At 36.7% G+C, this 60,948-nt stretch overlaps 3 protein-coding genes, 2 long non-coding RNA genes and 1 pseudogene across 7 annotated transcripts; 5 read left to right on the top strand and 1 right to left on the bottom strand.

The window, feature by feature from the left end:
* The first annotated feature begins 269 nt into the window (after positions 1–269).
* On the top strand, positions 270–953 carry LOC131670457 (uncharacterized). Its single transcript, XM_058946069.1, has one exon. The coding sequence runs from the start codon at positions 270–272 to the stop codon at positions 951–953; it is 684 nt and encodes a 227-aa protein (XP_058802052.1).
* Positions 954–15,066: 14,113 nt separating this feature from the next.
* LOC131670257 (protein RRP5 homolog) lies at positions 15,067–42,915 on the top strand. 3 transcript variants are annotated; one of them, XM_058945728.1, is made up of 7 exons: positions 15,067–15,210; positions 37,892–37,948; positions 38,025–39,258; positions 39,861–40,028; positions 40,128–42,356; positions 42,437–42,602; positions 42,671–42,915. In XM_058945728.1, exons 2-7 carry the CDS (start codon positions 37,892–37,894, stop codon positions 42,843–42,845), a joined length of 4,029 nt encoding a protein of 1,342 aa, XP_058801711.1. In that variant the 5' UTR covers positions 15,067–15,210; the 3' UTR covers positions 42,846–42,915. The 3 variants fall into 3 exon arrangements, with proteins under 3 accessions (XP_058801711.1, XP_058801704.1, XP_058801695.1); XM_058945721.1 differs by having other exon boundaries at positions 39,861–40,304; positions 40,389–42,356; XM_058945712.1 differs by having other exon boundaries at positions 39,861–42,356.
* Positions 42,916–47,627: 4,712 nt separating this feature from the next.
* On the bottom strand, positions 47,628–48,955 carry LOC131670331 (uncharacterized). Its single transcript, XR_009302440.1, has 3 exons — positions 48,832–48,955; positions 48,662–48,749; positions 47,628–47,681 (listed from the first exon to the last, which is right to left on the bottom strand). It is a non-coding gene; the product is annotated as an uncharacterized LOC131670331 (long non-coding RNA).
* A 313-nt stretch (positions 48,956–49,268) lies between these two features.
* LOC131670321 (uncharacterized) lies at positions 49,269–50,772 on the top strand. Its single transcript, XR_009302437.1, has 4 exons — positions 49,269–49,347; positions 49,662–50,064; positions 50,196–50,340; positions 50,425–50,772. It is a non-coding gene; the product is annotated as an uncharacterized LOC131670321 (long non-coding RNA).
* Positions 50,773–51,100: 328 nt separating this feature from the next.
* Positions 51,101–52,446, top strand: LOC131670447 (GATA zinc finger domain-containing protein 14-like). Its single transcript, XM_058946056.1, has 6 exons — positions 51,101–51,164; positions 51,370–51,498; positions 51,632–51,823; positions 51,929–52,000; positions 52,076–52,168; positions 52,286–52,446. Exons 1-6 carry the CDS (start codon positions 51,101–51,103, stop codon positions 52,444–52,446), a joined length of 711 nt encoding a protein of 236 aa, XP_058802039.1.
* A 1,749-nt stretch (positions 52,447–54,195) lies between these two features.
* Positions 54,196–60,948, top strand: part of LOC131670440 (uncharacterized) — a 9,096-nt pseudogene continuing 2,343 nt past the window's right edge.

Here is a 60,948-nt window from a genome sequence, read left to right as displayed (position 1 = left end):
AAAAAGGAGAGAAAAAAGAAGCATGACTATCAAGCTCTGATTTTTGCTTCAATTCAGTGACTTCTCTACCGAGTTTCCAATTAATGACGACCGCGTTAGTAGGCTCCCTTGATGTTGATAATAAATTAATTCAAACTCGTACTCTACTTGACACGTGCGCAACTGCCAATTTCATTACAGCCCGTTTTGCTAAAAAATTGCGATTGCCAAAAATCAAATGTTGTATTTCTATAGGAGTGGTCAATAATCTTTCTACTACTGTTAATAGCATGATTACAATTACTTTCAGATCCTTACATAATGATTTCAAACGTACATTGAGCTTTTTAGTAGTGCCAAATATTTCAGATTCAGTACCGAACGATTCGATACCGAGAGAAAGACTTAAAATCCCTTCCTACATTCGCCTCGCCGACCCCGAGTTTCACAAACCTACACATGTCGATATGCTTATTGCATCGGGCACGACACTGTCACTCTTTTGTATTGGCACGATTAATCTATCTCAAGGCAACAATGTTCTTATTTTACAAAAAACCATGTTGGGATGGGTGCTAGGCGGAGGCTTGAATTTTCCTAAAAATTCCGCTCGCGGCGTCGCGAATAATTGTATGTTAACAGACTTAGATAGTAGTATAGAAAGATTCTGGCTTATTGAAGAGATACCGGAGAAAGTACAATTTTCAGCAGAGGAACGCGAGTGTGAGGAGCATTTCAAAAAATATGTCACTCGAAATGAAGATGGTCGATATGTCGTAGCACTACCCTTTAAAAAATCTCCGGAGTTACTAGGTCAATCAAGGTCTATTGCAACGAAACGATTACAATATTTAATGTCTAAATTCTCAAGGAATGCGAATTATAAAGAACAATATAATGCGGCAATTCAAACCTACATAGACTTGGGCTACATGTCAACAGCAGAGTCATCGGATGACTCTGGTTACTACTAACCGCATCATGCCATAATCAAGTCGTCGAGCTCTACCACAAGGTGCGAGTAGTTTTCGATGCGTCGGCAAAAAGTATTAGCGATTATTCATTAAATGATTTATTGATGACCGGTCCCACTGTACAAGACAGTCTTTTCTCTTTAGTTTTGCGCTTCCGAACTTATACATATGCATTAATGGCTGACATTGAAAAAATGTTTCTACAGTTTCTTGTACGAAATGAAGATCGAAAATCTTTAAAGGTTTTATGGCCGATAAATGAACAAATAACTACACAAACTTTAAATACTGTCACTTTTGGTTTGAAATCCGCTCCGTTTTTAGCCATAAGATGTTTACATCAGTTGATTGAAGACGATGGACATCATTACCCTTTAGCAGCAAAAATCTTAAGACGAGACGTTTACGTAGACAATTTGATTACTGGCACTGATTCGAAACGAGAAGCGCGCGAGATTTATGAACAGATGACCAAACTCTTAAATCGCGCACAGCTTAATATGCGTCAATGGGTTGGGTTTCCAACGATGAAACGATTCTCGAAGGAGTCAATCAAAAAAGCCTAGACGATATATTCATCTTAAACAAAGATTCTGTTTTGAAGGCACTTGGAATTTATTGGAGGGTAAAACAAGATTCCTTTGTTTATACTATCAAGCTTAGAGAACCACCTAAATCGGTAACAAAAAGAATGGTTTTATCGGAGATCGCAAAATTATTTGATCCACTCGAATAGGTCTAATAGGTCCTGTCATTTTATATGCGAAGAAAATTATGCAAGAACTTTGGAAACTCAAATTGTCATGGGATGAATCGGTTCCATTATCTCTGTTTTCCGATTGGCAAACTTATTGTAGACAGCTGAAAGCATTGAATAATATTTCATTCCCGTGTAAAACTATAATTGACAATGCAAAGGTTATTCAATTACATGGATACAGCGACGCGAGTAATGACGGTTACGGTGCTTGTATTTACTTAGTGTCTAATGATAGAAACGAAAACTATCAATCCGTTTTGTTGTGCGCAAAGTCATGTGTTGCTCCGCTAAAATTACTCACGACGCCTAGACTAGAATTAAGTGGTACACTCTTGCTGGCAGAATTATACCATTCGGTAATTAATTCAATCAACATCAATGTAGATTCAACAGTATTTTGGACTGACTCGGAGATTGTTTTGCATTGGTTAAATACAGATCCTAGTTTATTGAAAACTTACGTAGCAAATAGGGTAATTCAAATATTAGACAAGACTGAGATTAATCAATGGCGACATGTACGTACTTTCTTCAATCCAGCAGATAAATTACCTCACAAATTTGCACAAAATAATGAAATATGGTTTCACGGCTCCCCTTGGTTCAGACAAGACGAGGCACATTGGCCTAAATCAAATTATAAGTTGAAGGAAATTGTCTTACCGGAAACGAGAAAGGCTACATGTTTGAAATTATCAATTAATATTGACTATTTGAAAGCAACAAATGATTTTTCTAAGCTCAAACATATTCTAGCTAGATAGGTTCGCGTATTTGCAAAGTTTGGACATAGCAAGGTACAGAAATTAAAAATCGATGACTTTATACCGTTATGCAAAAAATTGACATCGAAAGAATTAGATTACGCTGAATTAGTAGTGATTAAATTCGTACAAAAAAACGCCTTTCATAATGATATTAAGTCCTTGAACAAAGGTCAGTTAGTTGATAAAGAGAGTCGGATATATACTTTGGACCCTTTCGTAGACGCGAATGGCTTGCTTCGAGTAGGTGGTCGTTTAGAAAATGCAAACTTATCATACAATAGAAAACATCCGATTCTTCTGCCTAAATCTCATTTTATTACAGAATCAATCATAAACCATTATCACAATATCTATTGTCATACCTGTATACAAACGACTCTTTACATTTTACGTTAAAAATTTTGGATTATTGATGGAAGAAATGAAGTGCGAAAAATGATTAAACGTTGCGTGAAATGTTTCCGAGTTAGACCAAAATTAGCTGAGCATAAAATGGGTAATTTACCGGAGATACGCACGAATTTAACACGTGCTTTTTTGAATATAGGCATCGATTATTGCGGACCCCTTTATATAAAGGAAAAGAAACATCGAAATCGCAAAAGGATAAAAGCGTACGTCGCTGTGTTTATATATATGTCATCAAAGGCTATGCACATTGAAGTAGTTAGCGATTTGACCACTGATGCCTTCTTAGGAGCTTTGAGACGTTTTATTCCCCGACGTGGAAAGCCACAAAATATATATGCTGATAATGCTACGAATTTTCAAGACGCAAAAAACGAATTATATGAATTGTATGCTCTCGCGAATTCGGACGGTTTCAAAACGGTGGTAAACAATTATGCTAGCAATAATGGCATCAAATTTCATTTCATTCCACCTTCCTCGCCATATACTTCGGTGGACTGTGGGAGGCTGGAGTGAAATCATACAAGCATCATTTTAAAAGAGTTGCATACAATCATGTTCTAACATTTGAAGAGTTCTACACTCTTTCTTTGGAAATTGAATCGATACTCAACTCGAGACCTCTTACGCCCATTCCCACTGATACAAATGATTTGTCCGCCTTGACACCAGATCATTTCTTGATTGGAGACTCATTAATCGCACTACCCGAACCTGATTACACACCCTTACCTTCAAACCGATTATCTGCTTGGCAATTAATAACAAAGATACGACAAGATTTTTGGAAAAGATGGAGCACAGAATATTTGAACGAGTTGAATATAAGGCGGAAGTGGACCAGGAAAACTAAGAATCCTGAAGAAGGTACAATCGTCGTTATCAAAGATGATAATAAATCCAACAATGCAGTAGCCCTTAGCTAGAATAACTCAACTTCACAAGGGCAAGGACGGCATAGTACGAGCAGTGACTCTGAAAACAGCAAACGGTGTTGTGAAGAGGACCGTAAAAAAATTGCAATTTTACCGATTGTAGGCAATTGATATGATTGTTGTTCGTTTATACTCTCAACGGGGGGAGTATGTGCGATATCGATTGGTTTTAATGTTATTATATTGGACAATTTCGTAGACTCTAAATTTAATTTACTTGAACTCACGTTATTTGCATATAATTATATTTCATTTATATTGTTTACCGACATTGATTTATGATTCACTCATTGTATTCAATTTAAGTAATTCTACGAAAGGCGGTGCCTCGCTGAGTCGTTGAGATGGTGTCGATTTCTGTCTTTGTACCTACAGACCACTCTACTAGTTTATGCGTTTCTCGTGGTCTCCTCATGGTTAACATGTGTTACCCCGACGGCGCATAAGCGACACAACTAAGCCACGACCACGACACTTTTCTTTTTTTTTTTATTGCTTTTAAGATTAAGAGTGACGACTATGGCAGGAGTCGGCAATCAGTTAGCTGAGAGCCTTCGACGAGCTTGTACGCTCTCAGTTGTATCCTCCGTAAATTCATGAAATAAAACCTGATCATTCTGTCTTTAAACTCATAAAATTTTCCTATCAAATCGCCTTTCGTACTGAATTAATTTTCATACGAAAAGCACAGACATTATGCCAAAGAAACACCCCTCTTTCCAGACAATGCCTTCGATGAAATTAAATCTTTAGGCAAAAATAGATTTATGATTATTACCCATCCAAGTAAAATTGCAAATAAACTCCTAAAAAATGATATTGAAATCTTACAAAAAAATAATTTAGATGTAATAGTCCCCCATTCCTTCGTTTAAAAAAATGGCATAATCAAAGGAATCCCCACAAATTTATCCGAAGAAGAGATTCTTCAAAACATAGATATCCCTACTTATTTTAAAGGCACTTACCCCATAAAAATACGTAGTTTCAACAAAAAAACATTAGATGAAAAAAATCCCCATATACCTTCCTACCAAAACCGTCCAAATTACCTTCAAAGGACGTATACTTCCACACTTCATCTATTTATTCAGAGTTAAACTTAATATTGAAACATATATTCCTAACATAAGGCTCTGCACGAATTGCTATAGATATGGTCACACTAAAGCTACCTGCAAATCAAATAATCCTAGATGCCTATATTGTGGAAACATACATCCCTCCGATAGCGCAACGCTTGTTCTCGTCACACTGTCATCAAAATCATCTTCCCACCGATAAAAAATGTCCCACCAGATCTTTTGAACAAAAAATACTTTCTATCTCCATAAGAAAAACCAAATCTATACAAGAAATTAAAACAGAATACAAAGAAATAGAAAAATCAAAATCTCATTTTTCTAATTATCCTGATTTATACAAGTTTCTCACTTACGAAGAAATATTTCAAATAAATCATAATAACTCCCAATCAACTCTTTTAAATCATCCTCTTCACTTCCCCTCACCTTCATCTTCTCACAATATAAATAAATACACACTCTCATACTCTCAAATAACCTCAAAAAACCCCACAAAGCACTCCTCTCAACCTACACAACGAAACCTTCTTCTCCTTACCCGAAAAATCATCTAAAAATACTAATAAATCCTAGTGGTAACTAGAACTTAAATCCTAAAATAACAAGTATCTCTCATGACTTCTCACAACAAGTTAAACCAACCGAAATAGACGAACACAACATTGGTTAACTACATATCATTCAACATGATAACGGATACTTATTTAACAACATACTAATCTCACACGAAGAATGTACCAACATTCTTACCAATCTCTTGATAGACCCCAAAGTCATGCAATTTACAAATCTAACACAGAATCTTCTCTTAACTCACCCCAACTTTCACCATAAAATTTTCTCAACCTTACCCCCTCAAACACTATAATCACATGTACAAAACAACAAAATCATTCTCAATAACAATAGTAATGGATCTCAATCATATAAAAATCCTATAAAGGAACATTCACTCACTACGATTCAAACTTGACTCATTACGAGGGGGGGTCAATAAGTCTTTACAAAAAGAAGGAAAAAAAAGTTTTGCTTATGTAATTTTTTTTTATTTTTCAACATAATCTCCTTGAAGGTCGATACATTTTATTAAACGGCCTTCCAATTTTTTTAAGTCATTAGAAAAATATGATTTCTGAAAACCCTCAAAATAGGCATTTGTTTCGGCGATGACTTCTTCATTCGACGTGAATCGTTGTCCGGCAAGCCATTTTTTGAGGTTAGGAAATAAGAAAAAGTCACTGGGAGCCAAATAAGGCGAATATGATGAATGATCAATTAATTCGAATTTTAAATCGTTAATTTTTACCATCGAAACTACGATGGTAAAAACGATGTAAAAATCGAACTCGAGCATTGTCTTGAAGAAAGAGTCATTTTTTTTTGTTCAAGTGAGGACATTTTTCTCTGATTTTTTCTTTCAGCTAACCTAATAATGACGCATAATATTGTCCAGTAATCGTCTGGCCCTTTTCCAAGTAGTCAATGTAGTTGATTCCATACGTATCCCAGAAAACCGTGGCCATAATCTTGCCAGCTGACTTTACTGTCTTTGCCTTCGTTGGGGCTGGTTCTCCTGCTGTAATCCATTGTTTGGACTGTTCTTTGGTTTCAGGAGTGTAGTGGTGTACTCATTTTTCGTCTACAGTTACGAGTCGACGCCAAGTCTTCCGGATTATGACGTATGCGTGCCAAAAGAGCCTCAGAGGTGACCACGCGGGTTCGTTTGTTTTCAACAGTGAGCAAACGCGGCACCCATCTTGCTGATATTTTTTTCATCCCCAATTTTTCATGCAAAATAAAAATGATTGTACCCTCTGATACCCCTGTGGCGACAACTACCGTCCTCCGAACAACAATAATGTCACCACTTTAAGCGAATGGAGACACTTCTTCAATTCTACCTCACAGTTCCATTATAAACTCTTCGCTGGAGACTTCAACGCTCACCACCCTATATGGGGCTCCAACAAATTATGCAAAACAGGAGAAAATCTAAATAATGCTGTTCTTGAATTTAATCTTTTATCTTTAAACGATGGAATTCACACCTACTATCGCTCTCCTGAACATGAACATGACCCAAACACCAACCAAAATCTTCCTCTTTCCACTCACTCCAACATGATCTCATCACCCCTTGACCTAACTATTGTTTCTCATAAATATACACTTCCTGTACTTGGGAAGTATATCAAGACAGAATGAATAGTGATCACTTCCCCATCCAGACTCACATATTCCTACAAATACAAACAGTTCCCACCACATTCACTCATAAAATAAACCAAAAAGGTATAAATTGGCAAAATTATAAAGCACAAATCTCTAAACATCTAGAAACATATAAAAAAGAAATAGATAACTCAGACTTTCAACAGAAATACAATTTCCTTATTAACCTATGCATCTACACTACCAATCAACTCTCCAAAAAACGCTCATCAACTAATAGTTCTACATACTTGCACTCTCGCCCCCCCCCCCCCCCCCACCCCCCGATATCACAGAATTTTATAAACCTCACGAACCTAACATCCACAAAAACTTCAAAGTTAGACCCCTTAAAGCTCACTGATGGGATGATAATTACTCTCAATTAACAAAAATACGACGACAAGCAGGTAATGAATTACTTAAAAATCCCTCGTACTCTAATATAAAAAAACTTAAAATCACCGAAAAAAACGTATAACATTTTTTAAGAAAAATTAAAAATAACAAATTCCATCAACACATTGAAGAAAACTTTTCAACATCATCAAACATTAAAAAAATGTGGGATACCTATAATTGCTTTAAAAACGTTAAAATAAAACAAACAAAATTTTACTCCAATAACATGACTTTAACCGATAACTCAAAGAAATTTGCACAAGAACACTGTGATGATCTAAACCTATATCCTCCCTTCCATGAACAAAACAACTTTCTTCAGACCTCTGACAAACAAAACTCAAATAACTCAGAAAACCTAGATGACCCATTTACCATGAACGAACTCTTAATAGCCGTAGAATCTACAAAAGATAAATCTTCACCAGGTCTTGATCAAATTGACTACCAAATGTTAAAAATACTCCCAACATGTTCAAATCACTCCTACTAGACTCACTCAACCGATTCTTTCAAAACGGCGTAATGCACTCCAACTGGAAACAATACTTATACCAAAACACTCTAATAATAAATTCAGATCGATTGCTTTAGCTTCATGTATTTTAAAATTAATCGAAAAAATAATCAACATACGACTAAACATTACATAGAACAAAATAACTTAATCCCAAAATCCCAATGCGGATTTAGAAAATCCAAATCCTGCCAGCATGCCCTAGCATTCTTCATCACTGAATTACACATCAATAAACAGCTAGGTCTTGAAACCTGCTGTACACTAATCGATAATAAATCGGCTTTTGATAAAGTAAATCCAATTATCCTAAACCATATCTTAAAAGAAATAAACATCCCCTTCAAAACCAGAAAATTCATCTACCTCTTCACTAACAGGCAAATACTTTTCAAAATCTAAAACGACTTATACGGCCCACTTTATAAAAATACAAGTGTTCCTCAAGGATGCATCTTGAGCCCTTTTCTACAAAATATATGTTTCTGGTCTTCATAAAGTTGTTTGTCCCTTAGGTTCTACACTCATTCAATATGCAGATGACACTATTATTTACACCGCCAACAACAACATTCAAAACTTCATACAAATCCTTCAACAAACCATAAATTCAATTAATAACTACTTTAATTCCATTAATTTATCAATCTCTCTGGAAAAAACTCAATTTATCATACTTAACCTTGGTAATTTCATCAACGTAAAAAATTATTTTCTCTACTTCAACTCTCATCAGTTATTCCTTTTTAAACAAGTAAAATATCTCGGTACCCTCCTTGATCATAGTATCTCCTGGAACGAACATGCCAAATACATTATTGGCAAAGTTAGTAAACACTTATTAAAAATTCTACGAAGTACCTGGTGGAGCGGTCACCCTCAGATCCTCCTAAAAATCTATACTGCTGTGATAAGAAGCACCCTAGAATATAGTCTATTTCTACTACACGTTACTAACTCTTCCCTAAAATCTAAAATAGAAAAAATTCAAAATCAATCTATTCATCTTGCTCTAGGCTACAGAATCTCTACTTTTCTAAACGTCATGTACAATGAATCGAAAATTACTACTGTCAATCACAGAATCAAACTTCTCAGACAAATTTATCATAAAACTTATACAATATAATCACTACCCCATAATGATGAGTTTAAGGAATAATTATAAATGTACACAAAAAACCAATTTTAAAATAATAAACTATTTTAAACTAAAAAATAAAGCCAAAAGAACTGTTTGGACTGACATACAAATTATAAAAGACCCTAATCTAGCTACGAACAAATTAATAGAAAACATTCAAACATGTATTACGGCATCATTTAAAAACAATAAACACAATAAGAATAAAATGAACCCAAGGAGTAATTGGATAACTAAAGCAATAATGATATCATGTGCACACAAAGAAAAACTTTATAATAATTGGAAAAAAGATCCCAATAATGCAACAAAAAGAGAAAAATATAAAAACTATGTAGAAACTTTAAAAAAGACCATAGATCTAGCTAAAGAAAAATATGAAAAAAATAAAATCAAAACAAATCAACACAATCCACGAAAACTATGGAAAATAATCAACAACAAAATTGGGAAGAAAACCAAAAAAAACAATAACATAAATCATCTATTAATAGGTAATAATAAAATTACAAACTCAAACGACATTGCAGAACAAATGAATACATTTTTCAGTACAGTAGGTAAACAGATATGTGATAATATTAGACAACCAATAAATAGTAACATTACTCTACCATCTATGAACAACAACAGTATTTTTCTACATTTAACAAATAGAATAGAAGTTCAACAGACAATAAGGAAAATGGACAACAAAAACGGAGGACCTGACGGCATCAACACTCAGGTACTAAAGATGATAATAAACCATATAAGTGATCCGTTGACCTATATCTTTAATTTATGCTTACAAAAAGAAATATGGCCTGACGAATTAAAAAGTGCTGAAATTATTCCTATCCACAAAACTAAAGAGAAGTATCTACCAACAAACTATAGACCTATATCTTTAATATCAAATATCGCCAAAATTTTTGAAAAATTAATACAAATCAGGATTACAAGTTTTTTCAACAAACATAATTTATTTTCTAATAAATAATTTGGTTTTAGACAAAGGTCTTAGCACAAAAAATGCCCTATACTACCTAACTAACTCAATATACAATCAACTAGATAAAAGTAAATCAATAGCAGCAACTTTCTTGGATCTAGCGAAAGCTTTTGACACTGTGGACCACAAAATTCTACTCAAAAAACTCTATAGATATGGAATTAGAGGTAGTGCGTATGAACTTATAAAAAGCTATCTAAGTAATAGAAAACAAAGAGTTAAAATTAATGGTGAATATAGTCAATATCAACACGTCAACATTGGCGTACCACAAGGTACAATATTGGGACCTTTATTTTTCATAATCTACATTAATGATATGTTACAATTGCTACCAAATGATAATGTGTTGGCTTTTGCTGATGACACGGTAATTATCGTGAAAGGCGAAACATGGCATGAAGTCGAAAAAAATATGAACTTCTACTTAAACAAACTATCCATTTGGCTAGCATTGAATAAACTGTCATTAAATATTGACAAAACAGTATACATGGCATTTGGAAATAACTGCAATAGCAACTCAACATATCTACATATAAATATAAAAGGTACATCCATTCGAAAAGTTGATAACACTAAATACCTTGGAGTGCATTTCGATAGCCATATGAGATGGGACATGCATACAAACATGCTATACAATAGACTAAAATATTTAACTTATATTTTCTACAAATTATCTAGGATAATGAGCACAGATAATCTACGTATGATTTACTATGCACTTTTCCATAGCATAATAACATACGGTATTATAGCATGGGGTGGAGCATACATTGGAAGACTCAAATATATACAAACTCTACAAACACGACTATTACAAATAATAAATAAAAACAAGTTTATAAATGAAAAAAATCCACTAAACATAGATCAAACATTCACCATGGAATCTCTAGTGTATCACTATGTCAACCTGCAAGATATGTTCCTGAAGAAAAATTCCGTAACAAGGAAAAAAACTATACAGCCCCTTAAAAGAAAATTAGCAATCAGCATTAAAGATAGCTATACAAGAGCTTTAGCCACCTTCAATCAACTACCTTCTCACCTCAAAACTTTAAATGGCAATACTAAAACAATAAAGGACAAAATAAAAAAATGGATAAAAGGCCATCCATTCTAGATACAGAAATACAATGAACCACAAAATACATTGCAACAATTTACAACAAATATATTACAAACTAAAGCAACAAGGGAACTTTGATAATAGTCTACATTCAGCATTGGAAGTCCATGTGGATGTGGATAGGGATAAGTTTCTCTTGGATGTAAGGACATATTTGTGTTCACAAGGCACTTGTACACTTCATTACAATCGTTCTCATCGTCGAATGTCTGAATATAACATGAAAAAAATTAATGTATCAGATAACTACAGAAAAATAATAGAAATAATTGCTAATGTGATTAACATAGCTTGGAACTCACAACGGATAACTATTAATACCAAAACAAAAAACGGACTCAAAGAGGGAAAAAGAAACGAAACTTACATTCAAACAAAAACAGATAAAACCAACATAAATTTCATTAATAAATGTGTGTATTGCACATACAAACAATTAATTGGTAAAAAACATATACATTTCATAAAAGAAGAAAACAAAGAAGATCACAAAGAACCAAATACAGATAAAGTAAGATATAAACCCATAGAAACAGTATTTAAACAAATAGATGACATTGCAGACAATAATAGTATGCAAATAGAAACAAATAAACCAAAAAATAAACCAGGAAAACCGATTCTACAAACAAATAATATTCGAATGACCTATGGAGACATCAATTATCTTGGAAAAAATAAAGCATTATTATACTTTTATAGAGGTATCAGAGGATATCAAACTTTCACTAATTCATTGTACTCACTTGAACAACAACCTAAATATAAAGATTTAATAGTCTTAGATGACATAGTATTCACAGCAACATGTAAATGTGATTCATATAGACAACATACTGAAATGTTCCCTCACTATAGAGTCACGTGTGCTACAGGACTTACTTGTCCTGTTAGACTAAATACATACGAAAGAATATCATATGCAAGAAAAATGAAAGCATCAATGATGACAATCGTAACGGCCAGACAAATGTTAATCAGATATTGGAGATAGCAGAACAAAATCGAAGATAATTGGTGAAGTAAGCTTTTATAGGAAGCATTCTTGCTACCAATATTAAGCCATACTTCATCTGTGAAATATTATAATCTATTACAAACCGACTCTTAGTTTTAAGTTTTTTGTTTTTTTTTTTCTTAATTTTCTTTGTTTTTTTTTTTTTCTTAATTTTCTTTAAGTGTTTAGTAGTTTTAAAATACCAGACCAGCGAACAGGTTTATCCTCTGCCGGGTTACAAATTTGTAATTGTAAAATTGTATAATTATTACTACTTGTTGTAATATTTTGTACTATACTCTGGTTAATAATAATAATAATAATAATAATAATAATAAAATAATAATAATAATAAAACTTCCCTATAATCGACAAATTCAACCACTTAGATCTCTTTACATCTACCCCTAACCATCCTCTTAAACACAAATACACCATCCTAAATTCATAAAATAACTTATTCCTAAAAATCTCTCCCTTCATTCAACCTCTCAAAATTCCTCTCCCCTTCCCCTACAATAATATATTCACCATGCACAAACCTAATATTAACACTCTCATTGGATCCAAAATTAAATCTTCACAATCTCCCCACACTATATTCAACAAACTTTTTAAAGAAAAATTACAAACCACTCTTGCTATCTTCACAGATACATCTAAACAAAAAAATAATTCTCACGTTGGCTTCGCGTATCTCATACCTCACTTAAACACTCATGAAATGTATAAAATCACCTCCCTCTCCTTCATATTCACAGCTGAAGCCCTTGCTATCTACATGGCTCTAATTTTCATCTCTAACAACTCCCACAACAACAATAACTTCACCATCTTTTCTGACTCTTTGAGTGTTTTAAAAGCCATACATCACTTCTCTCCTTTAAAAAGTAAAAATACATCCCACTTCATACTAGACATTAAAATAATCCTTTTTTAATTGCAAAAATAAAACAAACTGTTGAACTTATTATATACTCTCACTCTCAAATAGCACATAATGAAACAGTAGATCAACTAGCTAAATCAGCTATCACAAAATGCGTTAATACATTAATTCTGCTCCCATACTCTGATTTTCTTGAAGATATTCAACACTCTCACAGAGAGCATCTTTTCAATTCATAGTACTAGATCAAACCTCCTACAAAGGTTCTCACTAATTTCATAATTACTATTTATCCACACCATCTAAACCATGGTTCCACAAAACTTACCTTCATAGAAAATATATCACCTCTATTAATAGACTCAGAAGCAACTACTATTCTCTAGCAACTAGTCTATACAGAAAGAACTTTAGGCCCCGGTTACATATGTACATACGGATGCGGACGGATACGGACGCAAATCGCAACTCTAGTAATATCTTTAAAAATATCTAGTTCGATTATTTAGTACCAACACTACCGGTAGTAAGCAAAAGTGACTGTTGTTTAAAACTGTAGCGCCGAACGTACCACATTTAATGTTTAAATGTCAGGTCTACAATTTACTTTTCAAAGTTTTATGAATATTGCTTATTGATGAGTATGCTAATGTAAAAAAAGTTTTTGGGATGATTAATAAATATCATTTATATATATTTTCTTCTTCTTCTCATATATTCAAGTACTTTCATTATTAGGCCTAATTCCACTAATTATAGTTAAAAGACTATCAATTCTCTATCATTTGCCATCTTATAGACTGCAATAATGTAAAGGTTAGATAGGAGTTCATTAAATGTGGTACGTTCGGCGCTACAGTTTTAAACAACAGTCATTTTTGCTCACTACCGGTAGTGTTGGTACTAAATAATCAAACTAGGTAATTTTAGTGATGTTACTAGATTTGCGATTCGCGTCTGTATCCGTCCACATCCGTATATGTACCTATGTGACCGGGTCCTTAGTTAAGACTGTTTACAGAAGGAATCTGACACAACGAAAATACACTAATTTTGACATGACAAATATACATAAAAGGATATTTTAGCTTGAGAAACCTCCGAAATGTTTAAATAATTATCTCAGTAGCATTCTTAAGGATCAATTATGATAATAAAATATCTTAATAATTTTTGTGTGAGCGCAGATTTCAAATTACACAGAATGACATGGATAACCGCTTTATTCATGGCATACGTATATATGATTTAAAGACTAACATTTTGCGGAAAGTTGTTATATGTATTCTATTGCTATTATTGTGTTTATAAAACGCTAATTTAAACATCTCGAGTATTTTTTAGCTTAAAAACAACGTATTACGTACATTCCATATGTTCGAATTCATGTAATTTTTTAAGTGTCAGAATCGGTCTGTGAATACCCTAAGAGACCCACCGCCATCGAGTGAATTGAACTTAACTGAACGTTAATTTGAATTCCTAATCTACCCTACGAAAATCTTTTCTTTCTCTACTTTGAGAGTGGGTACAAATTCCAGAAAGCAGTTTTCTGATGGAACAAATTAAAATAAAACTAGTGGTATTTTTATTTTTTAAGATATCAATTATTTTTCTGCCAGTAGAATGAGTTTTCCGAAATATCGTTTTTTTCGCTTTTTTTTTAATTGGGGGGGGGGGGGGGGGGTTACAAATTCTAAAATGCAATTTTCGGGTGGTACAAATTAAGACAAATCTAATGGTATTTTTTTTTGAAAAAATCAATTATTTTTCTGCCAGGGTCGTCTCGATGCGAAAATTGCAAGGTCTGAAGTCAACTGCAGGAAGCTTTTTGACAGAATCGCCCAACCCTGAATTACTAGATCAGCAATTATTTGGATTTGTAAATATATTGTTCAATGTAATATAAATTTTTATTAATTGAAAATATTATCTAAAAAGAATACTGGCTGAAGTTAAATTTGTCAACTACATATTGATAAATTTCAGTTGATAATTTTTCTTGTCAATGTAAGTACTTAAAAGAAAATTTACTTGCATATGCGAATGAAAGTAGCTTACTGTAGAGCGAGGTTAGGAAGAAAACAAAAATTATAATTTTCGAATAATAAATAGATAATGGTAGTATAGTAAAAAATAATTTCATCCCCTTTTCAAACTGCTATTATTTGACTTCCTGATCTCGCTTTGAGTAGTCATGATCTTGCAACATAAATACGAGATGTTTTGACAAATTAGTTTTATATAATTTTAATGGTTCAGTTATAGCTTATTTGATAAATATGATTTTTTAGAAAATTAATAATAAATTATTAAAAAATAAGTAAGTTTTCAAATATTTTCTGTATCAAAACAATTAAGTAGCTTGAATAAGTTAAAACTAAGAGAATATGATTCTCTCAGCATACTATTAAATGTTTGTACATTTAGAAAGGCAGTGGAATCTGGTTAAAATAAATCGATGTTTATATATAGGTCCATCTATACATTTATATATGTTTATAAAATTAGGTTGTTCAAGAGATCCAGAATTCCTCTCCTCAGGATGGATGTAGAATAAAGGCTCAGTTATTACACAATGACAATCATAACAAGAAATATTTATTTATGTTTTTTCAACAATGTATATATAAGATTATAAAATGATAGCATGGTCAAATAACTTGAATTTAGAATATAAATTACAGTTATTTTTTGATAGCATGATATAGACATTGTGGAAACATAAATGAAAATTTATTATGAGAATTGTAATTGGTTACTTTGTAAATTACTAAGACTTTATTCCACATGCATCTTGATGAGAGAGGTTTTAGGTATCTCCTAGATGTTAACCAAATTTTATGAATAAAGATTATTACTAAGATGGATCCACGTAAGAAAGATTTTTTTTCAACCAGATGTCATTATCTTCTTATATGAATCTAGAACTAAATAAATGAAAATAATTTATTCAATGAAATTTTAATCATTTGGTTATACTAATTAGGGAAATTAACTTATTTATTTCCTTCTTACGTTTTAATTTTATGTCAAATGTTTTTCAAGAAGAACCAAAATGTCAATAACAAATTAAAGTAATTCGTAATACTAATACAGACAAAATTATGAAATTTTATTTATACATCTAAATGACAGTAAAACAAGTTTAGTGATATTATATGATACCAAATTTACTATTCTTATAATGTGATATATAATATTACATTATACGAATTATAAGATTGTGTAATATTGACTTTTAATAAATATATTATAGTCTTGATGTGATCAGTAAAATAAAAAATGAAATGGTATTACATATGCTACTAATTATACATTTCGTTAAAATGGTCTCAATACTTTTTTGTTGTACACAATAAGTGTATACTTTGTTTTTAGATAAATATAGTTTGGATTTCTAGATCTTGATTGTAATCTTGATAGTGAAATAAAAAATAAATTAGTTTTTTTTATTCGAAAATTTGTTTATTAAACAAAATAAATTACGTAAATGTTTAAAAAACATAAATATTTTTAAATTATCTATAGAACAGTTAAATTTTATTAGAATCATTTGATACAATTTTTGTTTTTTCCAAAAAATCATGGAATGAAAATTTTTAAAAACAGCTTGAAAAAATTTAGAAGTATTCTCTGACAATTCCTAAAATATTTTCATTCTTGATAAATTTTCAGTAGAACCTATAGTTAATAAACAACATTTTTAATGTTCATTCTTTTAATTTAACAAATCTTTTTCCTTGATAATTATAGATTTTATTGAAAATAATATCGTAAGAATAAAAGCATTTTATAATTTGTCATGAAATATTTCTAATTTTTTTAGACTTATTTAAAGATGATTATCAATATTTCGACTCTGTAATTTTTCCAGGAATCAAGTTTTGTATTAAATGGTTCTAAAAAAATGAGCAGGTTTTATTGTTAAATCTATGCCATTTTTGTTATTTTGAAGTTTCCACAAAAGTTTTCGTTATATAAAATCATCAAGTGGAAAAATAACTTCATTATAGTTTTGACCGTCATTTTATTTAAGATAGATCCACATAATATACATATTATCAACGCTTATCGACATGGCTTGAATATTACGTTATTCTCATTCAGTTTGGAACTTAATATAAATAGTTTACCTTACCATTTGTTAAGTAAATCTGAATGGCGAATGACTGAAATATGTACTAAAAGTTCAAAACTGAAAGAGAATAATGTAATATTCAGAGATATGTTACATTACAATATAATGCCGTTAATACATCACCTTAATAAATGCAACTTGTTTCTTTTTTTTAGCTATCAAGGCCATGACCTAGATAGTTTTAGGCATATAGAAAAAACTTAAATAGAACGAAAAGATTTTGAAAATGTACAACTTCAGAATTTTTTTTTTTTGAAGTTTGTATAATAATTGCTAAAAATGTCCATTAATTTCAATCACAAAGAATTAGTTTGAACAATACTTATCATAAAAATCAATTCAAGAGTATTTTATTAAATTGTATTGTATATATTTTAAAAAGATTTTTTAAAAAATTTCTCAATAGTATTGACCAGTATATGGTGAATGAGAACTATAGCTAATCGATGCTGTAATCGTATTATATGATTTCTAATGATTGTTTCAAGAATAATTTTCCAATAGTATTTAATTCAACAGCTCTTGTTTTATCATTTAATGAATAGAGATTTTATGAAATATTCGATCGTAACGAATTAATGATATTTTAGAAATCACAATGGATACTTATACACACACACACACACACACGCGCGATATTAAGATAAATATAATTTTTCACCTCGTGTTTTCAACCTATCGCCTTATATATAATGCTTTTTTTCTACAAGATCAAAAATATTAATCTAATATATATGATACATCGATATTCGTCCTAAAGATTGCAATATTTTAATATTAGAATGAAGCAGTTGAAAATTAAAAAAAAAAATTAGTTTTACTAATAGTATGGAAAAGAGTATTTTCATATCTAATTATACTATGTTTGAAATTGAATTGAACGTTATATTCTAAACGAAGTGTCAATTAATAGGTTTTGAAGTATTGAATGAATTTGAACGATTTCTAATCATTTTCAAGTATTTCTAATATAATTATCAAATATTCAATCTTTTTCAAAAGTAACACAAGCCGACATCCAAAATAAATTCAAAAATGCGATAGTCTGAAGGTATTCGATGCGCTGAATCCGAATGTGGTTTAAGAATTGATCCAACTTGAGGTTCTTAAAATATAAGTAATTTTCAATTAGTTCGGAATTTTGTGTGACGCTATATTTTCTGTGCACAATACCTTTTACTCGTTTCTCATCCAAGAACTAAATTAAATACATTGTTTACAACATGTAAACACAAATAAAAGTATTCTAGTATATATTTTGAAGACAAAAATACATACGATACATAAACAAAATAGAAAAATTGGCAGAAACCGACCTTGAAAACTTCAACAAATTTTCTTTTCTGTAGAATTTGGCGTGTCTTTCGACAATGTTTAAATAAGTAATGAATTTTAAGCATTTGGTAAGCGTAACCGAATATGACATATTAGAAATGTAAGCTCTTAATAGGGGAAAAGTTATGAAGTACAAAAGTGGCATGACTACTTTTTAGCATTTTTAATGTTTATTGCTATTATGCTGCATCGCAATTGGAGCGTAAACAAATTTATAAACGGTGGAATCGTGTACTCATAATTATGAAATAAACACGAAATGTATACTTAAGAAGGAAAAACGTATACGATAGCAAAAATGCATATTTTTTATTAGCACATCATCTATTTTTAAAAATTTTTGACTAAATACATTTGTGTTCCATTATTTACAACGTTATTAAACTAAAATTCACTCGCCCCATTTTTACATCGTTATTTAAAAAGTTACAGAGCGAAAAAAAATATGGAAAATTCAGGGAAATATGTTTAAATTTATTACGCTTGCCATTCCTATTTAAATACATTTTGAACGAATAAATCGATAAAGTCTTGCATTAATAACTTTCCGAACATACTTTGGAATGCAGTAAGTGTTAATTGCAGCATTCAATGTAAGTGAACTCGAAGTGACGTCAAATTCATTGTATGGTCTTTTGAATGTACATTAACATCGATCGAATACTTTGAGCTCTAAGAACCTGCAACAGCATATGACGAAATCCACTAAAAAATCGGTGCACAGTTATAGACAAATTTTTTATTTAAAAAATACTTAAATATTTATTTATTTTTAAAATTAACTATTTGTACTTATTTGATTAGAATTTTGGTTTTATTGTTTAATTATTGTTAAATAGAAAATAAGGTCGCAGCTCATTTTTCGACTTTGTCTCGATTTTGTTGATCCTTGTGTAATATATAAAATAAGAAAAAGTTTGTTTGAAAGTACTAGATTAAAAAAAAACATTTTCGATTTTCGGTGTTTACAAAATGTATATTTTGGTGGATTTCGTCGCATAACCTTCACGTGCAATAAATATTTTATTGTAATTTGACTTCACTGATTTTTTATTTATTATCTTTCATGATTTACTAACTTATTCTTCAAAAATAAGTTAAAAATCACGAAAAAATTTAAAAAACCTGTAAGAAACGTTAATAACGTTTAGTTCGTTACTTTAAAATGTTGCACCCCGTTGGATTTTCTATTCTAACAATTGAAGGAACGTATATTAAAAATTTCAGACACGTGCTCAAAATATAAAAAAAATTTTTTTATAATATAATCCAAAGTTTGTGAGAATTGTCCATATTTAAACCTAAAAGTACAAAAATTACGATTATTTACTATTTTTAAGATTATGTACCGCTGTAAATAAATTTTTTTTTTCAAAAAACTAGTAAAATCATTTTTAAGTATCACTTTTTGGGTTAGAGATATCTTTTATTTTCATTACGACATCATGGATTGATATTAAGTATTTTACCAGTTTCGCAATAACATTAAAAACACAGGTTACACGGGTCGAGGATTAATATGGCCACAGGTTACAGAAGTCGGAAGTTATTTATTTGACGATTAATTTGTTTTAATGTTACTGTGAAACTGCTAAAGTACTTAACCTCAATCAATATCTCGATAGAAGAAAAAGATCCAAAAAATGGTTTTTAATGGACAAGAGCGCTGCATTGTCACGATTCTACTTATTTTTGAAGAAAAATTGTATCGCGGATTTATATAACGTCGAATATAGCAAAATATTGTTATTTTCGCATTTTTAGGTCAGGATATTTCGAAAACCTTAGGTGGTGGATCAATTCTGAAACCAGATTTGGATTCAGCGCTTTGAAAACCTACAGAAATATGTTATCGCGTTCTAGGTTTTTTCATTTTGAGTTTAGTCGGCCTGTGTGATCAATATTAACATAAATGAGAGAAAAGAATATCAAATTCTACACATGTATTAGAATCTATAATTACTGAAAATAAGTTTTTATTTAATATATATGAATTAGGCACAAGATAAGTTCATTTATAACTATCTTTACAAAAATATCTAGTTTGTTTAAGACGTTAAATTAAAAAAAAATTACATAATCATAAAATACTTTACATTATTAATTGTTCATTATATTCTTGTGCTTCAATCATATTTATAAAATTTATAAAATACGATTAGGTATAATTTATTTAAGATTACTTGAAATAAATAAACAAACATTCAAAGAAATACGATTATATATTCCTTTTCTCAAGAAAGATTAAAATTCATAAAAAATCATTTAGTAACATTCGCATTTTCTCAAAAAATATTTAAGGTAGTCATCCCCTAAATACATTTAATTCGAGAATGTTTCGATACTTCGAGAAAAATTAATTGAAGTTGTAGTGAATGCATGTTCCAAATCTGAAATTTATTCACCGTTTTGATTCGGAGATATACGTACTCAAAGCTTACTTCTTTAGTTGCTCTTATACATGGGAGTAATAGGCAAAGCTGTGGAAACGTACGCGAAAATGGCTCATACTTTACGAACCCCATTCAAGAAACCGTTGCAGAACAAGGAAAACAAGTTGATATAGTAACAAATAACATACTTTTGTATAAAAAGGATCGACCGTTCCCTAAAAAAGTTATAGTTGTCCAAAGACCATTTTGACATTAGAAATACAACACGAGTTAACGATTTGACAACGTCGCATTTCATCATGGAGAGTGCAAGTTATTTCTATAGAATGAAGTACGGTTTGCAAAATTGTTTATTCAAGTACAAATATATACTATCCAGTCTGTTATTTATTACATGCAGTTAACATCATTATAATTATATATATAATAACAAGTACAGAGCTTGATAAAGCTGCATTTTGATTTCGAAAAATCACAGATATCTACTTTTCAGCATCATTTTTTAAATGATCAACAATTAAACTAATAATTTTTTTATCTTTCGTATCATGAGCTTTTTATTTTCCTGCTCACTTAAAAACGATACGATTGCATTTTCTCTGTCTTTTTTGAAGAACCGAACGGTTTGGTCGACTAGTAAATACAAAGCACTGTGCAGCGTTGTCAAATCTCTAGCAACTACAACAGTCAAATGCGAGTCGAACGCGATGACTAGTGTAGTAGGGGGATAACTACCTTAAAATTCTAATTCTGACATGAAATAGTGCTCATGGCTCAACGCTTGGCTGGCAATCTCAGGGTCGTAGGTTTTAATCCCGATAGGTGCAAAATATTTGTAAGTTGACTTTCACTAATTAACGATATTAATATAAAACATGGTGAATTAGCTAAGGAAAAGCTAAATATAAAAAATGTAAATATATAAAAAAGGGAAAGGTCGACAAATTATTTTTATTGTTAATAAAAGTCCTTATCATTTTTGACATGGATATTATTGAAATATATTAATAATAACTAGTTTCAATAATTATTTTATTATTGAAGCACACACACACATGCACGCACGCACACATATATGAGCGCGATTGGGAAATTGATTATGATTTGCTCAGACACACATGCGATTCTTCTTACATTTTACTGTTTCAATTGACTAATTAAATTGGGTTTTTATTGGTAAGATTTTTCCATTAACTACTCTTTAACTATCCTTCAACACCTTATTTATTTCTCATTATCTCCTTCTCTTTCTATTATTTAAATTTCCCTTTATCTATATTTTTGGATAAGGACTCAACCTCAATCACTCATCTCGTGAGGCGGCCAGCTCTGGCCTCCCAGCCCCCCGATATCGAGATGAATACGTATTAACAACGAAAAGAATCACTCAAACTACAACTATCCATCAGATGTTGAAATGTCAACTCTATCAAACCAAACAAGGTGTAACACGTACGTTAATGATTTAAGCCCGAACAACGTTGCGTCACAAATTATTTAAGGGGGAAAGGCTCGGAAGGCACATTCGCTTCGTCGCGAAAATTTAACGAGGGCTATGTCGTCCGGCAATATCGGTAATCGCAATTTAATCAATTAGAGAGAGACAGGTTTAACAGAATGAACTCATCAATTCTAATACTTTTCTCTTTATTATAACAATTTTATACATTCGGCCTTGACGTGTGCGTCGGCCGAGCCCGGGCTAAGTTCGCTCCGTGCGAGTAAACGCACAGGAAACAGAACGTCACCTTACAATTCGTCCCGCGAATTCCGCGAGGGCGATGCGAATTTACGCATCTAACCACTCGTCCGCGTCCGGCCTATATGATGCTCGGAGAGAGAGAAATCGAGGCGCGCACCGATAAACTAAAAAGGGTACCTGACCTTGAGAGGGAGCGCTGTTGTGGAAGTCCACGTCCTCTGGGCGAGCGATGTAGTCTTCGCAAGGCAGGACTCTCGATGTAGCTGATCTTCCCTCTTGCTGATGGTCTCCAAAACAGTATTTAACCGCACAAAACACACGTTTTCGTCACGAAGTTCTACTAGCTGGCAATTAATTGCCGGTCAGAACTATACTGCCCGCGATCTCGCGGCCTCCGCGCTTTCTTACGCGCCCCCTCCCTACAGGTACTCAACGGCCGAGCGCCGCCGGCTACGCACACATGTGCGGCTCATGCCGGCGACACTATTTCTCTCTCTCCTCCTCTGCTCTTCGCCTATGCCTATCCCTCCAGCGCCAGGCATCTCCGCCGATCAGGAATCAGACCTGTAACAAAGCCACATCGTGCGTCGATACTCGGTTTTACTCAACCAAGACCGATGTGGCAGCGGCTCAGGGGAAGGCACGCGGAAGAGAGAGAGAGGCGAACAGGGCGATCGAATCTAATGATCGATTCGCCCGTCACACCCCCTCCCAAGTCCAACGATACCCCCGATCATCGGTGGACGACCACCTCGACCTCCCTAGCACCGCCGCCACCGGCCTCGGAAACTCAGAGGGACAAAAACGGAAATAATATAAGGGCAACACTCGCACACGCCAACAATCATACTCAACATTCATTCCAATTAAATAACCTTCACCACTACTCACCCATTTGCCTTAATCGGCACTCCGGGCATCAGGTGTGCTGGCTTGCAACGCGAAGCGTCGCAGCCGCACCATCCTGATGTATTCGGCCGTGGTGGGGTGGCTAGGATTAACCGCCCCAGCCAATCTACCTAACTCCTGGGCCTGTTCGTCCGTCCATGGCTCTTCAGGCGTCGACCCCACCATCTCCGCTCGGGGCTGAAGAGGCTCCCCAGAGGGACCAGGGGCAGGATCAGCCCTCTCTGCGTCGTCGCCGGATCCTGGCGGAGGGCGCCGCAAGGCAACCTCGGCGTCTCGCTGAAGAGAACTTGCAGCCTGGTGTTCCAGCCGCGCGTCCTCTCGCAGCCTTAAAACTGCCTCGTCTGGACCGGCCCGCTCAGCTTCGAGAGCTCGTCTCCTCTCCATTCTTTCTCTTCGGAGACGGCCACCACGCCGCTGCTTCTTCTTACGCGGCTCGGCTGCTATTTCCTCCCCGGCCTCCTCGCTACGAGCCCCCCCACTCCTTTCACTCGGTGGTTGAGGTCCGTCCACCTCCTTGTGCTGTTGCTCCTCCGGCGTCCTGGCTACAGCGTCGGCCCCCGCTCGAGTCCGCAAATATTTCGCGTAAGCGGCCGCGCATCGCACGCAATGAGCAACCGTCGCGTCCAGGCGCCCACAATTCCTGCAGCATTCCCGCGGGTTCGGCGGCTCCGGGCATCTCGAGCGGCGATGTTCTCCAGTCCGGCAATTAAAACAGATAAACGGCCGCACGTCCAACTCCCGGTCGAACGGCACCGAGTTCAGGCCGGCCAGAAAGGTGCCCGTCAATCGGCCCATCATGACGCCCTCCTCCCTGGCTCCTACTACTGGAGTCTCGGCGGGAATGGCGTCCTGCAACGGGGGCCGCGAGCCCTCACTTGAGGCAATCGGCCCGTCCTCTTCACCTCGTCGCGGCTCGGGTCGGACCACAGTCGACAAGCGCGGGGTCTCCGGCGGAGGCGGCCTCCCGTCAGGAATCTCCCACTCCAGTTGGCGGTGATGGGGAAAGAAGCCCAAAACCGGCCGGGCCCCGTCCGTCTCCCGGATCCACCGCCCAGCCCGGAGCACCAGACGCGGCGGCTCGGCCTCCGACACCTGACCGGCCGAGTCGCGAGGCTTCAGGGCAGGCCTCGCGGAGACTCCCCCATCACGGTCATCAGGGCCACCCGCCATCGGCGTCTCACCGGAACGCGGAGGCGAAACACGCGGCTCCCTGGAGCGACGGGGGCAGTGCAGCCCACGGGCTCGTCCTATCTCTAGCCTCCGCGGACGCCTCCCCAATGCTATTGCCTCCGCGGACGCCTCGCCATGGAAACGGTGCGAATTTACGCACTCATTTCCCGGCCCAGCGTCCTCGGTGCGGCGGTGGCTCCTGGACGGCTGCTCCGGTTCCTCCGCTCTGGCCTCGGTCAGGGGCGAGACCCAGTTGCTCGCCGAGAAATCCGGGCCCTTGTTCTTCTTCTTCTTCTTCTTGCCGCCGCCCCGCTGCTCCTCCGCGGTCCTCCTCCGCTCGTCCTCTAGGTACCCGGCAGGCGGGATGCTCGACGGCGGTCCCTGTCGGCGGAAACTGTATCTTGGGTCCAGTTGCTGCTGGTGCATAGGCACCCACTCCATTGGCTCGTGGATGTGCCTCTCCGGCCGCACCACCGCCGTCGTCGCCGCCGAGCCCGCCGCAATTCCCGGAACCGGCTCCCCCTCTAACTGCAGCCTCCCGTTGGTAAAGCCCAACTCCTGGGGTCGGTCCGCTGCCGCTGATGATGGTAGGCCGGGCAGGTCCGCAGAGCCCTCAGGGTTCGACGGACGTGCGAATTCACGCACAGGCGTCTCGCCCCTTAGCTCCTGCGGCTGCGCCGGAGGACTCCTTAGCAAGAGCTCCTCCAGCTCCATTTCTGCGGCGTTGCTGTCCACTATCAGGCCAGCCGCTTCTCCTCCCTCGGCGCCCGGTTTCTCTTCAGGAAACCCCGGGCCGACGCTCAGGACGCGATAGGCCGAAAGCTCCGCGACCATAGCCACGGCTCGCCTCAGCACTCGCGTACCCCGGGTTTCAAGAGTCCCGGGAGCCGCCTCTTCGGTCGTACCTTCCAGGCCGCACGGATCCGGGAGCTCTTCTTCTCCATTACCCTCCGTGGAGCCGGCAAGCGACTGCTCGGGCCGAGCCAAAGATGACGAGGGCTCGGCCACGCTTGCCTCCGTTTTCTCGGGTTCTGGGTCCACCGTCCGGTCTCGTCCTGGGGAAGGCTCGCTCCTGACGCCTATTTCGGCTGTCAGAGCGGCCAACGTCGTAATCTCATCTTCCATCTATAAATTTAAGGCGTATTAGTCATTTGGTCTTTCTTCGGTCAAAATCAGTAAAAAAAAACAATTAAAAGAAGAAAAAAAAAAAAAAAAAAAAAAAACGAAAACACGATCCAACCCGTCTACTTCGTTACCCGACGGCGGTCGGTCGCCGTCCGTTGCCCACACCGCGCGGCGGAACGTAACGCTTCAAGTCCTTCACGTGGACCATCGGGATCCGATAGTTATTGTCAGTCTCCAACTCGTATATTAGGTTCGAGACTTTCTTCACTATTTTATACGGTCCGGTGTATTCGGGGTCCAGTTTCGCGTTCCTGCCCGTCGCGGCACACGACAACGAGTAGTTCCTCCGCCAAACTAAATCGCCTACGCTAAAGACTACGTCCCTTCGCCTCTTGTCATACTCTCTCTTCTGTCTCTCCTGCGCCTTCTCGATATGACGTCCCACCAAGTCTCGCAAAGCATTAAGTCTTTCTAATCGGTCCTGCCAAATTTCGGGTTTGATCCTGATCACGGGAGAACGCCGCTCCATTTCCCTCCTTAAACTTTTCACCGGCCGAGGATTCCGACCGAAGTTCAGGAACGCCGGCGTAACCCTCGTAGAAGACTGAGTCGCGGTGTTAATCGCGTGCCTGAATTCGTGCAGGTAGCGGTCCCAAGTCCGATGATCGTTGTCCACGAACATTGCTATCATCGTCTTCAGCGTCCGGTTAACTCTCTCTACTGGGTCACCCTGCTGATGGTACGGGGGACAGAACACATGCTCAACGCCGTATTCTCGGAGCGTATCCTGAAACGCCTTGCTCTGATAAGCTTTCGCGTTGTCACTAACCAAATACTCGGGTGTTTCCCATCGGAACAGGATCATTTCCTCAAACGCGTGCGAGAGCGACTTTCCGTCCGCGGAGCTCAACGGTTTGAGCTCGACCCATTTAGTAAAGAGATCCTGGAATACTACCATGTACCGAAATCGATTTTTGCTTCGCGGCAACTCTATCACGTCCGTCGCAACCACCACCCACGGGCGCTCTATCATCCGCCTTCCCATTAACCCTTTCGGTACTTTCTGCTCGACTTTATATTTTTGGCAAACCTGACACTGATTTACGAACGTCCGTACGTCATATCGCACCCCTGGCCAATAATATTCCCTTATGACCCGATCGCACGTCTTGTCCTGTCCAAAATGTCCGGCCGAAGGCGCACAATGGGCGTCCTGCAAAACCCTCTCCCGATACTCGAGCGGAACAACCATTCGCCAGCACTCCTCACGATTGGTAACTGGATCAAGCAGATAGTCTGTCATGTAGCGATACAACAGGCCGTCCTCTACCTTCCAATTTTTATATTTCTCCGGCCGCTCCTGGACTTCTTGGCGCCTTCGCTGGTACCAAGAGTCCTTGATTGCCGTAAATTCGCCGACCTCTGCCTCGTCCTCAAACTCGCGCGAGAGTGCATCCGGGACATGATGCAAGGCACCCTTCCTATGCACTATCTCGCAATCGAGCTGTTGAAAATCCAGCACCCACCGCTCGAGTCGGCCGGTCAAATCTCGCTTGCTTAAAAGCCTCGTCAACGCGCTATGATCCGTCACTACTACGAAGTGAAATCCCTCGATATACGGCCTAAACTTCTGAACTGCGAATCGAACCGCCAAAAATTCAATCTCACTCACCGTATATCGTTTCTCATGCGCGTTTAACATACGACTCGCATAGCAAATCGGGTGTTCCCCATCCTCAAAAATCTGCACTAAACACGCTCCCACCGCGTATGACGAACCATCGCAATGCAGATAAAACGTCCGCTCGAAGTCCGGCCTCGCCAGCACAGGAGCCTCAGTGAGCGCCCTTTTCAGTCGCTCAAAGGCTTCCTGTTGCTCCTCGCCCCAAACCCACGACTGATCTTTCCTCAATAACTTCGTGAGCGGTACCTTTATATCGCTCTCGTTTTCGATAAATCGCGCGTACCAACCCACCATACCCAGGAATCTACGAAGCTGCTCTATCGAACGAGGCGCCGGGTAGTCCATAATCGGCTGAACCCGATCCGGGTCCGGGCGCAGGCCCTCGCCGTCTAACCTATAGCCAAGATAGGTCACCTGCGTACAAAAGAAGTCCGACTTTTCGAGGTTGATCTCCAACCCTACCTCAACTAAACGCCGCAGTACTCTTTCTAACCACTGCATGTGGTCCTCGAAATTCGCGCTCACCACCAATAAGTCATCCATATACCAGAAAACGTTATGCGCGAACTCCGGTCCGAATAGAGCGTCCATGAAGCGCATGAACGTCGCGGGCGCGTTTACCAGGCCGAAGGGCATTCTTTCGAACTCCCACAGCCCCAACCCGGGAACCGCAAATGCCGTAAATTGTTTACTGTTTTCGTCCAAAGGGATCTGCCAAAACGCCGACCTAAGATCAACCTTTGACAAAAATACGGCGCCACGCAATCGATCCAGAATCGAGTCGAGACTGGGCATCGGGTACGCATCGATCTTTGTCACTTTGTTTACCGGACGGAAGTCCAGACAAAATCGATACGTCCCGTCTGCCTTTTTCACCACGACCGGCGCGCTACTCCACTGACTATCCGACGGCCGGATTACCCCTGCATGCCACATTCTTGTCGTCTCCTCCTGGGTAAACTTTAAGATCGGCGGCGACATCCGGCGTATAGGCGTTTTGACCGGTCTCGCATCCCCCACATCTATTACGTGCCTAATCAAATTCGTCACAGCCGGAGCAATTCCGGGTTCCGGTACGATGCGGTGCACCAACGCCAACACTCGCTCACGTTGCGCGCTCACGTAACTCACGAGTCCCGCACACTCAGCGAATACGTGCGCCGTCCCGTCCTCATTATTCACGAAAGGAATCCATTCTCGCGAGCCCCTCGGTCGCCATTCCCGTCTCTCGATGCTGATATCCTGCATCCACGCATTCCAAAAATCCGCGCCCAAGATTAGGTCGTGCGCGCACTGCGCCACGGCACACGCGATCAGCGTCCCGCTCTTTCCCCCTATCTCGAGGTACAATTTCAGATCGCCCAACGGGTCCGGTTCCTCACCCGACACTCCTCTTACAAATATCGTTGGCGGCCCCAACCGTGACCTAAACCTATTTGCCAATCCTGGGCCCACCACCGTAACCTGCGCACCTGAATCCAACAACGCGAGATAATTTTTCCCATTTATTTTGATAGCTAGAAAAAATCTGTTCTCTACTACGGCCACCTGGGCCACGTCATCATCCTCGCGCGGGCTCGCTAACCGATCATCCGAGCCTGGCTCGGCTCTTCCCTCCGTTACTACGGAAGGCGTCTCCGCCACCCTCGCACGGCTCGCCGGATCCTCGCCCACCGATCCCTGTCGCATCACTCTACTGTACCGCTCACCGGTGTCCGAGAGCCTTGGCGAGGCTCGCGGTGGTTCCGCTTCTCCGCGCCCCCCTCGCGCTCCATCGGACCCCTCTCCTACCTGAGGCGCACCCGAGGGCTCCAGGGAGCGTCGCGGCGGCTCGTCGGCCACGCGCTCAACCTGCGCTCGCTCGGATCGCTCACTCCACTTTAGCGCATCCGAGAGCAGCGGGGAGCGTCGTGGTGACTCCTCAGCCACGGGCTCAACCTGCGCTCGATCGGATCGCTCACTCATTTTGCGCGCGTCCGAGAGCAGCGGGGAGCGTCGTGGTGACTCTTCAGCCACGCGCTCATCCTGCGCTCGATCGGATCGCTCTCTCACTACTCCTAACTTCCCTTTCCCGACGGTGCAATCTTCCTTTCTTTCGCTTCCTATCGCTTTCCCGAACTGGACATCTTCGAGATCCGACACGTTCAACCGCTTTAAACGGCGCGACAGACTATCCCAAAATTTCTCTGAGCTACTCTTAGCCATTTTCGGATATGCGCCTCCAACTCCGCGCGCCGTTCCCTCAATTGCGGCACTCTTATTCTGGTCCGGCGCCTCGGCCGCGAATAACAACGCAGCCTCCCCAGGCCCGACCTTCTCGCCCCCATTGATTTCCCCGTTACCGGTTCTCGTTGCGCGAGCCACCCTGTTCCGGTGCAGCTCAAGCGCCAACCGCGCTCGCCCGAGCAGACTCAAGCAGGGGTCGACGAGCGAGTTTCGGCCCCCGCCTGCGAGTTTCCCTGTTGCGCCAGACCAGCCGCGCATGTGGGGCAGTTCTGGAAGACCGCTCCCGCGGTCCCGCAAACCTGGCAACTAACCACGGCCCCCGGACACGCATTAGCAAAATGTCCGGCCTGCCTACACCGATAACAAGTGGGGGGCGGCCTACCTCCGTCGCGATTAACGCGATTCGGACACTGCGAACTCCTATGTCCCTTACCTCCACACGTAAAACAATTACCTCCGAACGCGCGCGAACTCGCGCCAGCGCCATCACCGCCTCGCTGCGCGCCCCTCTGCTGGGGAACTAAACTTGGCGGAACCGGGGTCTGTGTCCGCGCCGCACCTGGATCCGCCGGAACGGCCGAGGCTGCGGAATTATTCGCACTGATTCCCCCGCCGGTTCCGGAACCCGAGGTCGGCCCCCCGCCCCCGCCGGGCTGCGCGGCAGCCGTGAGTACCTCGCTCTTGGACGCGTCGCCACTCTTTCCCTTTGACCGCCTCTTAGAACGTCGCGTGCCCGATCCGTCCTCTGGTGTCACCTCGGTGCCCTTTTCCGCCTCTAACACCGCGGTCCTTGCCACCTTTCTCGCTGGTCCCGCCGAGCTCCGATACGCCGCGTCCTGAACCAGCATGCTGTCGGCCGCCGGAGGTGGCCGCCACCTCTTTTCCCTTGCCCGCTGACGCTCGAATTCGCAGCCTACCCTCTTCAGTTCCTTGAGCGTAGCAAACGACTTCCCGTACAAGTACCTCGCGAAGGTGGGATGCAAACCTTCTTTGCAAATCGCCACCTGCCTTCTCTCCGAAGGAGGCCCATCAAAACGGCGAACGATACATTGGAAGGCGGTTAGGTAGTCACCCAGCGTCTCTCCCTCTGCCTGCGTCCTTAATCGTAACTCCTGATATAAATCCTCCCGCTTATAATGCCTTCCGAATTCCTCCTTTAAATCGGTAAGAAACTCCCCGAGGGTTCGCCAAGTATTTTCATTGTTACGGTACCAGAGCGCCGCCTTCCCTGTTAATATTATGCCTACCGCCCGGAGTACTTCCTCATTTCTTAACCTGTAAAAATCCTGGCATTTCCTAATATCACTTACGAAACCGTCCACATCCGCTCCCCCGTCACCCGAAAACTTCAGCGACCAAGAACGAAAGGCCTTCACCGCGTCCACCGGTTTATAACGTCGGGGCTGACGCAGACCTGAGCGCCTGCAAGTACTCCGGCGCTTCGGTCTGCGACTGACCAACCCCGCCCCATCCGGCCCGTCCTCGTCCGAACTCGGGGACTCGCTCCAACTATCTTCCCATTCGCTTGCCGATGGGCACCTCGGCCTATACCTCTCCCTAAATTCCCCTGGGTTGGCAAACCGTGGCTTGGCCCGCGGCGACGTTCCCTCGGTTTTCACAGCGTAATTTTCTCGCGCGCCGTCCTTCAACAGTTTCCTAACTAAATCCTCCCAATTCTTCATGGCCTCTCCAACCTCGCGTGGCAGTGCCGGGGTACTCGTTCTCCGGTCGAACGACCCCAATACTCTCTCCTCGGTGGCGTCGCTTTCCACTTCGGAGAAAAATTCGTCTTCCGAAACCGGCTCCCGCGAGCTACTTTCCCTCCGCCGGCGCGACGCCGAGCGAGATCGTCGCTCCTCTCGCGCCCGTCTATGTGGTGTCCGAGTCGTCGTTACGTCCTCGGCGCGCGGCGCATCCCGCCTACCCGCCTGCATCTCCAACGCGGCCTCTTCTACGCGATATAAGTTATTCGCGCTTTCCGATAATGCTGCACGTACTTCCCTCCGCATAACCAAGCCAGGCAGGCTTGCGACGATGTTCCACGCCTGTCCAAAAACGTTCGGCCCTCCCGCGGCATCCTGGAACGCCACTTCTCCGCGAGACGCCAACTCTCTCCTGGCATCGGCGAGCGCCGTCGCCCCCTCATGTGATGCAACCCGGGCGTTATCCTGCCCGTCCTCGCTCCTATGCTCTGGCCCGCTTCTCTGCGCTGCTACCGGCGGCGGCCGCTCGTCTGAGGATGCCAAGCTTTCTCGCCTGCGAATTAACGCAGGCTCGATCTGGCCCTCCAGACGTCCGCGGCTCACCTCGCCTCTATCAGGCTGCAGGTCCATGTTGACCTCGCGCGACTCCTCCCGCAGAATAGCCTCCGGCGGGCCCGGCACAACGCCCGACTCAAAGTCACCCGGACTCAGGGGCGGATTAAGCTCCGGCCTTTCACGCGAAATCATGTAGCGCAGCATGCGCTCCTGAAGTACCCCAAAGCTACCCGTCACGCTAAGGCCATAGCTCTTAAGAAGACTCAGCAACTCCGCGGGCGGCGTTTCGTTGATTCGCCGCTTAAGAGCCCGTACCGACCTATCTTTTAATATTTCGCGCATAATCGTGCCTGCCGTCCCGCTTGGCGGCATCCTTACAAGCCCCTCTGCTTCTCACACCGCCCGAACGCTCGATCCAATATCACGCTCGCGATGTGGGCACAACCGACGACCGCGTCGCGCAACTGTCCAAATAATAAAATGAAATTAAAAAAAAAACACCAGCGACCAACACTAACTTGCCCTTAATTATCGTCCGGCCAATTTCATCAACGGCGGATGCGACTTCTACGCATTCGCTTTCTTTCGTTCGGCCGTTATTCAATCAACAATATAAAATCAACTTTCAGGCAGTGCGAATTATACGCACTGCTCTGCGTCCTTAATTTCAAAATAAAACTCAAAATCAAAACACAAATACTAACTACTCTCACTCTCGTCGCGGCTCCCAGGCAAGGGCGCACCTTTCTAATCCGCTGATCTAAACAGATTAGTACCCAATGGCCATCTCGCATACGTATCTAACTACGCTAACAACACCCGCTTCTTAAATGGACTTGTCTATCCGTCCTTTTACTGGCCGTATACCGTGGGTATGATGAGTAGTGGCCTTCGACACGTTAGGTCGATGACTCACTCGCCCGTGCCTGAGTATAGCAACGGCAACACAACTATGCTACAATTTTCGGCCTCGTATCTCTCTCTCGATCGGCGCTCTCTGTGAACCCGAGATGAGGAATGTAAACAAACACCGCTCGAGCCGCGGCTCAACGCAGCTCGGCCGATCGTTCGATCACCTCCCCTCTCGGCGTCAACCGACCTTTTCAAATTCTTTTGTCTACGCGAATTACTTTTCTGTTTTAGAATTTCGCGTCCTGTCTCTCTTTCTCGCGATCATCTCAAACCCGATTTCCGCGATTTCCCCACAAGGGATGCCATGTAACACGTACGTTAATGATTTAAGCCCGAACAACGTTGCGTCACAAATTATTTAAGGGGGAAAGGCTCGGAAGGCACATTCGCTTCGTCGCGAAAATTTAACGAGGGCTATGTCGTCCGGCAATATCGGTAATCGCAATTTAATCAATTAGAGAGAGACAGGTTTAACAGAATGAACTCATCAATTCTAATACTTTTCTCTTTATTATAACAATTTTATACATTCGGCCTTGACGTGTGCGTCGGCCGAGCCCGGGCTAAGTTCGCTCCGTGCGAGTAAACGCACAGGAAACAGAACGTCACCTTACAATTCGTCCCGCGAATTCCGCGAGGGCGATGCGAATTTACGCATCTAACCACTCGTCCGCGTCCGGCCTATATGATGCTCGGAGAGAGAGAAATCGAGGCGCGCACCGATAAACTAAAAAGGGTACCTGACCTTGAGAGGGAGCGCTGTTGTGGAAGTCCACGTCCTCTGGGCGAGCGATGTAGTCTTCGCAAGGCAGGACTCTCGATGTAGCTGATCTTCCCTCTTGCTGATGGTCTCCAAAACAGTATTTAACCGCACAAAACACACGTTTTCGTCACGAAGTTCTACTAGCTGGCAATTAATTGCCGGTCAGAACTATACTGCCCGCGATCTCGCGGCCTCCGCGCTTTCTTACGCGCCCCCTCCCTACAGGTACTCAACGGCCGAGCGCCGCCGGCTACGCACACATGTGCGGCTCATGCCGGCGACACTATTTCTCTCTCTCCTCCTCTGCTCTTCGCCTATGCCTATCCCTCCAGCGCCAGGCATCTCCGCCGATCAGGAATCAGACCTGTAACAAAGCCACATCGTGCGTCGATACTCGGTTTTACTCAACCAAGACCGATGTGGCAGCGGCTCAGGGGAAGGCACGCGGAAGAGAGAGAGAGGCGAACAGGGCGATCGAATCTAATGATCGATTCGCCCGTCACAAAGGAATAAAAGACATTTAAACGAAGTCAATACATCATTGCCGGAAAAACTCCCTAAAAGAAAAAAAAAATTATTCGCAATATCCCTAAGAAGCTCCCAAGAAGCTCTAAACCAATAGAGTCACAATTCCCACAGACACAAAGAATAGAATTGCCAAAAATAAAAAAATATCCATATAACATACCTCCCCCGTATAAAATAATTATACAACCTACAAAAGTAAATAAACAAAGACGAACTAAACCAAACAATCATAACCCCAATTCAAATTACTAGACATATTACCCCATTATACACTAATAACTCAATCAATGAATTCATCCGATCAAGTAGAAATAAAATCGCGATAATTACACATAACCACAAAGTTGCCAACTCAATTCTCAAACTAGAATATTTCAAAAAGAACAACCCAAATGCCCTTATACCGAGCTCATGTATCTTCAAAAAATAGGTAATTAAACAAATTCCGACAAATATCATAGAACAGGAGATCATTAATAACCTAGAATTAGTATCGCCAATATCTACTTATTGATAGTCAATGTAAGAAGATTCAACAGAAAAATGATCGAAAATGACACAGTAAAATATTTACCAACCTATTACTATCCCAGTTTCATATAAGGGTAACCATCCAACATGCCTTTCTTTACCAATCTAAACTATATACGAGGTCTGTCCGGAAAGTATCGGGCCTACCTTTATATTTTTGTACTAACGTTATTCTTTATCATCTGGTGGGTAGCATCCTTCAAAGTAATCCCCACTTATTGAATAACACGGTTCCATCGATGTTTCCACTTTTCAAAACAGTCCTGGAACTCACTTTTAGGGATAGCCTTAAGTACACTTGTCGCATTGTTTTCAACCGTTGTTTCGTCATCGAATCGATGTCCTTTGAGTGGTTTTTTTAGTTTTGGAAACAGTCAAAAGTTACAAGGGACTATATCGGAACTGTATGGAAGTTGTTGAAGCAATGCGATATTGTGTTTGCTTAAAAACTGTTGCACAAGATTGGATGAATGCGCTGGCGCATTATCGTGATGAAGAAGCCAGTCACCACTTTCCCAAAAGTGCGGCCGTTTTCTTCTTACTGCATCACGCAAACGTTTCAAAATTTGAACGTAGTATTCTTTATTGATTGTCTGACCTGTTGGTGCATATTCGTGATGTATAACACCTTCACAATCGAAAAAAACAATCAACATTGATTTAACATTGCTCCGACTTTGACGTGCTTTTTTTGGTCTTGGCGATTCAGAATGCTTCCACTGTGAAGATTGTTGTTTTGTTTCAGGATCATAACCATAAACCTATAATTCATCACCTGTAATAACTTTTCTAAGCACATTATCATCATTATTGACCATTTCCAGATTGTCCAGAGCGATTTCTAAGCGAATGTTCTTCTGCTCTGCTGTGAGCAATTTTGGGATAAATTTCGCACACACGCATTTCATTCCTAAATTTTCGATTAAAATTTCTGAAATGATAGTTTTTGGTATCCCAAGGTCTTCTAGTTCTCGCACAGTCATACGACGATCTTGTTCGATTGCAAATCGCACCCGCTCAATATTATCTGCGGTTTTTGTCGTCGAAGGTCGGCCGGAACGAGAATCACTATCGACAGAAGTGCGACCATCCTTGAACCGTTTATACCACTCTTTTATTCGTGTTTTGCTCATACACTCGCTTCCGAAGGCCTTTTGCATCATTTCAATAGTTTCCGAACTCGTTTTTCCGAGTTGAAAGCAAAATTTGATGCAAATTCGTTGATCTTGTTTTTCAATCATTTTTGACAATATCAAAATCCGACGAACGCGAGAAAGGCACTGTAAACAAATACAAAAAAAAATAACATAAGCCCGAAAAAAACTGTAGCACATTCCCAGAAAAGAACTTACGATAATATCCTACAAACCAAAAACAAATACAAACTAAAAATAAATGTGGTCTTATCCTTGATGAAGCACACTTAGGCTTTGTGTTAATAGTTTGTTCTTTACTACTACAAGACATAAACTAGGCTAGGTATATGCATACTGATTTCGAAAGAAAATGGTATGTGTAATGCCGTTCGCAAATAAATAAAATTAGCTTTAAACTTTTTTGAAGATTCATATGTTAACTTTAAAAAATTACTCGACTCATCTCAAAGTTTAGATCCTAACCAACAAACTGAGATCCTCAAAAAAAATTTTTATCACTCTGCCACTCAGAATTGTGCAGGATGCTATATCTTTTCAATAAAGTAATATATTAGCTGTACTTCTGGTGCGTATTTGATTGACATTTGCAAAAAGAAAATCAAAGCCTATTATGAATACTTTAAAATTAAATAACTTTCATAACAATAGCTTCTTTAGAACATTTCTATAAACTAACCAAGAACTTCTTTAATTTTAGCTATGACTGATTCTTTTAAGTGTAGCTTTGTACGAAACAGTTATGAATAATAGTGATATTTTAAACCTTGAAAATAGTGCATGGAAAGAAGCCACCTTTAAAAATGCCAAAGTTGAGGAGTTTCGTTTTTTGCGTCCTCGGACAATATCGCCTGATAGGTATCATCGCATTTTCCATCGTCTAAGGGGTAAAACTACAACTATCATGGCTAAAATATGTACTATAGTGTATGAAATGCGAAATACTTTTTTAGCTTAGTAGGAATGCAACCCTTGTTTATATGACAGGCGGACCTACTTTGCTATCATATAGCGTAATGTACTATTTTTAATAGTAAACGCATTATGACAGAATCTGTCCGTAAAAGTGTATTAATAAATCCGATAGATAGATCAAGTAGAAATTAGTCGGATTTTAGCTGGCATTGTAGTTATTTGTATGTTTTTCTGTTTACATCTGCCCCGTAATGTAAACTAAAAAAAATTATTAGCCATTTATTCAAAAAGCTATTAAGAATCCTGTATTTTGCAAATTGAGATGGTTACATCGGTTTAGACTGATTTCTCAGTTTGTATTAATCCAAATGAAATTGCAAGCAAGTTCAGAAAGAAGCAGTACTCTAAGATTCATATATATATATATTAATTAAATGTGCTGTATTGTGGTACAAGGGATCTTATATAACTATTATTTATGCGAGTATTATTTATAGGGAAATTCTTTTATAATGATATTAACAACATTGATTTTTATTTCTTTTTGAAAACAAAAAATATATATATTTTAAATTAACAGACAAAATTTTAAAGGTTGAAATAATAATTCAAATTTTTATAAAACTAAGATAAATTAAATGCTTATTTAATAAATATAATAAGTTAAAAGTACAACTAAACTACAATTCTTTAATTTTGCTGCACACTGCCTAATAATGTTAACGTCGACTTGCGACCTTCTTTTTCTACGTTCAAAATTCAACTTACTCTCATTTTCTCTAGAAGATCAGCGCTACCACCTAACTTAAAATTAACGCCATCTAGTTTTTATTACAAATACTAATCTTGATTAAACATAACATATGTGTGTGTGTGTATGTGCATATATATATATATATATATATAATATTGTCTGTATTTAAAAAAATTATTGATAAATTACAGATGATTTCAAAAAGTTTCCCTCGTGGTGATAAGAAATTGGATAAATCATCTAATACTGTAAGTTGTATTTGTAGTAACATTCAATAACAAAATATTTACTGTATCATCAAAAGTACATTATCTTTTGTTTTAGTCATTTACTAAAAATAAATTACAAAAGAAAAAAACAAACTGGCAAACAAAATTTTTAAATAAGAGTAAAGAAACAGATGAAACTGTTTTGTTGAATGTTGCCCACAATTTAAAATATTCAACTTTATGTGAAGGAATGATCATACTGGGACGTATATTCAAAATAACAGATTACTATGCTATTGTTTCACTACCTGGACAAATAAGTGGAAAGCTTAAAGCAACCGATTTATGTAAAAGCTATACTAACTTGCTAAAAGATATTGCAGATAATAACATGATTTCAGATGATTTTAAAACTATGTCGCATATTTATAAGCAAGGAGATTATATAATTTGTTATGTTAAAGGAATAAATTTCCAAACTAGAAAAGTATTTTTGTCTGTAGAGCCTCAGTTGATTAATGAAAAAATAAATCTTAGTTTTTTGACAGAACATTCAAAACTGGTTTTTACTATAAGCAGCGTTGAAGATCATGGATACGTTTTAGAAACAGGTTTGAAAAATGTTAGAGCTTTTTTATCCGCCGGAGATGTTGAAGATAATAAACTAAAACTTAACATCGGAAAACAAGTGTTAGGTTCAATAAAAGACATAAGAAAAGACGACCAAATATTTAATGCTCTGGTATCTTTAAGACATTCAAATCATATTGAATCAAATGGTTTACCATTTGACAATTTTGTTCCAGGAACACGATTAACTTTAATAGTTAAAAAAGTTTTAAAGAATGGATTACAAGTATGCTTTGGTACAAATGAAATAGGTTATGTTAATCAATTTTATATAGAACAAGCTTTATCACATTTTGAAAAAGGACAAAAGCTTATTGGTACATTAATTTACACTATTCCTATGATAAAATTAGCATATTTTTCTTTATTATCTCAAGAGAAAGAAAATAAACTAGTATTACTTGGAGATGTAATAGAAGCACAGACATTAACACGTGATTCGAAAGGAATCATTGTACAATTAAAGAAAGGAATTCGCGGATATATCCCTTTAAAACGAACAGAGATTGACTTCAAAAAACTTCAATCAGTGTTTGCTTTCAATTCTGTTCACAAATGTAAAGTAATAGGTTACGATTCTATAGCAAAGCTATATATATGTTCCATGGAAAAAAAAATATTGAAAACTAATTTGAGTGATTTACGGACTGGAAACGTAGTAAATGTATTTATCACTCATATTGATAAAGAAAATGGATATCTAACTGTTTCTTCTTCTGGTGAGGATATTAAATTTCTATCTTAAGATTACAAATCATTTTATCAAGATGAAGTACTTAAAGACCTTTAATTTTACTGCGACTTTCGGGTAAAACTGTTTTATAGAAATACAGAAATAATTTTGATAATATTTTATATTTTTTTATTAAAAAAATAATAATAGTTCTATCAAGACTATTTTTAATACTCATTTTTTGAATTCAGACAATGCAAATAATGTAATAAGATTTAATTTTTATTTTTATTATCTACATATCATTTTTAAATTTAATACAAAAATGATTAAAAGGGCTGAAATTTTTATTATAATTTTTGTATAAATTAAGTTATGCTTAATTTTATGAAATAGCTGCATAAGTATATAATATTTTGTCCTTTATCTGACAATCTGAAATATAAATAATTTTGAAAACTTTCAACAAAGTTCTCTAAAAATAGCCTGATTATTTTAGAAGTATTTTTAATTTTATTTTTTTCATTGTCAAGAAAGTTGCAAATAATAACAGATCAAAAATTCATAAATATTACATATTGTTATACAAATATATTGTCATATTCATTTATTGCACTTGTAATCAATTAAGTAAACTATGAATATCAGTTACAGGAAAAATACTTGGAACAGTACCACCAGATCAAATTTTTGATTCAGGATCAGGAAATGATCTGAAAATTGGAGATAATATTAAAGCAAGAGTTTTAGACTCATCAGAAAACATTGTATTTACTCTCAAAAAATCATTAGTACATAGCAAGTTGCCAATTTTATGTAAGTTTGAAGATGCTAAAGTTAATGAAATTCATCATGGATCTATTATAAAAATCAGTAATCAAGGTGTTCTTGTTCGTTTTTTTGATAATGTAAAAGGTTGGATACCTAAACGTTTTTTGAATACCAGAAATACATTAAAAAATTGGAACCTGGTATTGGGAGAAACTGTCACCACTGTTATTAAAAATGTAAATACTATTGAAAATAAAATAATATTGGCACTTTCAAACAATGATATCAAAATAAATATCGAAATTGGAGATGTAGTTAAAGGTGTTGTAACAGATTCTTCAGTTGATGGTGTTCATCTTCGAATTGAAAAGTATAATAGTAATGTTATGGCTTATCTTCCTGCAGGTCATATGTCCCCTTGTTTAGAAGTTGGTAGGTTACTTGCTGCCAAAACAGTTGCTGGTGATAAATTATCTGTTATTGTATTTTCAATGAAACCAAATTTAATTGTGAGTACAACTTTTACACCTGAAAAAACTTACAACAATATTAGTGACCTTTCTTCAGGAGATAATGTTTTATGTTCAGTCACTAACATATATAAAGAATCCATACAAGTACTGTTGCCAATCAAAAACTTAAATAAATATGAAGCCGTTTACATTAATAATGTAGAAAACATTGAAGCAATGTATAAAAATCAAATGATATTTTCTAAAGTCGTACAAGCAGTTGGAGAAACCCAAACAATCAATCTAACAACTAATTTTAGCAAAATATGGAAAGATTTAAGTCCTGAAGTTCAAACGATGGGTGCTGTTGATGTCTTATGTTCATATCTTAACAAAACATTGGAGTTGTCAAAAAATATTTTCTACACCAGTAAACCTATATGTAAGATGAACATTGGTCAGAGAATCAAAGGTACGATAGTAGGAGTGATGAGTGATGGACTTGTTTTAAAGTTAGAAGGAAATATGAAAGGTATTGTTCGGAAAGATAATTTTTTAGAAACTTATAAAAATGGTGAACAAGTAGAAGGATCAGTACTGTGGATAAATTATCCTCATGAATACATAGAGTTATCATTGCTTCCTACTGTTATGAAGAGTATTAGTATTAAGCAAAATAAATTAGCAAAGATACCCATAGGTGTTATATTGAGAGGAGAAATAGTTTTAGTAACAAATTGGTTTGTGCTAGTTATTTTAAAAGGTCATAGTAAAGGCACTTTAGTAACTTTACCTGTTAGAAGACATTTAAATGATATTGTTCCAGATTTGTCACCTTATCAAATTGGCTGTAAGATTAGGTGTTACGGGATTTTAAATAAGGATGATGCAGACATCTTATTACCAATATGCATATTGAAATCGGTTTTTGAAGTACATAATTGCATGATAGAAATGTCCTTCAAGCCTTCACTCGAATCTAGAAAACGTAAAGCACAAGAAAATGTAGATCATGAAAGATGTCCAATATTAAAAAAAAAAAAGAAAATTGATATAGAAGATAATGTTAAAAACAAAAAAATTGCAAGTGAAGTTCAACAAATACATGTTAAACAAGAAGAATGGAATAAAAAATATATAGGAGAACAAAGTAAAGATGAAATTATTTCCATAGATTATAAAAAAAAGACAGAAAAGAAGATTCAAAAACAGCGAGATTCATTAGAAGAAAATAAAACTTTAGATTTCTCAAATTTATCTATTTCAGAATGTGGATTTGACTGGAATAATTTGAAAAGTGAACAAACAATCGACAGAACAAGTGATACTGATATTGAAGCTCCAAATAAAAATGAAAAGAAAAAATTAACCACCACTAGAAGGCAGGATATTGAAATAATAAAAAAAAGAGAAGTTCATGAATATGAGTTTGCAAGTTGTAACAGTTCTCAAACAGTTCATCAATTTGATAAACTTGTTTTATCAAATCCAAATAATTCATTAGTTTACGTGCAGTATATGACATACTATTTGCAAGTAACAGAAATAGAAAAGGCAAGATCAATAGCTAGACGTGCTTTGAAAACAATTTGTTTACGTGAAGAAAATGAAAAATTAAACATTTGGAAAGCTTGGTTGAATTTAGAACTAAAATTTGGTACATTGGAATCAATAAAAATGGTATTTCAAGAAGCTTTAAAAACAACCAATGCTGAAAGGATATGTTTGCACATGATAACTTTATATCTCAATGCTGGCAATCATGCTGAAATAGAAAAAATTGTTAATATGATGGTTGCAAAATTCAAGCAAAATTCAGATATCTGGATTAATTGTGGTGAAGCTATGTTGAAAATAGGATTAAAAGATAAATCAAGACTTATAATGCAAAGGGCTCTGCAATCACTACCTAAACATGAACGTAAGTGTTTCAATTTCTCTTTTACAATTCCTAATTTAATTTTTTAATAATAACTTGTAAAAATACTTGGTATTTTGCAGACATAGGTTTAATAGTCAAATTTGCTACTTTAGAAAGTAAATTTGGTGACAGAGAACATTCCAAAACTTTATTTGAATCACTATTGGAAAAGTATAAAAATAGAATTGACATATGGTCTTCTTATGTAGATTCGTTAGTCAAGTTTGGTGAGATTGAACTTGCAAGGTAAAAATATAAAGTAAATATTTAGCTAACAGTTTTAAAAACAAATCTAAAAGCTATTTTTCTTACAGAAAAATATTAGAGCGAGCTATCAATGAAATAATATCCATTAGAAAAATAAAAGTACTTTTTAAAAAATATGTAAGTTTTGAGAAAAAATATGGATGTGAGAACAGTGTTTTGCATGTTCAACAGCTTGCTGCAAAATATATAGAGGATCAATATAATAAAGTTTCACACAGTTGAACCCATTTATCTAAGCATAACTCACTGTAATGTACTTCTACTTCAATAAATTTTACAATTATGTGTTAACAACAAATAAGTGAAATTAACTTACTATTTCCCAAAAAAAATTAAAACTAGAAGGATTGTTTCATTGTAGAATTAGGAAAAGATTTATCAAAAACATGGCATCAAACGGATTCGTTTATAAGTTCCAATGTAATAGTTTGTCCATGTTTATATGTTGGTTAAACTAGATGCTTATATACTTAAAGAAGGTATGGTCACAATGAAAAAAAAAGACGTCTAAAAGACGTCTTAGATTTCTTGAAAGATTTAAGATGTCTTGTCAGACGTCAGAAATTATATCTTTTAGACATCTTGTAGATCGAATATCCACCTACCCTGCTAAAACATTCAACCGGATTGAAAATCCAATTCGATTTGAGTTTATTTCTGAATCCTACAAATAACAGCTAAAAAGTAGAATGAATTTCAAACCAGTTTAATGTTTTTTTATCCCTAAATCAATTTTACATATAATAACTAATTTCAGGATAGAAAAATATTAAAGAAGATTCAAATCGATTCCACTTTAATAAATATAAATTATCATTTGTAGTATTCAGAAAGAAACTCGAAGCGGATTGAATTTTCAATCTGATTAAAAGTCATTGTTTTAGCAGGGTATTTTGATGTCCGAGCAACGTCTGTCAAAGCATCCTTAAGATATTTTGAAGATGTTCAGTAAAGTCAACAGTAAGACCTCTTTTATTATATTTTAAAAATAAATTATAAAATATATTTTACTTTACAAGATCTTTATTTAAATAAATACAAATAAGATAAGAAAAAAATTAGGCGCGATATAAATGATACAGTACAACCTTTGGCCCTTACCCCACACACCTTTCCAGAAAGGTAAAAAACCGGCAGGCGAGTAGGTATTGGCATCTCATTAACATCTAGTGTCTAGTAACAATATTTATTCTAATGAATATTTATATCGCTATTATTTCCTCACTATGTCCAATATGGATGTCAATCCCATGATTCAAGAGCATTCTTGCTGCATGCATTTATGAAACTGAAATTGTTTTCAAGCTAAAATGTATGTGAACGAAATACGATCCTAATAATCCACTCAAGAAAGGTGAATCTGCATTAATCTTAAACTAGAGAAAATTGTGAAATCAATTTTATACAGGCAAGTAGATTTTTTCTCGCACTTGATTTCAAATAGATTAGTGCCCTAAAGTAGAGAACGTTCTGAAATCAATTTTGTACAGGCAAGTAAATAATTAAAACTCAAATTACTAAGCTTTGAATAAATGCCATAAAACTACTCGTCGGGCCCGTGGCTGAGAAAATCAACAACGAACTTATAACTTATTAGGTTATTATATAGTTAGAAATTGTAGTGAGTTAGTTCAAAAAATTAGCGTGTGGTTAAAAATCGAATGTTTCTTTTCAACTGCATTTATTGAAATCTATAGTGTATTGATTACGTACATTTATTTTACGAGAATACAATCCATTCTTCTTCCGAATTTATTTTGAGTAGCGATCTTTGATTACATCATCAGTTTGATTTGGTTTCACAGATTGGTGTTATGCTATAATGATAGAGACTACTTACAAGTTCCTTACCATCAACAAGTTACAAAGTTTTAAGAAATTTATAGTTATAATAAGTTTAGAAATATTGATACGATCTAGTTGGAATTGACAATAATAAACTAATCATTCTAAATATATGCTAAAAGAATGAGATATAAGATATTGTTTCGATTGTCACAACTAAAAATAGCCTAGTTGTAAGAACGTTTACTTATTCTGAAACAAAGTTCGAATAAACTTCGTAAGACTACTCGTCGGGCCCGTCGTTATGGAAATCAAGACGATTGACACGGCATGTATGATTGTCCTAACATTGCAAAGAAAAATATTTAATTTCTTCTATAAATACAGACTAACATAAAAAGGTACGTACAACAATATATTTACCATTTTTTCAATGAAAAAATTGATGAAATATTGTGACGGTAAACGTCAAATTAGCGCTGATTATTTAACTTAATTGCTGCCTGTGAGGGCAGCACCTGCCGGGGGGACAAAATACGTAACGAAGGAATTCGGCACGCGATCAGACGGAACGCGCGCGATTGAAATCGAACTAGTGAAGCCTAGATCATCCTAGCGTCCGCCCGCTTTCGTTACCGCTATCGACAATTCACGTGCCCTTGACATCCACCCGCTTCAAAACAGCAGTAATTGGTGATCCCAGATTGCAGCCGCCAAGGAGCTACCCAGCTACGAGTCAGAGGCCAGATCGAGAGAGAGAGAGTGTGTGAGGTTTCGCCATCGAGGGCGAAACCAGTGTGTGCGCGCTTTCGCGTCCCGCGAACAAAACATTAAGCGATTGTTCTGTGCTGTGCGATTTGCTGTGATTTTCTCCGATCGCCCGCAATTATAAGGTAAGCTGGCCAGCTTAATTTCGCGATCGCGAGCATAAAATAATAACTTGATACTAACTCTCGATGCGTGCATGTAACGGCTCTAATAACAAAGAGCAGCGAGCGTACCGGCAAAGCGTGTTGTCGACGAGCGAGCGTATACGTAAACAAACGCGCGGGCCGACCTTTTGTGAATTTTGGAGGGACAATAAAAGATCCGATCTACATTACTAACAAGTGTTTTCATTGATTCTCTCATTTCACATAGCTTCCACTCAATTTAGTATAGGTTATCAATGATTATCGGTTGACTGAGGCCTGCTTTCTCGTGCTCTCCCGGAATAGTAGTGAGCATTGACAATTTCGCGTGTCTTTTCAAGGTAATCGCGCGATATAATTTATTAACCGGTTTTACCCCGTTACAATATATATATATATATATATTTTAAGCCAATATGTAGTTGAATTTAATAAACAAATATCATTTGGTATTAATAAGTAAATACTTTTTTTTAACCACCAGTATAATATAATTACATTCTATATATAGAATCAGTTGGGTTTAAAATGTTGAAAATGTAAATCATTATACTTGGCATGGTAATTGTCTTGTAAACAAAAAAATATTGCATTAGACCATATGAATTGATGATTAAACTTTATTTTCAGATTATGACTTTTAGTGCAATGAAATTCATTGTATATGTATATAAGTTACATATAAGTTAAATATGTAAATTTATCATCAGACACAGTATAATTTTTGAATCCGGAATAGTCATAGCTAAGTAAGATTTAGTTTCGTTATTGATTTCCATAACGACGGGCCCGACGAGTAGTCTTACGAAGTTTATTCGAACTTTGTTTCAGAATAAGTAAACGTTCTTACAACTAGGCTATTTTTAGTTGTGACAATCGAAACAATATCTTATATCTCATTCTTTTAGCATATATTTAGAATGATTAGTTTATTATTGTCAATTCCAACTAGATCGTATCAATATTTCTAAACTTATTATAACTATAAATTTCTTAAAACTTTGTAACTTGTTGATGGTAAGGAACTTGTAAGTAGTCTCTATCATTATAGCATAACACCAATCTGTGAAACCAAATCAAACTGATGATGTAATCAAAGATCGCTACTCAAAATAAATTCGGAAGAAGAATGGATTGTATTCTCGTAAAATAAATGTACGTAATCAATACACTATAGATTTCAATAAATGCAGTTGAAAAGAAACATTCGATTTTTAACCACACGCTAATTTTTTGAACTAACTCACTACAATTTCTAACTATATAATAACCTAATAAGTTATAAGTTCGTTGTTGATTTTCTCAGCCACGGGCCCGACGAGTAGTTTTATGGCATTTATTCAAAGCTTAGTAATTTGAGTTTTAATTATTTACTTGCCTGTACAAAATTGATTTCAGAACGTTCTCTACTTTAGGGCACTAATCTATTTGAAATCAAGTTCGAGAAAAAATCTACTTGCCTGTATAAAATTGATTTCACAATTTTCTCTAGTTTAAGATTAATGCAGATTCACCTTTCTTGAGTGGATTATTAGGATCGTATTTCGTTCACATACATTGTAGCTTGAAAACAATTTCAGTTTCATAAATGCATGCAGCAAGAATGCTCTTGAATCATGGAATCGACATCCATATTGGACATAGTGAAGAAATAATAGCGATATAAATATTCATTAGAATAAATATTGTTACTAGACACTAGATGTTAATGAGATGCCAATACCTACTCGCCTGCCGGTTTTTTACCTTTCTGGAAAGGTGTGTGGGGTAAGGGCCAAAGGTTGCAATAATAAAATATCTAATTATGATAAATATTGCACAGTGTTCAGTTTTTTTATTTTGTATTTGGCGCTTAAAGCAGCCTGGATTTAGCGCATTAGGCAGCTTTTTATTTGGCGCTATTAGCAGCCTCATATTCGGCGCTTTTAGCAGCCTTATTTTATTACCAAACTCACCAATATCGGTTTCTACTGTTCTATACAAGGTACCTGTAATTTCACAAGAATATAAATAATCAGAGAGGAAATATTTTAAAGAAGAAAGTAAAATATTCATATTTTATTAACGTCATAGTAGCGAATAATAAAAAGTAATTCAATGCATATAGTATTAAAAACAGATATACTTGAAAATTTGAAAAATGAAGTATTATTGATGAAGTGGTATCCTGCGGTACGTGGAAACTGTGATTTTCAAAGATACCAAATCAATAATGAAAATTTATTATGAAATCAACAATGAAAAGTTGTTATGAAATTATTGTTGAAAAACAAATTTCATGGTAACTATATATAAAAACATTATACTCACTTCTGTACCTTCGAAGTACTCCTTTTTCTTTTGTAATTACTTGTCTCAAAATCTGAAAAAAAGATGCAGGTATATAGAATTTGGAAATTGGTTAGTAATCATTTTGAAGCATTGCATTACTTTTATGCAAAAGTTTTACATATTCAATTTCAACACCAAAAAATGTTAGCTCCTAAATGAGTTGCCGTTACTTTTTTGAAAATTTTGTCAATGAACCATTGAAACCTACTCTATTGTCCCATTGGCTTTGAGATTAATATTTCATTAAAAAGCTTTCAGGGACCCTGACACTCTTTATTGTTGGTAAGTTATGAAAAAAATAATCATGTTGACGTATCTTTATTTGGCCATTCATTGCAAATAAGGTGATGATGTGATCGATTGTAGAATTAAGGTATGCTTTTATCAGTGGTACATTTCATATTTGCCATGAATTGCCAAGCCAAATTTTGTCAACTTAATCATTTTTGTATGACTTACCAAAAATAAACAATGTCAGTGTCCGTGAAGGATTTTTAATCAACAATTGATCCTGAAGTGAGTGAGACATTGAGTTGCTGTAACTTTTTTTGACAATTTTATCAATGAACCATTGAAATCTACTGTATGTATTGTCCCATTGGCTTCAGTATTAATTATTCATTATAAATCCTTCACGGACCCTGACATTGTCCATTGATATGGTCAATCATAAAAAAATCATTAAACTGTCGTATCTTGATTTGATGATAATTTATGGCAATTGAGACAATGATGTGATTAATTGTGAAATAAAGGTATGCTTTTGTTAATAGTACATTCATATACGTAACTTTGTTTGGTTATTCATGCTGAATAATATATAATTTACATTTTCAATTTAGATGTGTTATTTTTAATGTAAGTATAAAATATTCTTCTATTGATCAAGGAAAATATATTTATTAATTGATAAAAATATCGTTCATGCATGTATTTATAAATAGATATCCAATTACTATTTTCAGCTGGGATTGCTTATAAAATTGGCTATTTATATTTTGCTTTACTCACTGAACTATTGACAAGACCAGAAGGCCAACAAACAGATTTATCTGAATTGAATGATGGATGGATGAACAGCTTTCTCAAGACCACAAATCTGCAAATCATAGATATATTTGTCATTATTTCACCGAACTTGCAAAAATTATTATTCTACTATATAATCGAAAAATACATACTCGAATACTCAGAGCACACTGATTGTCGCCAAAATAACGGCTACGTATTTTCAAGAATGTTAAAAGTAAGAAGACGGATTGCTGTTTGTTTTGCTCCTTAATTTTGATTTGACACATGTGTATGCCACCGCCATGGAATATACACTATATACAGTAAGTAGATGCTGGAGAGAGCGAGCGGTCTGAAGTGAGGAACTTGCCGAAGTGTGATATGCACTTTATCAAACCTTATGTCGTTGATTGTTTGTTGAATTTTTGATTGATTAATGTAAAATTTTATTCTGAATGCCGTTGCTTCGCTGGATGAGCTAACGATTAAATTATCGACGAAATTTCTTTGGCAACTTTTTTGGTAATTTTTTAAACTCGATTCACATCACTAACACGCATGTGTTGTGATTTGTTTTATTAGGTTAGGCAATGTACATGTATGTGTACGTATACATAAAATTTTATTTGCCACTCAGCAGAATAAAATTTTTGAAGAGTTATAAAATATTCTAATTTTTAGTAGTAGTAAGTATAAATAGATCACACGAATTTTAGTACCAAGTAAAACATGTTTATAAAATATATTTATAATCAGTTGTGATTATTTACTTAATGCTCTCAGATCTGTCATGATTGCAGTGACATTCTTATATTTCAATCATGGATATTTGTGCATTATTTGTTTTAAAAAATTGAAATTAATTGTTTGTTTGCAATATATTTCTTTAAAATTAATCAAGTCAAGTTATCAGTATTTATTGTTTTAATATGACTTGCTCATTATATTGCAAAAAAATTGAAAAAACTTATGTAGTTTTCATGGTCATATTTATTTGCAGCTAAATATGCAACGTCAAGACAAAAAAACACGAGGAACTAGAGGAGGTAAACATGCCAAACAGAAAACGTAGTTTAGAAGGATGGAAAGTTTTCTTTTGGCATTGGCACGAGAGTGCACTAATACAACAACTCTGAAGACTAATGTTGAATCCACAAATTCTTCTGGAGAGAATGCTCCAACACCAAGCACCAATCTATCTCAGATTCCATCAAAAGATATTTCTTTGGTACAGTCTAGCCATCTAGATACTAATTTAGAATCAAAAACTTATTCTAATGAAGGGAATGCTCCAATATCAAGCTCCAATCTGTTTGATCAGAATCCATCAACGAGATCTACTTCTTTGATACAGATTAGTCAATCATCAAGTAATTTATCTTCAACTAATTCATATAATAACCGTAAGTTTATATAATACTATAGATGGATAAATTTATCTAACTTGTGACTTTCTAACTATTGAATGTCTTTTGTTAGTATAATATTTAAAAAAATATGTTAATTAAGTTGAAAATGAACTCTTTTGTTTCAGGTAAATCCTTTAGAGGAACTCGAGCTGGCAAAATTACTAAAGAATATCACCACGCCAAAAGCTTCTCTATCTTCTTGTGGAGTTTGTTGAATGAATGTCATTCCAGACATAATACATGAAATATTAAACTAATAAAAACAATCATGTGAGTTGAAAAAATGAGTCAAGCATAGCCATTCATTAAAATAGTATGTAATTGATAATAACAGTATGTTTTTTATTTTTCCAGGTTTTTTATTATTTTGTAAAAAAACAGTAGTATTGAGATAAAAAAAATTTCAGAATGGTGTGTTTTCTAAATCTTTATAAAAAAATGTTTGTAAACAATAATGTGAAAAAAATTCTAAATATGAGGAAAAATTGAAATTATACTGTAAAAGTAACTTATCAGCAGTAATAAAAAAATCTAAATACAAATCATTAATAAAGACACTGTATGTAAGTAGAAAAAAACTAATTTTGTTTTAATTATCGAGCTAAATTTGAAGGAAATCGATATAGATAAAAATAATACAAAAAAATACCCACTTTAAGTTTTCATAGCAAATTAAAAAAAAATCACGTGTATAAGCGGTATATTCAAAAGGTGATGTGAACATTCCTAGCGGATTTATTTAGAGCTATACGTCAATTGTTCTCGATCGTGCTTGTACACGTTGTTTTGACAAGCGAAGGTTACCTGCAAATTTCGGTTTGACGCTAAAATATGGTAAAAAAATCTTGCGAGAGTCAACTTGTTTAAAGATAAATGTGATCAAGACTAGGGCTAATTTATATAAGTTAGAATCGCCAATTCGTGAAGCAAAAAGGCAATTAGTATTAATATTAAATACTGGAAACCGCTTAAATCTTTAATTTTATCAGTGAATTAGAAAGCTTTTTATAAACTTAACAAACAACAAAAAATGGATGAAGTTGCTCGAATAAATGCCTTATTAGGTGAAGACAATCAAAACAACAATCTAGCAGGTTATTGTTATTCAATTTTGTAATAGTTTAGTTTTTAGTTTAATATGCTACATATGAAAAAGTTGAATTCATTTACAATACTTTTTGATTTGAATAATATAAGTAAATATAGTAATCTAGAAATAATTTTATCTGACGTTTCCATTTTATTCATTGTTTATTGCTATCAATACTATTTTTTGCAGATCAATACTATTTTTTGCAGATAATTTTCAACAAATGGATATTGATAACCATAATGAAGAATTGGAAAGACTTGCCAGAGCTGGTAATGGACAGCAAAACCGAGTTCAAATTCGTCCACCGAACTTACAAGAAAATGCTCAAGTACCTGGTATGCGTATTTAATTTTTTTCCCTTAAACCAATAGATTTTTCATATATGTTTTATTTATATGACCAAGCTTAAAACTTATTCTCATCTAAACTGTGCACAAATAAATTAGTTCTGTTTTCTATAAATTTTAGTGCAGCAGATTCAGGATCATCCTGTGATTTTTGGAGTTGACAATGAGCATTTACATGTACATCAAAATGATGGTATTGGTCATCATGTTCATCATCCTGAACAACTCAATGAAATTGGACATGCAAATCAAGGAATTCCAAACGATCCGGCAATACCAAATGTGCAAGCTCAAGTCAATGACCAAGTTCAAGGTATATAAGTAATAATACATTTTTGTACGGCTGCTCTTTTATAATAATTTGTAACAATAGAATCTGCAAAACTTTTTTTACAATTTTTTATTCTATTTAATACAGCTAACAGAAATGCTGTCCCAAATAATGCTGGTCGTGCTGTTGAGAATGCTGGTTTTGCTGGACAACAATTAGGTAAGCAACGAATTCATGTCCTCATTTAGTGGCTCAAACTTATACTAAAGAAATTTCTTTCAAATAATTTTGCAGGGCCTTTGCAAAACATCCCTGTAAACCAGCAAAATAATGTGCCCATGCAAGGTTCAGTTATGAGACTAAACAGAAACCGCAATAATAACAGACGTAAGTTTTGATATTATTTTATATGACATCCTCCTATATAATTTAATTGTAATATATATATTATATTATATTTTATACAATAAAATTTGACCTATAACAAATTGTTCATCGTTATAGGTACTACTCCCTATGCAGCTGTGAACTCTCAGATGAGGCGTAATGCCAGTCGCATGGCTACATTTCTATGGAATATGGCAAAGGAGTGCACTTACGTGCCTAACAGAAATGACGATGACCCAGACAATCAAGAGAATAATAATAATAATAATAATAATTGATTCGTATTAATCTGTAAATAAAGGAATTCATAAATATATATAAATATAAATATAATATAATATAATAATACAAAAATCAACACAAAAATGAATAACTACGATATCTTTCATTATGCTCTCTTTTATTATGATCTTTGATTATGCTGACAATATTTTTCATGATGCTCCGTTCAAAATACTAACAATTCCATTTTTTTCAATCATTTTTTGAAATTCACTTTATGATACATTAGTCAAAGGTCAATCCGAAGGGAGGTATACATTTGTTTACTGGTACTGGAAAGTTTTGCATTCGAGTAGTATTGTTTTGAAGTATTTATTATAAAATAAAATCACACAAACAAAAAAATCACACAAACAAATCAAACAAAAAAACACAAACACATATACATATACATACATAAACGTATGTACATGAGACATGAGATAGATGGGACACTGAATATGCGTATAACATAGTATTACGCGTACGTATAATACTCATGGGATATGCGTATAATACGCGTGAGACAAAAAAATTGGTAGGACAAAAAGCTGCTCAGACAGTGAACTATCAAAAAATCTTGTTTTACGAATAACTTTGTGAAAATTGTATCAATCGAACTAAAACATTTTTTAAATGAAAGATGGTAATCTCAATGATCGATTCTACCATATAATACATGCCCATATCGCTCGTGAAAATAATGAAACGATGAAAAATGCTTTTGGCCACGCCCTCTTTTAGCCAATGTATTGTATATAGTGTAAGGTGCGCCCGCAGTTCGCAGTTATTTCATAACCTACTCGCCTGCGTGTTGCTACCGCGACACTTGATCACATTATGTACAATATAAGCAATATAACTATACCCTAAATATTTTTATCGCATTGCTTATATGGGATATTCTAATGAAAACCTACATTATGATTGACATTTTTTGAAACCAAAAAAATTCGTATAATTAATTGTCGATTTTTTCGCACAAATAGCTTCTAATACACCTAACGTAAAATAATCTCAGTTGCGCAAAATTATAAATTCTTATTTCATTTATTATAGTCAATAATGCAATATTGTTAAGTGCTATCCCCGAAGCCTTTGTTAAAAATCATACAAAATTAATTTGAATTACTTACAGTTGAATTACTACGTAAAGAATAACATTTGCTTTCATGGTATTTTTTGTCATATTTTTTACATTCTCATATTTTTCTACAATGTAACATAAGAATTAAAGTTGAGTATGTTATTGATTTCTCATGTTAATATAAAAATAAGAATTAAAGTTAAGAATATTATTAATTTCTCTTATTATAAATTTTATAACGTGTGATAAACCACTCGTTATATCTCTCTCTCTCTCTCTCAAACAACCACTCTTATATATATACACTTATATACTTATATTTATATTAATTTATGTAATTTTACGTACAAAGCCTAGAAGTGGCTGCCGCAGCAGACAATGGAGTACGAGGTAAGAGAGAGAGAGAGAGTACAGTCGGACCTCTGCTACTGCACGTTTTCGGGAGTTGGTGCCCTCCGCCACTGCCCGCTACGGGCTCTCTGGCGTTAGCCAATAAGAGCGCTCCGTCAGGTACGGGTATTGAGTGGCGTGCCGCGCTGGTCTCGAGGGGGGCCCGGAGAAAATGTTACAAATTTAGGTACATATCCCCCCCCCCCCCCACAAATTACAAGAGTCATAAATTACAAGGAGTGTAAATCATAAGTCACAAATTACAAGGAGTCATCTTATACTTGAAGATATGCAAGATATAAGAGCGACGCGTCGGCGTCAGACCCATAAAAGTGCGCCGCCGGCAGGTGCCAGGTAAGCGACCGAGAGCGTACGACACTGCGCTCGAGTCATAAATCGGGCAGTTAGAGAGGCTAGGTAACGGGCAGTGGCAGAGGTCGGGCAGTTGCGGAGGGTGCAGTAGCAGAGGTTTGACTGTACTTAATTTGCAACGCGAACTAGCGAGAGGAAGGATAAGCTCGTGCCGATCCAAACCGAAGGCGCGCTAACGTGCGAGGGAGAGACGACCGCGCGACAGGAACCGACTTAGGCTCGATAGAGTAGGGGAGAGAGAGTGGGGAACGCTCCCGCGACATTAGCTTGAGGATCGCGGCCAAAAACACACGTGCTCCTGCCGGCCGGCTTTCAAAAAGAAGTCAAGATATTGCTTATCTTCATTGAGACGTTTTAGTTTGGCCCAGCGGCAGTAGAAAGGAGAGACTTCCCACCGTAAATAGTGCACAGTGTTGCAAGTTAGTGTGTGGGACTATTCCGGTGCAAGCTAGCCGATCGTCCCCCTGTATTCAAGCATTTGATAAGGCTCATCCGTGGTCTCGTGCGCATTTGTAAGTACCTACTTGTGTACCTTGTCTCTCTCTCGCTAGCCAGTTATTCTCTCTCTCTCTTTATCGCCGTGCTGCTTTCTATGTAAACCTACGAGCTGTATAAATGTCATTTATTTTATGCAACCTATTTTCTCATTTACACCTGACTCTACCACTTTCCACGCTTTTCCCGTCGGTGAATTAACTTGAAGACCAGCTACTGAACCCACGACGCTCCCGCGGGCCTTAAGGCGTAACTAAGTATCCGGGCATAGTTTCGTGCGTTTGTCGTACGCCCGCATCGAGCTGTATAAAATATTTATTGATCTCTCGCGAAATAACGCGGGCAAATATCTACCCCGTTATAATTTATAATCATTAACTTATGAAAAAACAACAAGAAATAATACTAAAAGTAGTTTGATAAAAAGGGCTTCGGAGATGACGTGATGTGTTTTTTTCAAAATTGATTCTTAAATCAGAAATGGAGTTTTAACAGCACTAAAAATCTTCAATAAATACGATGAAATATTTTTCAAAACCCTTGTAGTTTTTTAGATAATAATATGACGGAGATGGCGTCGAATTTTGACTTGAAAAAAAGATTTTATATGTATTGTTATATGTAATACAAGGAAAAAATCGTTAGAAAAGTTTTCTAAAAGCAGTAATCGATAGATTTTGGCCAAATGAAAATAGTAATATACATAAATGGATGAGTTATATGGCCAAAAGTCGTAATTAGTAATTTTTGGCGAAAATTGAAGACAAAATTAAAGACGATTTAATGAATACAAATCATGCATTAAAATTGTCAGTATATGCCCTTTGAGGTATTTCATTATGTATATTTCAAAGCTCATTTATTTCAATACCGTGTAACGGTCCAATCTGATTTGCCTTTTCTTTCGTTTATCACCACAAAACAGCAACCCGTCATACATAAGAGAACTGAAAAAGAGCGGTCTCAGAACTAAGGTGCTACTTTACATGTACACGTAAATTAGTCCGGGCGGTGGTGACCCTAGAGTGTTTTTGGAAAGTGCCCTCGGTACCTTAGGCTTACTTTATGTTTTTTGGGTCGCTGAATCTGTATTTCGAGGGTATCGGGCTGAATTTCTGGTAAATTTTTTGTTATAATGGATCATGATATGAATTTACATATGAGAAATAATATAATTAAACTTCAATTATTGGTTCACAATCAACTGTCTTCACCGAGATACATAGTTTTGTTTAAATATTGCTGGTATAAAAGTGGTTATGTCAATGAAAAACCAGATAAATTTGATAATCCTATAGATTTCAGTTTTGGAAAGGCTTGTGCAACACATTGTGAAATAGAAAGGTGCACAAATATTGCAATTGTACGATGTGGTTGGTGCAAAAAAGCATTGTGCTTTAAACACTTTTATGAGGACTACCATTATTGTAAAAACTTCATAAAATAATATATTTTATGCTCAATACAAAAAATTTACTGTGGCAAAAGATAAAAGATTGTAGATTATTATTATTATACTCTAATATTATAAACAATACATTATAAGTTAAATAAATACATTATAAGTTAAATTTACAATAAAGGAATTTCAATAACATTCTAATAACAATTTCTACGGAAATTATAAGACTGCTTCACACTCAGAATTTTCTTGTTTACAAATTTAGGAATTTGAGGTGGTTTGGTTAAAAAGCACAGGCATCTAGCCTATTTGTTGTTTAGGGGTTTAGGGTTTAAGGCTCTTTAGTTCACATATATAGGCTACAAAGATCACACATTTGTAAACAAGTTAAAATTTTTTTTCGACATTTTCGGCCGCCATATTGGTTCCGCCATTTTAAATTTTCAAAATCTGATAACAGATTTGTAATCAGCGACCTCGAAAACCTCTATATACAAAATTTTTACGAAATATTATGTATTGAATTATATATTTACAGTTATTTTGTGTTAGGGGTGGTTTATCCCCCTTAGGGGTAATATTTATTAAAACACCGAAAGACGTCAACTAAATTTTGTTATTATGGATGTTTAAACATTTTTTCCAATTTTTTTTAGTCGGCTTAAACTTTTTTATTATAAAATTATGCCAAAAAATATTTTATAAAAATATTTTTTCAAAATATTTTCAACCCCTAAAAAATAGGGGATGCTACCCTTACTCTTCAAATCACCATGAAATACTTGCTCCTTTTGTAAGAAATAATCTCTAATTTATTTCACTGAAAAATATTAATTTTAAGCCGAGATATTAAAAAAACGCTTTTTGGAGGTTAACTTTAGGGGAAGTTTTTACTCCTTAAAAGTGAAAATTAGCTGATAAAAAAAATACATGTCTCTTATTTTTTTATGTTCCACAATATGTATCAAAATCATCAAAATCGGTGAGTTCGAGTTGGGTACCTTTCCTTGTAAGACCCCGGTCCCATAGCTACGTATGAATGCGGACGGGTACAGACGCGAATCGCAACTCTAGTAACATCACTAAAAATATCTAGTTCGATTATTTAGTACCAACACTACCGGTAGTGAGCAAAAATGATTGTTGTTTAAAACTGTAACGCCGAACGTACCACATTTAATGAACGTCTATCTAACCTATACATTATTGCAGTCTATAAGATGGCAAATAATAGAGAATTGATAGACTTGCAACTGCAATTAGTGGAATTAGGCCTTAATTTTACGGAAGTACTTTAATATATTAGAAGAAGAAGAAAACTATTCCGACGATGGTGGAGTAAACCTCATATCAGGCGTAATTATTTGACAGGATATAATGGTTACCAAAAGGTGTTTAAGGGAGTATGGTGGCTAAGACTATTAAAAATGAGAATTGCTTGTAATTTGGACACAATGTGTATTATGGTTCACTTAAGCTATGGTTCAAGTTTGGTGACCCTTCAGAGCTTCAAACCTGAGAAATTAATGTTTAAAATTAACATGTGATCTTATAGGAAAACGCTGTTTTTTTATTATAAAGATATTCAAAAATGAGAAAATTATGAAAAAATTCTGAGGGACGTAGAAAAAAATACTGAATCCATTGGTGCTTTCAAAACTATCAATCAGAGCCTGTAACAAAAGATATTGACTAATTCATATCGTAAATTTACGATTTTCGTCAGTGAATTGACGACGTGGCAACGTCGCATGTACTCCATGTGCCTCGGTATAGGTGCGGATTTCGGAATGACGCTACGAATTTCTGAACAGCGAAGCTCACTTTTTTATTAAAAATTATTCTGTTCATGTTAATAAAAAATTTTTTATATCATATTAATAAAAAACTCCACATTTATTAATTTAATAAACATTTTATATTAAATATTATAACGGGGTTTTAGCTAACTCGTCGTTATAATCGAGAGGATAAATTAATTGACAGCTCGGCTTAACCAGTTACTGATGCCACGAGGCGGGTGCGTTGTAGCACGTGTGGCCAGGCCCTTCAATTAGCCACAATATCAGGCAGCCTCGTGGCCCGCGTAGAGTGTCGCAGGATAAGGAGTGAGAGTTGGACGCAAAATTAGAGGAACACGGAGAATAAGGATAAAAATAATTTATATAAAGCATCCAAGGGAAAGCGTACAGAGTGGTAAATCGGCAGAGAGAGAGAAGCGGCAAGCCAGCAAGAGAGAGCTAAACGAGTCGGTACTTACAATGCGACGGCAACGGCCAGGCCCTCGGTACAACGGGTATCCGCTCGCCGGACGGCGTTCCCGGACGCAGGTTGCAGTGGTGAAGAAGCGCGGGACCGTCTAACGCTAGGTCCCAGCGCGCGCACACCACTCTGTCAAGTCGCCACACCACGGCACGCACTCGCAAAACAATTCCAGGCAATGCCAGGCCGAAAGTCCAAACACTCCAGTAAAGAGGACGAAGTCGAGGGACGCTAAATTGCGGCGATTGCCCAAGCAAAAAAAAGGACGGAAAAGCCCTTGCCTCGATGCGCGTCCAGACACATGTCGTCCGCGTTACGTCTGCCAGTCAATTGCCGCGAGAGGCGTCCCCACTCTTTTATCGCACTTTTCGGCAGCGCGACCACACGCATACACGCATACATGCGAGCGCGACTCTCTCTGCTTGTACGCACGTGAGTAGACATGCCGGGCTCTCTCTCTTACCTTACACTTCGACGTTGTCGGCTGCTGCAGGCTGCTGTACAATATAATGTGAATTCAAATATAGTACAAGTATATAAGTTGTGTACATGCATGCGTGGGAAGAGAGAGACATAACGAATGAATTAAATTCGTTATAATATTATATTAAATAAATAATAATTATTATGAAATAACAGTAGTTATTTTTCTCACTCATTTTTTCAGTCTGTATAACATCAGGTTACCTTTTATAGGTTAGCCCACAAGCATAATAAATACACGCGGTAGCAGACGTACGTTGAGCGTTTAGAGCAGAGTATATGCGCGACGTTGCCAAACTTATGATTGGTACTAAGCGAGTCAATTTAAAGTCGAGGCGTTCTCTCAACTGACTAACTACGTACCCACCATACTCCCTTAAATATTTCAAACTCAATGATGAAGAAGAATTTATTAATTTCACAAGAATACCTGTACACATTTTTGAGTACTTATATCAACTGCTTCGTGTTAGTTTGATTAAAAGGAGTAGGAGGCCACCTTTACCAAGTGAATTAAGATTGAGTTTAACATTAAAGTAAGTATGAATATTAATGTATTAACATTTAAAATTAAAATACTCACATACGAGGTGTGATCAAAAAGTAAGGTGAATTTTGAAATTTAGCGGGCTACGTCCGTTCGATCTTCGACTTTTTTATTTGGTTATGTCGGTACACTCGTCTAGAACATACGTTCCAAATTTCAGCTTTGTAGTATGTTTGGTTTGTTTGTGAGAGGCATCAAGGTTAGAAGTGTTTTGCGTGCTCCACGATTTGCTGCTGTCTAAAAACATGGATCAAAGAGTTTGCATTAAATTTTGTGTGAAAAATGGAATCAAATGTTCCAAAACACTTGAAATGCTGAAAGTGGCATACGGTGAGTCTACTTTAAGCCAAAAAAATGTTTACACGTGGTATAAACTCTTCCAAGAAGGCCGAGAAGACACCGACGACGAACCTCGTTCTGGACGCCCCAGCACATCAACAACTGGTGAGAATGTTGAAGAAGTGAAGAAAATAGTGTTGGGAAATCGTCGAATTACCATTAGAGAAATTGCTGATGATATTGGCATCTCATTTGGTTCGTGCCAATCAATTTTGACGAGTGTTTTAGACATGAGACGTGTGTCAGCAAAGTTTGTTCCGAAATTGCTCAATTTCGACCAAAAGAAACGTCGCATGAGCATCGCCCAAGAGCTACTGAATGACGTCAACGATGATCCAGATTTACTCAACAGGGTTATAACAGGTGACGAAACATGGGTATACGGTTATGACGTCGAGACTAAGACTCAATCGTCCCAGTGGAGGCATTCTGGATCACCAAGACCAAAAAAAGCACGCCAAGTTCGATCAAATGTAAAGGTTTTGCTTACAGTTTTCTTTGACTGCAGGGGCGTGGTGCATCATGAGTTCTTGCCACAGGGTAGAACAGTAAATAAGGAATATTACCTGCAAGTTATGCGCCATTTGCGCGAAGCAATCCGCCAGAAACGTCCGAATTTGTGGAAAAATAAAAATTGGCTTTTGCACCGTGATAACGCCCCTGCTCACACATCGTTGCTTGTGCGCAAATTTTTGGCTAAAACCAACACAGTAATGATGCCACAGGCACCATATTTCCCAGATCTGGCCCCCTGTGACTTCTTCTTGTTCCCAAAACTGAAGAGGCCCATGAAAGGACGGCGTTTTGCCACGATTGAGGAGATAAAGACGGCATCGAAGGATGAACTAAACAAGATCACAAAAAATGATTTTTTGAAATGCTTTGAGGATTGGAAAAAGCGTTGGCACAAGTGCATTATATCCGAGGAGGATTACTTTGAAGGAGATAAAATAAAAATTAATGAATAAATAAATATTTTTTGAGAAAAATAAAAATTCACCTTACTTTTTGATCACACCTCGTACTTATGAATAGCCAAAATATATAGTTCCTTTTATAAATGCGTATATGAAATGTGATCATTTTTGTTTCAGTTATTTAGCACATGCTGATAGTATTAAGAAAAATAAGTGGTTTTATAA

This window comes from Phymastichus coffea, unplaced genomic scaffold, assembly GCF_024137745.1.
Source record: "Phymastichus coffea isolate CEN01 unplaced genomic scaffold, Cenicafe_Pcof_1.1 PCOF00008, whole genome shotgun sequence".
Lineage (NCBI taxonomy): Eukaryota > Metazoa > Arthropoda > Insecta > Hymenoptera > Eulophidae > Phymastichus > Phymastichus coffea.
This window is presented reverse-complemented; position numbering and strand designations above follow the sequence as displayed.

Bases quoted from the DNA above. Each gene is read 5' to 3' on its own strand.
- LOC131670457 (XM_058946069.1), top strand. From the start codon at position 270: ATGATTACAATTACTTTCAGATCCTTACATAATGATTTCAAACGTACA.
- LOC131670447 (XM_058946056.1), top strand. From the start codon at position 51,101: ATGGATGAAGTTGCTCGAATAAATGCCTTATTAGGTGAAGACAATCAA. The intron at 51,499-51,631 runs GTATGCGTATTT...TATAAATTTTAG, and splicing joins AGAAAATGCTCAAGTACCTG to TGCAGCAGATTCAGGATCAT. The intron at 51,824-51,928 runs GTATATAAGTAA...TATTTAATACAG, and splicing joins AGTCAATGACCAAGTTCAAG to CTAACAGAAATGCTGTCCCA.
- LOC131670257 (XM_058945712.1), top strand. From the start codon at position 37,892: ATGATTTCAAAAAGTTTCCCTCGTGGTGATAAGAAATTGGATAAATCA. The intron at 37,949-38,024 runs GTAAGTTGTATT...CTTTTGTTTTAG, and splicing joins TGGATAAATCATCTAATACT to TCATTTACTAAAAATAAATT. The intron at 42,357-42,436 runs GTAAGTGTTTCA...GGTATTTTGCAG, and splicing joins ATCACTACCTAAACATGAAC to ACATAGGTTTAATAGTCAAA.